Consider the following 71,784-nt stretch of genomic DNA (forward strand, 5'->3'; position numbering starts at 1 on the left):
CGCCATTATTCTTCGTTTTGCAGCTTTTTAAAAACAAAACGGGGGCGCCTGGGTGGCTCAGTCGGTTAAGCGGTTAAGCGTCTGCCCTCAGCTCAGGTAGTAATCTCAGGGTCTGGGAATCGAGCCCCACATCAGGCTCCCTACCCAGCAGGGAGTCAGCCGGCTTCTCCTTCTCCTGCTGTCCCTCTCCCTGCTTGCGCTCTCGCTCTTTCTCTCTCAAATAAATAAATACAATCTTCAAAAAAAAAAAAAAAAAAGCTTAAAAGGTTTTTGGTTTTGCTTCATTGAGGCCTCAGGGAGGTAATACTTAAAATTATCACCCTGCCTCACCTGCCATAGAAAAATTCCATAAATTCAATTTGGGGAGGGCTTCCCTCTTGTCTCCCTGGGAGGCAATTTTAGAGACTCAGTCAAAATATGTGTGGGTATGAGTGACACCTCTTCCAAACGTGCAGTGCTGTGGGCCCTGAGAGTTAAGATCACATGTATACTGTTCTCATCCCCAGCACCAGGATTCTGAGAACGGGAATTGAACCCAGAGATGTATGGGAACCAGAGAAAGCAGATTCTCCTTGTTCTGAAGATTTATTTTCATTAAAGACAAAGTCTCATGTGTGCTGAGTACCCACCGTGCTCATGGAACTATTAGAGTTATTTGCCCATACGTTACCTTTTACTCTGTTAAACCGGTCAAGTTATTATTAGGATTCTCATTTTCACAGCTATGGAAAATGTGGCCCAGAGAGGTCTTATACATTGGACCAGAATTTCACATGGGTGGTTTGACTTAAAAGCCTACAGGCTCCCTGTCCTTTGCTGTAGTTCAACTTCATTGTTTTAGGCCCAAAGCTCTACACAGTGATGAGACCCTGACCTCTATGAATCCCAGCTGCATCACTTCCTGTCTCTGTGGCCTTGAACTTGCCCCTTACTCTTGCTGTGCTTCCAATTCCTTAACTATAAAATAGATAATAAAAAGATCCATCTAATAGGACTGTTATGAGTTAAATGAATTAGTACTTGTAAAATACTTAGGACAGTGCCTAGTGATTAGTAAGTGCTGTAAACAAGTTAGCCATTACTATTATTATAACTAGAAAGAGTAGCAAAGTCTCAGCTTCATCAGGGCAAAATAGAACATTGTCCAAGGTCTCTGGATGAAAGTAAATACATCAATATAAATAAATAAATACTTTTTTTAAAAGACAAAGAACATTCAATACCCAACCACAAAATCTCATTCCAAGAAATCATCTTCCCTTTAGAAAAAAAAAAAAAGAACCCTCCAAGGCAGATACATGAGAACTGTTGGTTTTTAAAAATTGTTTTCCAGTAAAAGCTATTTCTATTATTTATGTCTCTCACATCCCTGCTCCCGTTTCCCTGCAACTTCATTAAGGACAAGGATGAACTGAATAATACCATCTCTGTCCCATGATTATCTACCATTATTATTGGCATCCTGAAGTAGAGCACATCCAGAGAATTAAAATCTTCAACCTCAAAGTTTATTCAGCTTATCCTCGGCTACAACTGGGATAATGGAAAGATGGGGATTCAGCGACATTCCTTGATGGGGTGAAGCACTAAATCCTAAATTGTAGCTGCGGTTATGGGCCCAGAACTTTCTACAGGCTCTTTCTTCTCTTCCTGTTTTATGAATTTAGTTCCATTAGCAAATCTATATTGATCTTATACTTGTGCAGAGAACTACAGAGAATTTAAGAAAAGTTGCACTTGAGGAAAATGAAGTCTAGCAGGGAATCCATGAACTGGTTCATGTTAAACGTAATAAGTGACTGGGAATGCTCAGTCGGCTGAGCATCCGACTCTTGGTTTTGGCTCAGGTTGTGATCTTGGGGTCGTGAGATAGAGCCCCGTGTCAGGCTCCACGCTCAGAGGAGAGTCTGCTTGAGAGTCTCTCCCTCTCCCTCTACCCCTCCCCCTGCTCGCACTTGTTCTCTCTCTCTCTCACAAATAAATAAATAAATCTTTAAAAAAGTAGTAAATAACTGTCAGAGTCTGGCTGGGGGATTAGGGCAAAAATATTTGGTATTATTACCAAACGTCCCTTAGGCTGAAATATGATTGAAAGCATTCCATCATAATTGTACTTTTTAATTGAGATATAATTGACAATAACATTGTTTTCATTTCAGGTGTACAACTTAATGATTGCAAAGTGGTCACCACAATAAGTCTAGTTAAGATCCATAGCCATACATAATTACAAACTTTTTCTTGTGAGGAGAACTTCTGAAATTTACTTCTGAAATTGTTTTCTATAGTGACTATCAATTTACATTCCCACTAACAGTGCACAAGTGTTCCCTTTTCTCCACATCCTCACCAACACTTTTTTTTTTTTTAAGATTTTATTTATTTATCTGACAGAGAGAAACACAGCGAGAGAGGGAATAAAGCAGGGGGAGTGGGAGAAGGGGAAGCAGGCTTCTCGCCGAGCAGGGAGCCCGATACGGGGCCCAATCCCACGACTCCGGGATCATGACCTGAGCCGAAGGCAGATGCTTAACAACTGAGCCACCCAGGCGCCCCCCAACACTTATTTTTTTTTGTCTGTTTAATAATAGTCATTCTAACAGGTATGAAGTGATATTTGGATGTGGTTTTGATTTGCATTTCCCTGGTGATTAATGATGTTGAGTACATTTTCATGTACCTGTTGGCCATCTGCATATATTCCTTGGAAAAATGTCTATTAAGATCCTTTACCCATTTTTTAGTTAGATTATTTGTTTTTACTATTGAATTGTAGGAGTTCTTTATATATTTCAGATATTGACCTCTTATCAGATATGTGGTTTGCAAATATTTTCTCCCACTCAGTAGGTTTCCTTTTTATTTTGTTGATGATTCCCTTTGCTGTGCAGAAGCTTTGTACTTTGATGTAGTTTCACTTATTTTTGTTGTTGTTGTTTGCTTTTGTTGCCTTTGCTTTTGGTGTCATATCCAAAAGATCATTGCCAAGACCAGCAAGGAGCTTACCACCTATATTTTCTTCTAGGAGTTTTATGGTTTCAGGTCTTACATTCAGGTCCTTAGTCCATTTTGAGTTAATTTTTGTGCATGGTATAAGAAAGTGATCCAATTTCATTCTTTTGCATGTGGCTGTTCAGTTTTCCCTACACTGTTTATTGAAGAGACTGTCCTTTCTGCATTGTATATTCTCCATTCTTTTGTCATGTTAATTAACCAAATATGCCTGGGTTTATTTCTGGGCTCTCTATTCTGTTCCATCAATCAATGTGTCTGTTTTTATTCCAATACCTTACTGTTTTGGCTGCTATAGCTTTGTAATATAGTTTGAAATCAGGAAATGTGATGCCTCCAGCTTTGGTCTTCTTTCTCAGGATTGCTTTGGCTATTGGGGTCTTCTGTGGTTTTTTTCCTATTTCTATAAAAAGTGCTATTGAAATTTTGATAAGGATTGTATTGAATCTATAGATTGTTTTGTGTAGTATGGACATTTAAACAAAATTAATTCTTACAGTTCATGAGCATGGAATATCTTTCCATTCATTTGTGTCTTCAATTTCTATCATCAGTGTCTTACAGTTTTCAGTGTATGGATTTTCACCATAATTTTATTTCTTTTAACTGTCAAATAGCTACTCTTTTCTCCCCCCTAAGGAGTAATTCCTCTAGGCCAGTAGTTTTCCAACAGCATCAGAATCACATGGGAGCTTAGAAATGCAAATACTCAGGCCTGACTCCAGCTCTATCAAATCAGAAACATAGGGGTGGGACCCAGCAATCTGTTCTATCAGCTCTTTCCAGTGACTTTAATTCATGCTGCAATTTGAGAACCACTGCTCTAGGACTTTTACTTTATTCCCCCACCCCAACATGGCCAAAGGCCTGTGGAGGACATGTGATGCTTTTGCCTGAATATGTGCACTTTGAAGAAAAGAGGATCTGAAGATCCCGTGGCCAGGAAAGGGAAGACTCCAAGATTTTAATAGCCTATCAGGTTGAATTAACACCTTTTGATAACAGATAGAAAACATATGGATAGATGATTGCCCCAACTGTCAAAGGTAAATCAAGAGAGTACCAATGTTTTCTTAAAAAAACAAACAAACAAACAAAAACATGGAGCCTACTCCAAGAAATGGCCAAATGATTCATTAAAACTTAAAAGTTCAAAGTTCTTGGGTGGCTCAGTCAGTTAAGCTGTCTTCCTTCAGCTCGGGTCATGATCTCAAGGTCCTAGGATTGAGCCCCACATCAGGCTCCCTGCTCAGCAGGGCGTCTGCCTCTCCCTCTCCCTCTGTTGCTCCCCCTCCCCGTGCTCGTGCTCACGCTGTCTCTCTCTAATAAGTAAATAAATAATCTTTTTTAAAAAAACCTTAAAAGTTCTACAGCCCACAGCCAGAGTGCAAGGATTTAGCTGGAAATAAGTTTAAAGTTGGTGATGTTAAATGCTCATCTCAATAATTTGGGGATGGGAGTGGGGGGATGGCAGTGTAAGAAATCTTTTAAGACTGTTGATTTCATATCACCAAGACTCTTTCTAGAAATGCATGAAAGTACAGGTCAGTAGCTGCGTATCAGAGTACTTATCTCATCATCCACCTTCTATATCACTGAGGATTATAGACTTTTTAATATCAAAGGGGGTGAAAATGTCATGATATTGTTGTTTAACTTTCATGTCTTTGATTATTACTGAAGTGGACACTACAAAATGCTTATTAGTCATTTTTCTTTCTTCCTTTGTAAATTGTGTATTTGTGTCCTTCACTTATTTTTCTAATAAGCTATAAGTATTTTTAATTGATTTGTAAAATGTATTATATAGGAAGTACATTGTAAAATATTTTTCTCCATCAATTACCTTTCATCTTCTTTGTTTTATATATACATGATATGTGTGATATTACATATCTATTACATATCTATTTCATATATTATGTATATCATATATATACTTTTTATATTTTTTTATACACACAACTTTATATAGTCAGTTCTGTTTCTCCTGTGTGCTCTCTTTCAGTGCATTTTTGTTTGCTTAAATTTTTCAGTACAAGATATGTTTTCCTACTTTTTGTCTTAGTAGCCTTAAAAAAATTCTGAAGTGGTTTCATGTGGTTTTTACATCCATCTTTTTAATGCACTACAATTTATTTCAGTGCATGGTATGGACAAAGCTATAAATAGATTTTGTTTCCAAAAGAAATGCATGATTTTCCCTGTAGGTTTTGGTAAGAAAACCCATCCCTTACATGGTCTTATGAGGCTTCATTATGAAATTTCAAATTTGTGTGTCTATTTCAAGACTATTGTACTCACTGATCTATCTGTGAATTCTAAAGTCTGTCCAACTTTTTATTTAATACTTCATTTTATAACTGACATCTCATAGGGAAGGTCCACAACTATGCTTTCTTTCCTTCTCTAGTCCCAATTATTTATTTTACCAGATAAACTTTAAGATTATTTTGTCAAATTGCAAAGGAAACACTTTGGGGATTGGAATTGAATTAGAATCTCTATATTATAAGTGGAAAAAGTTATCTCTATAGACTAGTAGGTAAATTCAAAACGTGATTTAAAAAGCATTACTGCTGTACACTTAATGAAGCTAATGTATCTATATATTTAGAATATAGAGTCCACAAATTTCTTATTATTTTCAGGAGTCTTTGATTTTCTGACGCTACTATGAATACAATCTTTGCTTTCATTTTATTTCTGATTGTCTAGTATTTTAAAAATTGTTGATTTTTAAAATATTTACCATCAACATTTCTTCTATCAAAATAGATGTTCCACTGAGAAGCTAGAGGCTGCTGGGGAGACACAAGCATGTTTACAAGTGCCGTGGGCTGGGGAAGGCCGAGCCCCCATTCAGAAGCTATGCACGCCCTATGACACTTGTCTCTTCGTGGTCTTCATCTTACAAGACAGGGAAGAGACATATGCACAAGGTAGGGGGAGGGCCATGTCTTAGTCCATTCAACCTACTATTAGAAGATACCACAGCCTGGGTGGCATATAAACAACAGAAATCCATTTCTCACAGTTCTGGAGTCTGGAAAATCTAAGGGCAAGGCACGGGCAGAAGGAGTGTCTGGTGAGGCCTGCTTCCTGGGTCATGGACGGCTGTCTTCTCACTGTGCCCTCACTTGGTGGAGGGGGCAAGGGAGTTCTTCTGGGCCTGTTTTGTAAGATCACTAATCCCTTTCACCTAATCATGTCCCAAAGGCAACCTCCTAATGTCATCACCTTGGAAGTCAGGATATCAACACGAATTTTGGGAGGAAACAAACATTTGATCTATAGCAGGCCAATTCTCCACTGGTAAAAGAAAGAGGTGTCTGGCCTCGACTGCTGGTAGCTCTCTAAACTTTGTCCTCGGCACAATTCCATGCAAAGAAGAAAACTTCAATTTGATATCCTATTACACATCGTCACAGACAGACATGGCCATGCATTTATACACAATATTCCCCATAGTTCTAATGACACACACACACACACACACACACACACACACACACACACACACTCTTCCAGCTACTGGACCGAGGAAAGATTTTCTCTTGCTTTCGTTATCTAGTTCTCTGAACCTGAGGTACATTTATTCATGACTAACACTTGACCAAAATTTCCTTGATTCCTTCTTCCTGGTCACCTTCCACATTTAATCCATCAACCCATCATGCTGACTCTACTTCCAAACACATTCTTACTATGCTCCCTTCTCCCCAGCCCACTGTGGCCACCCTCATGCAAGCTGCCACCCTCTGTCCACCTGGACGACCGCATAGCCTCCCCTGTTCTTGCTTTCCCTCCCATTCCCTTATGAGCCATTTCCACAAGGCGGACAGAGGGATCTTTTCAAAATACAGGTCAGATTTTGCAAGTCCGTTGCCGAAAACCTTCCATCAGCTTCCCACTGTTCCTGGAATAAAGTCCATTCTCCTAGCTTTTGTGCCCCAGCATCTAGGATCTGGCCGTTGTCTGTCTCCTCAGCCTCATCTAGAGTCACTCTGTTTGAAGCTCTTGCCCACAAAGCTCTTTCCTGTACATTTCCTGTATATTTCCTCAAACAAGACGAACTCATTGCATACAGAGGCTGGATCTTGGCATGACCAGCTGCCTCTTAACGTTGAGATCACTCTGCTCCATCACCCTCTTTTCATTCTCTGTGTAGTTCTTGTCACTCTCTGGCTTTTTGAATGGTCCCTCTATTGCCTGCCCGCCCGCCACCACCAGAATGAAGCTCCCTGAGGTAGGACAGTCCCTGTCTTGTCCTTGACTGTATCCCAGTGCCTAGAAGGGAGCCTCAGATGCAGGAGGGTCTCAGTAATACTTAAGGAATGAAGGTCCCAGAAATGCTTAATTAATGCCTAATTAACAAAGAGTCTCAGAAAAGCTTGATTAATAAATGCTTAATTTGGGCAGATGATATTGCTCAGGAATGGCTCTTTCCCAGCAGGGGAGACACCGGCTGCTTTCTGACTAATCAGGCCAGACCTTTGGCAGAATTGGTAATCGTGGGTGGGACTATTCTTCTACCTTATTCATGTGCTATTTCTCTTCAAAGTCTGAGAAGTGAAATGGCCGTAACTCTTGCTCAGCTGACACCTCTGATGGCCAGTTAGTGATAACTCTTGCACAGCTTGGCAAACTCCTGATAGATACTTCCTGGTTCCAGTACTATTATAACTTTATATCTCTTTGATTGTTTAAACGGACATTTGACCACGAAATTGGGGGAAAGGTAAGTAGGGGCTACCATGACCCAGAAGTCTACAGGCACTGCTGGAAATCAAACAAAGGTGATATTGACATAGTTATATATTCAGCCCATGTTCAGAATTGGCTGTAGAGAATTATGTTTTAATATATTCATATTTGCCTTTTCTTCATTTAATAAATGTGACTCTTATAAGTACCATGCTAATAGCACACACCTAGTAGATAAATAATAGTTGAAAATTGTTATCAATCATCCTCCCAAGTCAAAGGCATTTGATGTGAACCTCAATCTTCTCATTTATGAGATGGGAATAATAATAATAATAATAGTAGTATCTAGCTTAAGCGTTGTTGTAAAGATTAAATGAGATAATCAGCATAAGACTCTGAGTAGAGATCCTGACAAAAGTAAGTGCTGGTTATTGTTCTCTAAGCTTGAGGTTGATATTATTTTTATTTTCTCTATCTTCAGTGCATTGTATGCAAAACAGCTAGAACTGTGGGAACCATATTTATCAAGAGAAAGTCACTGTTATTTTACAAACTACGGTTATCTTATTCCTAAGGGTACCTGAGTGTGACTAGGGGTAGGCACACAATTCTGCCTGTGGGTATGAAACAATGGAGAACAGACACACATCTCAGAGAGCAGGCCAATTAATGGGCCAAGGTGAGCCCACAGAGGGCACCACCTTCATGGGTCACCGTAACCCAGATCTGATCCTTAGCAGACTTTCAGGGTCACAAAAGTTTGATTTTGTTGGCCCGTGGAGGACTGGTCAGACTCTCAAGGGAAAGACACCAAAGGTAGGAATTATCTAACATTTTGGGTGCCTCTTACTTGCAAAGCTATCTGCTACAAACTTTATAAATGGGATTTCATTTAATCCTAACAAAACCCTTTAAAGAACTAAGTAGAGAAAACATAGGCTCAGGGACAGTTCCAATAACTTGTCCAAGGTAATGAATGACCTAATCAGCATTTGAACTCAAGCCTGTACAATTTCAAACACTTGCCCTTTCTATTACACCACACAGCCTTTCTCAGAAACTGATGTATACCAAGCAATTTAACTTTGCTAAAAGATTGGCATATAATCCAGAACAACAATGCATTATTGTACAATGGTGTTTTTAGCCTTTCTGGTGAGTGGCATACTTAAATCGGCCACTGAGGACATTCACCTGTGATGACCAATTTCTTAAGAAGTAAATTTCCAATCAGGAAGGAATCCACCAAATCTGTAAGAATCTTCCAGGCCACCAAGTTAATTAAATGCTGCCTGTCCCGTAGACCTAGCCAAATCTTTCTCTTGGTTGTGGATGTTCTTCATGTAGGTTGGCTATGGCTCTGACCTACCCAGGTCTAGGGAAGGTGGCATTAGGCTCTGAGGCCAATACTCTCTTCCTGTGTCCTTGTTCCTTTCCTCTGATGCCAGCGGGTCTGCTCTCTGTGCCCTTTTGCTCAGCTGGAAATGATAAGATCTACCTGAGCTGGGATTTGCCATAGAATAGACAGACCTAATAATTTACTCCGGGCTGTAGGTTCTTTGGCTTCTACTTCCTCCAGTCAGCCCAGCCTAATTCACCAGAGTTCTACAGAAGTACTTGGAGGTTAAAGTCCCAGCTCAATAATGGTGATGATTTGCTTGGCTCTGTCTTCTGAGCTCGCTGCTCCATGGATCCTTGACAGGAAGAGGGAAGTATAATCTGGGTATTCCTGGATCTTGGCCAAAGTAACAACACAGAACTTTAATCTCCTATTTGTCCCCAACATTCTCCACATATCTGCTAGATCCTGTTATTTTCTTTCCTGGACATCGTTAGATGAACACTGCCAAATCCTTGGTCTTAGATTTCTTTTTTTTTTTTTAATATTTTTTAAAGATTTATTTATTTGAGAGAGAGAGAATGAGAGATAGAGAGCACGAGAGGGAAGAGGGTCAGAGGGAGAAGCAGACTCCCCGCTGAGCAGGGAGCCCGATGTGGGACTCGACCCCAGGACTCCAGGATCATGACCTGAGCCGAAGGCAGTTGCTTAACCAACTGAGCCACCCAGGCACCCTTGGTCTTAGATTTCTTAACTAAACTCCATGTAAACCAACTTCCTTCTGCTAAAACACTTGTCTTTTGACAAAATGATAACATTCCAGTGTATCAGCCCCATTCGGACAGCAACTTGTTGGGACTGCATTCCAGTGGCAATCTTGCTTTAATTGAACTTTATGATTTCTCCAGTTTTTCAGCCCTGAACATGTAGACCTTCTCTTTCCATGGCTTGAATCTCTGAAGAGCTCATTTACCCATTCATTATGAGTTGGTCCTATTCTTTCAATCACAGAGCTTAACCTTATTTCCAACTTAGGAGGCAACTAAGTTTAGCCCATTTACATCTTACTTACACTCTTCCAGAGGTATATGGGATTCATCTAAATGGAAAATTCATTAACAAACTTATTTTTTAACAGACTGCTTATGCTGAATGATTATATACAGCGAGAATCTGGGAAAAACTTTATCGCCATTCCAGAAGCATCCACGGCAAATACCATAATAAACTCTATTATTCTTGTGTTATCCAAACCATATGAACTATCTGAATTGTTTCCCCCTCTGCCTAACCGTTGACGCAGGAAATACAAAGTTCTCATGTCTGAACTGGGAAGATAAGGGGTTTAAGGAAGAGTAAGATAGAATAGTGAGTTGTCAAAATCATGTGGTACACCAATGTTATCCAAGAACTATCTGCATAATAATATACTTCCAGAAAAGTTAAACTGGAAACTGTCCCACAAGTTTCAATTACTACACATTTGAAACACCCCAGAATACTGAACTTCATTTGTTCTTAGTAGACAAAATAAAAATCGTTTTATATTTATTAAATTGAAAAGCAGTATTCCCCAAACCAGTAGGTTTTCTCCTTCAGGCTATTTTCCTTCTTCACTAAATGGCAACATCTACCATAAGGTGCACAGATCCATAGGCATGGGAATCATTCTGAATCTGTGATAGGAAGGGCCAATGGTTCATGGTTTAAGGAAGAACCATCATTTTGGAAATGCACTATATTAGAGTAACTTAGAGGGGAGATGTCTGAGCTGAAAATCACTCAGGTGTTGTTCCAGTAATGGCTCGAGCTGTGCCCATGTTTATTCAGTACACGGCGATAAGTTTGGATTGAGATTTTATCATGATAAACCAAATGACGTCTCCTCCTCTTTTTCCTCCTCTCTCTTCTTCCCTTCCCCTTTTCTCCTCCTCAACTATGCTTATTCTTCAGTTCTCTTTGTTGTTTGGGACATACATAGTGTGAACTAGAATGTATAGGATTTCCATAATCATGATATTTGATGATATTACATAAGACACATAAGGATCTAAGCAACGTCCTTCATGCCAAGCTCTCAGGAGTCCTGGTGATGAGCCAAGCTCATCTGAAGTCTTTGCGGGGCTAGCGGTTGCTTTTCATGTAGTGTGAGTTGTGGCGATAAGAGCTTGTGTGTGGTTGCTGACTTGAGAGGAAATTATGGAAGCCTGTAAGTGAAGGGAAGTTTAACCAAAAAGAAACTTCATAAAAGCATACAGCTTTATTGGGCTTGAGACATCACTTTTAGTTAGTTCATGTCGCTATATACCATAGGTCATTAAAGTTTCCCAAGATTGTGCAAGACGGACCAATCTATTGTGTTCACTTTATTACTATCCCCAAGCCTTCAAAGAGGCTGGAGCTAGTAAGAAAGGGTCATTTAAAGCTTTAGAATCAACAGGTTCTGCCAAAACAAAGAGCCTTGCTAAAAAGAGACAAAATTGCAACTGTTGATCACACATACCCATTACCCAGTGTGATCACAGAATGTTTCAAAAATTTATTTTATGTTAGTTTTTTTCCTCATCAAAAGTTTTCAATATTGTTTTTATGCAACTTGGTTTTTCCTGAAATTTCGCATATTACAATGGAATTTGATAAGAAGCTTGGCTTTGCTTATTCAATAAAATAGGACAAATACACCAGGACTACACAGCAAAGGTACCATTTCTACCACAAGGAGTGGAACAAAGTCAGGAGACCCTACATATCTGTGATATATATATATAACTACCCACATGTCTAGCCCAAAACTATACTGTTAATCAAATAGGTTTGTGTATTTAGTTAACTGGAAACTTTTCAATAGTTTTCAATAGATCGATGCATCCTTTTGGTTGGGAAACTAATGCTATTGTTTTCCCAGCCTTTCTCCAGGTTGAGAAAAGGAATCAACCAGACTGAGAGGTTATGAAATAAAGTACTTCAGGTTCGAAAAACCATTTCACAAGATCACCCTTTGATTTATTCTTTGTTTTTTGATATTGAAACTATAGAGCTCAACTGAAAATTACAATGATGGCAGTCATGTAAGAAGAATGCCTGTTTTTGCAGTAAAAATGATCCTAAGGAAGGATAAGAACATTTAGCTATGTGATTTGACCAAACGTATGTTAAAATAAATATATAGAGTACGCCATTGGGAATAAGAGAGCGGCCGCGGCAGCCTGGTACCCATATCTATGCCCAGATTACCTAAATACTGTGTATGTTGTAGTCACTGCCAATTATTCCTAAGTCATAGAATAATAATTATAGCCCGCTCTTTGGTTGCTGAAGCTATATTATGTTTTCCACCTTTAAGCATGAAATAGATATTGTAAATATGCATGAAGTTTTGCTCTAATGGAAACAATGCGAATTTTTAAATTGGGATATCATAAAAGCAAGCATCGCTTTCCCTGAAAAAAAAAAAATACAAGAAATTATAGGCCCAATCTTTTTTCTTCACATGCAGCTGAGCTAATAATTCTGCTTTAAAATAAATAAAAATCTATTTCAGTTGTTAATATCCTAGCATAGTTCTTAGGAGAAAAGATTACTGATGCTAGAATATTCATATGTAAAGCAAGTGTGTCTTTTAAGGAGGCGTTTACTTACAAGGCCTTTATTCACAAGACTGGCTGAGGAAGCTCCTTGCCTCCTCCAGCTGAAGTCATTTTAAGTCAAGGAGAGCAGCAAGGACACCATTCCTACATTTAAAGTACTTTCCACAGATGGAGGACGACAAGAGCTACATACTGGGGAAAACTGCAAACACCCTTTGTGTTACAGGTGAATACACAGGCAAAGTGATTTAAGGTCACAGAGGGAATACTGACAGGGTGGAACTTGGAAATCCAGCAAGAGGTGATTAGCTCATTAGCTTTCCCATGGTGTGGAATTTCACCTGGGGGGAAATTCAGAGCACTTTGTGAGAAATCTCCTCAGAGATCTAAACTCTTTGGCCTTCTTAAAACATTTAAATAATTTAAAAATGCATTCCAATTTTAGGAAGTGCAGCATTATCTCAAATAGCAAAACTTCCTGCAAGAAAGTCACCCTGATAAGAGAGTACCCAGAAGGCAGAAAGGCTGGGCCCCTTTGACTCCACAGTGGGAGTGGGAGGGAGGGCTCTGACTGGGCCTGGGCCCTCAGAGTTGAAGGCGGAGGGTGGAAAACACCTCAGCACTTGCGTGGGTCCTGGCAGTTTGTCTTGGGAGAGGTAGAAGTGGCTCCAAGGTGACATGAAGGTCAGAGACACAGGAGGCAGGGTGGGCCCAAAGTGGTACCCATCCTAGTTGGGCTCGTCGCCAGGAATGCCGCGTCTGCAGATGGGGGAGACATTGGCCACTCCTCCTCATTCACGGGGGCAAGTCCCTGCCTGTTCACGAGCCCTCTTCTGTTCGACTATGATGTCCACTGCAGGGCTTTGACATAAGATTGGTGAATCAAGGAAGGCCTCCTGCCACCCAGAGGTAACCAGGCCTTGCTTCTCAGGCTCTCGTGGCGGTTGGCAGGAGAGAGCAGTGTGAGCACTGACGCTGGAAAGTGAGGGGGGCCTGATCAGAAGGGCCGCGGGCCTCGTGCTGAGGAGCCTCCCCTTTACTTGGACACAACGGGCACCCAGAGGAGCAGGGCGCCACGGGAGGTGAACTGAAGTCCCACCAGATGTCAAGTGCTTCTGTGACAGGGGTAATGATTCCTAACTGCGGAATGGCTTAGCTACTAAAATAGGCCAGCGGAGAACTGGAAAGACCACCCACCTCGTATGTCCCTGAATAAAGGAAAGGGGGTTCCTTTCCTGCTCCTGCGAGAGAAGATGTGCCCTTGGGTGGGCAAAGACAGAGATCCGGGGCTGAGGGAAGCTGTGTGGTTCAGAAAGGATGGGGGGCCATCCGTGGGTGGAGAGATGGGTCACAAAGGCTTTACCCGGCCGGACCGCCTCGAAGGCAGCCTCGAATGCCCATCTGTGCATTCCAGATGCTGGCCTTGCCTGGCCTTCCCTCTGTTCTGAGACTCCGCGAATGGCCATTGGCCCTGGAGCTCCCAGGGGCTCCGCGCCGGCTTGGCACTGACTGAGCAGAGGATGGCTTTGAGGAGAAAAGGCCAGGGCAAGACAGAGGCCCTGAAGATCTTGCAAAGGCCAGTGATGTTAAGAGCCCGGACCTGAATGGCGGCTGAGGAGATGGACAGGGGCTACTCTGACAGGACTCGGGACCCTGATGGCCTGTGAGGACTGAGCCAGGAAGGCCTCTGAGGCTTCCAACCCAGGCAACTGGGCTTTGAGCTGAAGAGCAAGCTTTTGAAAGAGGATATTGAACATGGCTTAGAAGCAGTTTATTCATCAGAGAGGAGTTTTAACTCCGGAATAACCAAAATAATCCATCTATATGACAAAAGTATATATACCAAAGAACACTTTGAAATGCAATTAAACATGTTTATTGAAATAAACTGTGAGTCATACAGATTGTTTTCCGTGTGATAGAGATGTCATACATTTCTCCTAGTAATAGATAATAGCCAGATTAAACATAACAGTAGAAGAATCTAGAATCTTATTACTAAGAGTCTCCCCAGAGATCAGCAAACCCAACCCTTGAACAGATGAGGCAACTAATGACCGGAGAGACTGGCATTCTCCACTCTACAAATGTTTAGGGCACTGAGCATGTGCCAGGCACTTACTTGGCGCTGGGCATATAGAAGTAAACAGAGCATGGTACCCGTACTCAAATTGCTCATAGCTAGGCTCATGGGCGACAGCGTCCAGTAAGCAGGAAATTAGCACACAGCCTAATAAGTATGGTGAGAACTGCATGCTCAAGCTACAGAGTGCACCCAAGCCGGACCTGGGAGCAGCTCTCTGGGGTCAGCTCAAGTGTGAGCTGACCTGGGAAAGATGAGCAGAAGTCACATAGACAAAGAGATTGCGACTGCCCCAGGAAGGCTCGGGTGAGGGAAAGCATAGTGCATTTAGTTCATCAAAGGCGTTCAAGTACAGAGGAATTCCAGTCCCGGATTCTGAAGACAATAGTCTCCTGACTCCCAGTGCGATGCTATTTTTAGAATACTATCTGTCTTTCTAGGTCTCCTGACAAATATGTAATGATTTAGCACATATAGCAATAGTCTTGCATAGAGGAAAGGACGCACACATGGCTTATGCTTACCCAGGTAGAGACATGAAGTTGTCCAAACCCTCTTGTTTAAAATGTCTCTTTGAGGGATAATTACTTTGTATTGGAGCCTTTCATTTCCTCCCAAAATTTCCATCAACCCAGTCATGCCATAAAGCTCTTAAGTCTGGAAGGGATTTTAAGGAATCACTTTGTCAGTGGCCAAGGGAGCCTTCGCCCCCCTGGTGCAGGCAATATTGGGGCCATCATCCGTAGAGAACATAAAACTTTATCATAAAATGGACCAAAACTGTTCTGCATGTTATTATTACTACATGGCAGCAACCCAGCAATTCTCGGTCACGTCAGTAACAAAACCCTCCTCCCTGCCAAGGTAAGCCGCTCCTGCCGCCCCTCGCCCACGTCTGCCCCTGCACCCAGATCCACCTGCACGCGCGGAAGACACAGCTCCCGACACAGGCTGAACAAATGCTCTGCCCTTTTGTAAACATAGCTTGAGGAGTCAAAAATCATATATACAAAGAACCCCAGATCGGTGCTTATCTTCCTACAATTTGGACATTTCTCTCCAGGGAAGGTTCTCGCCTCTGAAAAGCCTCGAATCCCTTTCAAGCTGGGGATGACGTCCGACGCCTGGCTTTGGCGCTCACAGGCTTACCAGGAGCAGTCCTCGCTCATCCTCTCTGGCTGGGCCGCCTGGCAGGTGCTCGGTGGGATGAACACCGAGGGGTCTTTAATGCCCAGCTGTATGTCGAAAAACCGGGTGGACAATATCACACTGTAATTTTTGGTGAAGGTTTCCTGGACAGGATAACAATCCTTGACAGTATAAATGCCGATCCAGGTTTCATCTGTCAGAGGAAGGGAAGTTGACTTTTCAACATAGAAGGTAGGCAAAATGCCTGTATTTTTTTCTCTTGTGGTAAAATATACATAAAATTCACCCTTCTAACTATTTTTAAGGACAGTTCAGTGGCATTAAGCGCGTTCACATGAAACCATCGCCACCATCCCTGTCCAGAGCCTTGTCATCTTCCCCAGTGGAAACTCCGTGCCCTCTAACACTCACGCCCATCCCCCCGCCCCCAGCCCCTGGCCACGCCCGTCCACTTTCTGTCTCCATGACCGGGACTACTCTAGGGACCTCAGACGAGTGGAATTATATAGTATTTGTCCTTTAGAGACTGGCTTATTTCACTCAGCGTCATGTCCTCAAGGTTTAGCCAATATTATCCGTGGCTGAATAATATTCCATTGTTTATTTACACCACATTTGGGGTATTCATTTATCTGCTGATGGACACTTGGGTTGTTTCTGCCATCTGGCTATTATGATCAATGCTGCTATGAACATGGGTGCACACATACCTTTTAGTCCTTGCTTCCAATTCTTTTGACTATACACCCAGAAGTGGAATCGCTAGGTCATATGATAATTCTATGCTAAACTTGGGGAGGGGGGATTGTTTTTACATTGTTTTGTACTATTTCCCACATACACCATAAAGCCTGTGTTTTTGAAACCGTTTTGGGGTAGGCGTACGAAGGGTTGCAGAGAAGAGCTTCGCATCTATATACAAAAGCAGACACTGGGTATAATGGGAGTAGATCAGGTCTCTGTGACTTTAGGAAGTGATATGAGGATTCTAAAGTAGACCTCAGACAGATGTCTTCCATGTCACAGATCTCAAGACTATTCAATGTCAGAGCCAAGGACAAGCCCATAACAGCCAATGGCAGAAAGATACAGGGGGTGCTAGAAGGCTGAGATGTTTCAAATATGATGCTTAGATTCTGGAACTAAACAACCAGCGGGGGGGGGGGGGGGGGGGAGAGAGACTTCAAAGCAGGTGCGGGGGACGTTAAACAATTTGCTTAAGCTTATAAATTGCCCTAACTACCTTCCTTAATGGATTTAAACTTTTACCCCATCACGCTTCCCGAGATGCAGCACTTGGCTATTTTATGAAGCCTTACACGATCTAGCTGACTTTCTGTCGGACCACTCTTGGACAGTGATCTGCTCCTGGGGCCCCCCTATGGAGTACTGGTCCTCAAACGTGGCGTTTTGAGGAATGTCTAGAGGGTCCCAGGGCTCCGTCAGGGTGATCTTGGAGCACTGCTTGGTGGCTTGTTCAATCTGAAACATCACTCCATCCTTATACAGCAAAATATATTCAAATAATCTGAAAGACAGATATAAAGAGAATGGATCAGGACTTCATGTTACAGTCATCGTGCCTCTTATCAGCATACAGTCCAAAGGCCTTCGATACAAAATACTCTTAGAACAAGTAGACAAAAATAGTTTTGCTTACGAGGCAATCACTTATTTATGAGCACTTGACACATTGACAACCTAAATATGAAATCATTAAAATTCAGAGTTCAAAATTGATATTGAATCATTGAGTACCTATTATATGCCGGATCCTGTGCTTAGGCTACAAACAGGAGGAAGACAGGGCCCTGGTTTGTGACTTTTTAGCCACAAGGACCTAGGAGGATTTGACCCTTGGTTTGGCTGAGTTCTCCTTGCAGCACTAAATCAGGACTTACTGGGCTACACTGAATGTAGCACATCCGGAAGCCGCCAAGGTCAGACCACACACCTGTGCCCCATTGTCTCGGCTCTCAGTCACAAGTAATGGGCTTCAGTAAGGCACAGCTGCGTGAGAATGAGCCCCCCGCCGCCCCGCCACCGGCACAGTACCCGGAGGAGGCTGAGACGCAGACAAAAGTTGAGGGGACCCCAGAGCAACCGGTTTCCCACACAGTTTGTCCTCACTTCTCTGGCCCACGTGTACAGCCCATGTGTGGAGCGAGCCAGACAGACTTCCAGGCTGGGCGGGGAGTCTGCAGATGCCCCCACTATGGCCCTGCACGCCGTGCTGTCCCCAGTCCTGTGTGGATCCTAAAGCTAAGCAATCTTGGTGTTGGGGCAAGCCAACAGGTTGGGCTTCCCTGTGTTTGTCAATCCAAAAGAGGCCACAGCTGCTGGTCTTGCAGAGTGAGGACACGGTTCTGACCTCACCCAGTGAAATTCACAACCCTTGAGGACAAAAGAGCTGAGCAGGGAGCTTTTCCTGAGCAAATAATGTGAGAGTCATTCCACCCCACAGCCTCCATCTGCCTCCAGGGCAAATGTTCACCATCCCAAGTCCGAGCTTAAAAAGTATTTCCTTCAGAAAAACTATTATAAACGATCACTGTCTACATGGTCAAAATAGTACCACTATTAGGGTTGTGCTTCCTTTTTCTAAGAGTCGGTATGGAAATGTAAACATGACCTCATTTTATATATTCAGATATATCTGTTTTGCTTCATTCTAGCAAACACTTGAAATGGCTTACGAGGGTCAATGCCTTTTAGAAGTGGGAGTGATTGCAAACAGAAAAGGCAGTGTTCATTTGCTGCGATATCGCTCACATGAAAGTGGAGCCAACCTCTTATAAAAATACGCATGCAGGGTTCCCACTGTACTGTGAGCCCTTTGCAGGAGCTGGGGTTGGGCTGTCACTATTGTCTCGTGCCCGGTGAAGTCCCTGGCACATCAGTCTAAACATTCATGTATGGAGTACAGACACATTACTCTCAGTGTTAGAGGACCATCCATTCATAAATACGGGACTGTACACAAATCCTGTTCCACAAGCTTTTCAGGGGCGGCAGGACCCACAAAACACCTGCACCATGTGCCCCTGGGGGGCTCTCTTCCTTATTCTCCTCGCCATCAGCACCGTCCTCTCGTGCCTTCCCAAGCCCAGGTTGTCTAGCCTAGACAGTCATTCGTCACTCCTGCAGAAACGCCGGCGGTGTGCTTCTCACACTGCAGCGACTGTCCCCTGGAAGTTATGCACCATGGGCAGCAGAGGTGGGGGCGGGGGGGCTCCTTCCTGAGGACAGCCCTCAGCCCCTGAATCCGCAGGTCACAGAAGCAGGATGGCCAAGCTGGCCATCCAGGAGCTGGCCACCATCAGCAGAGCTTACTGGACCAGAGGAGGACATCTGACCCGGGGCGAGACGATCAGATGCCCTTCCACGAACCTGGGGGATTGCCACCTGAGGACTGCGAGGCAATCTGTCTATGTGGCTGGACATGTCCCCTGTATACTTAGAGGCCATGGGAGGCTGTTTCCAACATGTGAACTGAGCAAGAGTAAAGAAGGAAGCTGGGAGCATTGGCAAGCTGGGACTCCCGACGGCAGTGCATTTGCTGGATGCATTTCTTCTCTGAGGCTCAGGGTCTGGAGATCCCCCTGCAGAGTTATGATGTTTCCTTTGTTGTAATTAACTTTCCTTTCTTCCTCCTGGAACTTTTTGTGTGACTCAGAACCAGGGCTCATTTCTAATATAGTGGAGGACTCCCGCTGTTCCACCTAGAGCTCCAGAGGACAACCACCAGCACAGCTGTCCTGGGAGAGACACCACGTGGCCCTGCACAGATGCCAGGGCCACGGCCACCTGGTCAGCCCCCAGCTGGGGGGTGGGGGGTGGCAGGAGAGGAAGGCCGCCAACGTTACTACTGTCCCGGGGCCAGCCCTGCCCATGCACAGAGGGAAAATTTAATTTCCAAATAAGAATGCTAGACTTGAAAGAATCACCACAAACTATTAACATTTACCCATTCTGGGTGGTCTGAACACAGGTGTTTGTTACAGCATTCTCAGTACTTTGCTGTTTTCAAAATATTTAATTTTTTTCACAAGAGGCCATCATCTGATATTGAGGTTATGTTGACAGTGCCTTAAGTAAAACAGAAAATATTCATTTAATGGAAAACCAAATACAACCGTATAACTGTTTGGTTGTTTTTCAAAATCCCATATGGATATCAATGCTAGCTCCACTCCGTACTGAGTTTTGGAACAGAAGCTTTTGATGATGCTGTTGCGGCTTGGGTACTGAGGTGAACATAATTCCTTGTTCAGAGGTAAGCTTCTCCATCGCAAAGAAGATACAGGCTCTGGAGCCTGATAGAGCCATTAGGTCAAAACGCAGAGATCAGCCAGGGTTGAAATGAATCATCCGCCTGGGATGCTGTGTGGGTAATAACCCGTAGACCCGAAGGACTGGACTGACCGTCTTCAACCGAAACTCAATCCCGGGAAGCAAGATCAAAGCCTGGCTCCCAAGTGGAGGAAGCTGGGAGGACAGGACTCACAAATTACACCCCGGGGTGCAAGCAAGGTGAGGTGCTGGAAAGGGCCTGGAGGACAAGGCGGGCAGGTCAGGCCTGGGTCAACAACAGCCGGCAAACTCCTCCTCGCTGGCCAGACCCCAAGCAAAGCACAGTTCCTGGGAGGGCCCTGCCAGGCCTCAGCTGCGAGCAAGGTCAGGCCAGCCAGGCCCGGCCAAGTGGTCAGCAGGCTGAGCTTGCCACACCAGCCTCCGTGCACAAGAGGTGTCCAGTGCCCCCATTTTGCCTCTCTCCTTGCGGGACCAAGGATTCCTGTTGCTTTTGACAAAATTCTCAGGCTGCACTGACCATTTCTGTTGTTCCCTGAAAATCCATCGTCCTAAAAATTAGGCTCTCCCATCCCCATGTTTTCCCAAACACTGAAAACCTGTAGAAGTTTTATATCTTCCGGTTTTTGTAAAACTGATTCATGTTCAAAGTAAAAAAAAAAAAAAAAAAAAAAAACAAAACAGTACAGAAATGGAAAATGAAGTAAAAATTGCCCAGAAACTCACACTTAACGGAGGTAACAACTCTGCGCATCTGTGTCTAAGCATATACAGATTATTTTTATTTAATTTTCTTTAAATTGTGGCAAAATACACATAACGTAAAATTTACCATCTTAACCACGTTTAAATGTGTAGTTCAATAGTGCTAAGTAAATTTGTATTGTGCAACCAATCTCTAGAATTCTTTTCATTTTGCAAAACTGAAACTCTGTGCCCATTAAGCAACTCCCCATTTCTCCCTCCCCAGCTTCTGGCAACCACCTTTCTACTTTCTGTCCCTGTGAACTTGACTCTCTAGGTGCCTCCTCATATAAGTGGGATCATACAGTAGTTGTCCTTCTGTGACTGGCTTATATCAGTCAGCATCATGTCCTCAAAGTTCATCCATGCTATAGCGTATGTCAGAATTCCCTTCCTTTGTAAGGCTAATATTCCACTGATTATATAGACCACGTTTTGCTTATCCGTTCATCTGTGTATAGACCCTGGGTTGTTTCCACCTCTTGGCTATTTTGAATAAAGCTGCTATGAACATGCTGTGCAAATATCATATTGATTTTTCATTATGTGTAGTAGACACATTTTACAAAAATGAGTATTATGTTTTCTAACCTATGTTTTAAATTCAATAATTTGTCCTTGATATCCTTCCAGGTCAAAAAATACAGATTTATGGAATCAGTTTTTCTTAATTTACTATGAAATATTTTTAAAATGCTGAAGTTAAGGGACTAGTACAATGATCACCTTTGTATCTACCACTTAAATTCAATAATGTTGACATTTTTCTGTATTTGCTTTATCTATTTTCTAAATATTTGCTAAAAACAAAGATTTTCTGCCTCCCCACCACACCATTATCACACCTAAGAAATTAAAATTCTTTCCCTAATGGCAGCTAATATCTAGTCCATATTCAATTGTCCCCCCAAAATGAATTTTAAAGTTTTTTTTTTAATCAGAATCCAGGGCGCCTGGGTGGCTCAGTGGTTAAGCGTCTGCCTTCGGCGCAGGTCGTGATCCCGGGTCCGGAGATCGAGCCCCGCGTCGGGCTCCTCCCCCTCTCCCTCCCCCTGCTCGTGCTCTCTCTCTGGCTCATGCTCTCTGTCAAATAAATAAATAAAATCTCTTAAAAAATAAAATGAGAATCCAATAAAGTTTCAAGCATTATATTTGGTTGTTAGGTCTCTACTATCTTAAAAATCTGGAATACTACTCCTACCATTTTTATTTTTAACATGGCTTTATTAACTCCAGGTCTGCACAAATTCCCCATTCTAGACTTTTGTCTGTTTCCTCATTTAACTTGCTCCTCAAGCTCCTGTCATTCCTCCAAACTAGACCTGAATTCTAAAGGCTTGATGTAATTTGGTTAAAGATTTTTGGAAAGAAATTGATAAGGCTGTGTGCTTCATGGTGCATCCTAGCCGAAGACAGGTGATATCCCATCCCTGCGACTAACTTTGATCACCAAATTAGATGATTACTCCAGATGTCTCCATTATGAAGGTGTTTCCTTTTACAGTTAGCAAGTAATTGGTCAGGAATACTTAGTGATGCTGAGAAGAGTCTATTAGCCAATAAGTGTCACCTAATGGTTCTGGGTCAAACCATTTCCTGAATCAATTATTTCACTGGAGATTGGGATACCAATGGCATAACAAATGACATCTACCTTTTTATCTACTTATCTATCAGTCAGCACCCTGGACTCAAGAATTTTTATATATTCAATGTATGACAAGTAAAGTCATTATTCCATTCGATGCTCAGATTGTCACAAGTTCTGTCAGTGGGAGCTCCTTCTAGTCTGTTGCAAGAGGAGATCCGCTGGAGATTTCTTTTCCCTCCAAAACACAGACTCCCTGTCCTGCTCTCCGTCCTTTGTTTCCTGTCTTTGAACATAAGGAAATAATGCTTGAAGTGGGGACAGCTACTTTAAGGCCTTGAGGCAACAAGTCAGCATGCCATCTTGCAACTGTGAGCCAACTTTCTCTGAGAATGGCAGAGTAGATGGATGGAGAAGAACCTGGGCCTCGATGATACTGTTGAGTCAGACCTAGGAAAGTGCATCACCAGCATTCTGAGGTAAACTACAAACATCCTTATAGTGTCAGCCTCTGTTAGTCAGATTTTCTGAAACATGCAGCTGTAAGCAACCTAAATAAAGAAAATCCACTGCTTTATAGTTCTGATCTATCAGACGCTTTTCAACAACTCTCTGAGAGCCTTTTGTTCCAGAATGAGTAGGGCCCAAGAATCTGGCTAAGCCCAGAACCTACAGTATCGGAGCCTGGCTTGGGCATAGGTAAATCCAAATGGCTACTGCCTGTGTAGCCAAGAGGCAACTGTTTTTCTGTCTTGAATCAGAGTGGTCAAGGGGGAAAAAATCCAGTCTGCGGCAGAGGTTACAGACTGGCAAATTCCACTGACTGACATGTTATTAGCTTTTCTTTCTTTCTTTTTTAAACAGAGGAGAAAATATGAGGCTGAGAGCATAACTAAGTCATAAATAATGTGCCAGGATTGGACCTGAGGTCTGATCTCCTACCAGACTCGCTCTAATTCACCAATACCGTGCTTCTTCCCCCTCCTTCCACAGGGAGTGATTCTTCCCACCCACCTATAACTGCTTGGGCATCCAAGATGTCTTAAATTGCAGAAAAGGGATGGACAAACATACTATTGTGATCACAAAAAGGACTTTGGCTTTTAGGGAAGAAACTGGACACACTCTGGATTTGTGTAATATGCAATATAACAGATTAGGAATGCAAGCCAGCGCTCTGACTCTTAGCCGGAAGAAGTGAGCGGTAGCCACTTGCCATTCTGGTCCACACCGAGAGCTAGTTACACTCTATGGTACTTATGAGACATAAAAGCAAAACATTATTTCAAAATTGCCATGCCAGACGGAAACTCACTGTGCAAGCTGATACCAACCACATATAACAAAAGGGAAATTAAGTTACTGGAGAATGCAGCCCTAGGAAAAGTAAAATCAAAGAGTAATTGTGTGTGCAGTTTAAGGAGCTGTAAGGTGATGGGCTTCCACCACTCGGATTCCAGTTCAAAAGAGGAAAAGGTTGCTCAAGAAACTGGAGAGATTTCTTTTTTCCAAGAATGTTTCAGGATGAAAACTGGCAACGTGCAGCCATATACTCTTTGATCTGATGGAAGATAATAAAAAAGTGTCTCATGAGACAATAGTTCAAGCTGTCTTTTTCTCACCACTGAAAGGAAGAGCCTCATTAGTACCAGGATACCCATGTTGCCATGGTACACAGTGATTTCTAGAACTACACATCAGGGGGTGTGGTGTTAAGGAGGTTGAGAGCATACAAGGATAATCAGGTTCGTCCAGTCAGTACTATGCTTCTCAGGAGAAACATATCAGTTGTCACTGTGTGTAAATATAAACACAGACGCCTTGCAGCTAACAGTTAATGAGTCTAAAGTATAAATCTTACTTTTTACTTTCACTGGGATTTGGGATGATACTGAATTTAAGAAATAAAGAATAATGTGTGACCGCAAAGATAGCTCTCTGATGAAAAACGTGATTATCAAAGTAGAAAACACAGTGGAGGTGGCACAGGATGCTCTCACTATGCTCTCACAAACACATACAAAACAGAAGCAGTGAATTAAAAGGTACGATTCTAGAACTCTAGGAAAATCAAATAAAGTGACAAAAAGGCTAATGGGAAGATAAGCAATCTGGGTAACAGAGGTAAGAGAACCAATCCCTGTAAGTAGAGAGTCTACAAGGAACAAAGAGTGAGGACAGAGTATCACGCCTCCAGGAACAACAGATGAAATTTCCATAGAGCTGGACATAACCTGGGGATGTTAATAATGCTCCAGGATAACAGAAACAACCTACAAAAACAGGGGCAGAAACAAATGTATTAAAACAAACCCAAACATAGTTTGGTATCAGACTTCCCTTCTAGAGCTCTAAATGCCATAAGCATAAAATACTATTATTATTATCTACACATTCAATGCAATCCCCATCAAAATACCATCCACTTTTTTCAAAGAAATGGAACAAATAATCCTAAAATTTGTATGGAACCAGAAGAGACCCCGAATAGCCAGAGGAATCTTGAAAAAGAAAAGCAAAGCTGGCGGCATCACAATTCCGGACTTCCAGCTCTATTACAAAGCTGTCATCATCAAGACAGTGTGGTACTGGCACAAAAACAGACACATAGATCAATGGAACAGAATCGAGAGCCCAGAAATGGACCCTCAACTCTATGGTCAACTTATCTTTGACAAAGCAGGAAAGAATGTCCAGTGGAAAAAAGACAGTCTCTTCAACAAATGGTGTTGGGAAAATTGGACAGCCACATGCAGAAGAATGAAACTGGACCATTTCCTTACACCACACACAAAAATAGACTCCAAATGGTTGAAAGACCTAAACATGAGAAAGGAGTCCATCCAAATCCTAAAGGAGAACACAGGTAGCAACCTCTTCGACCTCAACCGCAGCAACTTCTTCCTAGAAACATCACCAAAGGCACAGGAAGCCAGGGCAAAAATGAACTATTGGGATTTCATCAAGATAAAAAGCTTTTGCACAGCAAAAGAAACAGTCCACAAAACCAAAAGACAACCGACAGAATGGGAGAAGATATTTGCAAATGACCTATCAGATAAAGGGCTAGTATCCAAAATCTATAAAGAACTTATCAAACTCAACACCCAAAGAACAAATAATCCAATCAAGAAATGGGCAGAAGACATGAACAGACATTTTTCCAAAGAAGACATCCAAATGGCCAACAGGCACATGAAAAAGTGCTCAACATCGCTCGGCATCAGGGAAATCCAAATCAAAACCTCAATGAGATACCACCTCACACCCGTCAGAATGGCTAAAATTAACAAGTCAGGGAACGACAGATGTTGGCGGGGATGTGGAGAAAGGGGAACCCTCCTACACTGTTGGTGGGAATGCAAGCTGGTGCAACCCCTCTGGAAAACAGTATGGAGGTTCCTCAAACAGTTGAAATTAGAGCTACCATTCGATCCAGCAATTGCACTACTGGGTATTTACCCCAAAGATACAAATGTAGGGACCCGAAGGGGTACGTGCACCCCAATGTTTATGGCAGCAATGTCCACAATAGCCAAACTGTGGAAAGAGCCAAGATGCCCATCCACAGATGAATGGATAAAGAAGAAGTGGTATATATACACAATGGAATATTATGCAGCCATCAAAAGGAATGAGATCTTGCCATTTGCAACGACGTGGATGGAACTGGAGGGTGTTATGCTGAGTGAAATAAGTCAATCAGAGAAAGACATGTATCAAATGACCTCACTGATATGAGGAATTCTTAATCTCAGGAAACAAACTGAGGGTTGCTGGAGTGGTCGGGGGTGGGAGGGATGGGGTGGCTGGGTGATAGACATTGGGGAAGATACGTGCTACGGTGAGCGCTGTGAATTGTGTAAGACTGTTGAATCACAGATCTGTACTTCTGAAACAAATAACGCAACATATTTTAAGAAAAAAGAAAAAGAAGAAGATAGCAGGAGAGGAAGAATGAAGGGGAGTAAGTCAGAGGGGGAGACGAACCAGGAGAGATGATGGACTCTGAAAAACAAACTGAGGGTTCTGGAGGGGAGGAGGGTGGGGGGATGGGTTAGCCTGGTGATGGGTATTGAGGAGGGCACGTTCTGCATGGAGCACTGGGTGTTATGAACAAACAATGAATCACGGAACAGTACACCAAAACAAATTATGTAATATATGGTGATTAACATAACAATAAAAAAATTTAAAAAAATACTATTATTATTACCCAATGAATTGTGTACACCCCAAAATTAGCTTTATGTAAAAAGGCAGTAAGTGGACGTTCTCCGGCATTCAAAATCTCTGGAAGTGGGGGCTCCTGGGTGGCTCAGTCAGTTAAGCATCTGCCTTCGGCTCAGGTCATGATCTCAGGGTCCTGGGATCGAGTCCCATGTCAGGCTCCCTGCTTGGTGGGGCGACTGCTTCTCCTTCTGGCTCTGCCCTTCCCCCTGCTTGTGCTCACGCATGTGCGTGCTCTCTCTCTCTAATAAATAAATAAAATTTTTATCAAAATCTCTGGAACTGTACCACCATACCCTCTCTGAAGAAAATTAACTGAATACATTTTCTAGCTGATCGAGACATGAACCAAAATAGAGGATTCAGGTAGATAAGCATATCGGCATAAAAGATATTGCAGCGAGGAGGGCACATACTGAATGGAGCACTCGGTGCTCTATGCGAACAATGAATCATAGAACCCTACATCAAAAACTAATGATGTATTGTATGGTGACTAACATAACATAATAAAATTAAATTAAATTAAAAAAAGATTGCAGCAAATAATAAAAGGAGTAAAATCATTTATGTTTCTTTTGTGGCAACGCTACTTAGAAGTTTGTACAAACACTCACACAAGAGAAATTCCTCCCTGTTTAAAAAGTGAAGCAGTTGACCTTATAGAGGCATAGTGAAAGAAGGAACACAAGAAATCACCCAAGAACTTTAAATTCTTTTCAACATACTGAGTGGGACCTAAACAAATACTTGTCCTTTACAGAAGAAACTGTTCTATTGACAGAAAAGTGGATTCTCAAGTTTCATCCCCTCACTCCTTAGGAGAACTGAGACATCACCAGGGAGGCTCTCTGGGGGTCCCAAGGGCAAACTAGACAATAACTGAACCTGGATGGGGTGGGGGGTCGCTGTCCAAAATACAGTGTGTGATAAAGGGGACAGGGAGAGGGCTCGATTCAGAGCGAGGGGGGCCTCCCACATCCAGAGGAAACACATAAACCACATCAGAACACAGCACGTGACATGACATTTCAGTGGTTATTAAATCTGGAGTCCATTCTCTCCCCAGGACCTCTGCTCCCCAGAGGGCAAGCTGGTAAAACTGTCCACTGCCCTCTTCCTTCTGGAATGAGAGCTCCAGCCTCTTGTGCTTTCTCTACATTTGCTGCCACTGCCTCCCCACATCTACCAGGGCCCCTCTGCCAAGAGTTGTCCCTGGGATTCCTAAGGAGACCCTGTTCCCTCTTGACTTCAGCCAACTCAGTAACTCCATGATGGCCCAGGCATCTTCCTCGGAGGCATGTCTGCCTTTCTCACCTTGACATCCTGGATCACCAGCTTCTTGATGACATGTTCTGGGAAGGAGGACTTTACAATTCCAGAGAAGGTAAGATGTATCTCAGTAAGGAACTTGGTGAGCTGGGCGGGGAGGGGGGGCACACTTGTTTTTAGAAGCTTTGAAATCAATGCAGATAGTCCGGCTTACCATAGTCCTCCCTGCACGTATTTTCGAGCAAACTCAGAAGGCCTTGCATTCATCATGGCTGAACTTGGATGCCACACCAACTAGTCTGGTGGTTCATGGTGCCTCATACATTCCTCCTAAGTTATAGCTCACCTGTAGCTGATAATGCTATGTCAGACCAAGGAACTAATGTGCCCCTTGGCCCTGTGCCACCATCTTCCTATCTGACAACATCTTCCTTGGCAATTTCTGAGATGCTCCAGAGCAGCAGGGTCTCCGGCACTATGATCTGAGGGATTGTGTCCCTCCCCGAACCCTACCAAATTCATGTGTTGAAAACCTAATGCCCAAGGTGACGGCATTAAGATTAGGATCTTTGGGAGGTGATTAGGTCATGAGGGTGGAGCCTTCATGAATGCGATTAGTGTCCTTATACATGAGGCCCTGGAGAGCTAGCTGGCCCCTTCCACCATGTGAAGATACAATGAGAAGTCTATGACCAGAAGAGGGCCCTTACCCAACTATGCTGGCACCCTGATCTCAGACTTCCAGCTTCCAGAACTGTGAACAATGAACTTCTGTTGCTTATCAGCTACGCAGCCTCTGGTATTTATTACAACAGACTAAATAGACTGAGACATTGGGGGAGCTTGGAGGGGTTCCTTTGGTGCCCCTTCTAGGGCAGGCTGACAGCTCTCACTCATTGGCACAACTCACTCTGGAACTTTCCCAGTCCACATAACTTTAGCCACAACTAACGCAACCTTCCGTGAAGGAGCACCACAGCCTTTTTGTCCAGGGGCAGCTGCCTTCTGTGTAGGACCCAACTGTCCAAGAGCTTCTCCAATCTTTGGAGAGGATCTGAGGGCCATGGAGGCACCCTGCTGGGGGTCTGATTCTTCACATGGCCTCTCTGTTCAAAGAGGCACTGCTCCTGAAGTAAACCACAGGTGTTCGGGAAACTTCCAAAGCCCATATTGGGGGAAATTCTCTAAAACTGGGACTGAGGAGCAAGAGAAACATTGAAGATAATGTTTGATGAGGGAAGAGCAGGGGAGTAGCTTGTGGATGAAAGGAACCTGGGGGATCCATTTCTGGAGGTAGTGGTATGCCTTCTTAGGGGTTGCTACTACAAGCCTGCCTAAAAACTTCAAAATATGGGTAGGCAGTACCATTTGATACCAGAAACTGTTCTTGACAAAGAAGATACATGACGTAGAATATAAATACTTAGTAAGCTATAAAACCGTTCCAGAAATCCACGAGTTGATTGTTAAAAATGTAATCATGAGGAAAAGAAAACTGGGAAGAAAAGAAGGCTATCAGTAGATTGGGTGAAGTTGTTTCAGAGTCGAGAGAATATCATGTACAAACTTCTCATGATGATAAATATAATCTTGATGAAATGGAAGGGAAAATATAAATAACCCAAACTAATGCAGAATGAAGTAGAAAGTTAAGTGGATCAATAACCAGAGGAAAATATCCTTACAATGGCCTATGAGATCTTAGATCTTTGATCTTAAAAAGAGATCAAAGAGTTATTTCTTCAAAAGGAGTGAGGTCCTAATGGTTTCAGGAATTAATTTTTTCCAACCTCAAGGCTGGAGAGCATAGAGACACACTGAAGGCTTGCCAATTCTTTAATAATTTTGCAAAGCTTTTCTTCATTAAAATATAGAAAGCAGAAAAATAAAAACTAAAGAACAAGCTAAATTGTGGCTATAGATTAAAAACAAATCGTAAAAAAAAGTTAGCGAGTCAAATCCAGCAGACTATTAAAAGCCTACTTCATAATGATAAATGAGAATTTATTTTAGGAGTGCAAAGATGGTTTAATGTAAAGCAATCTATTAGTACAAATCACTAGGTTGGTGAAGTTTAATATCCATCCTGATTAGAAGAAATTCTTTATAATATATGAAAGTAGGTCAGAAAAATATTTACTGAACATGACAGAGTATCTTTGTTAAACCAACAACCCACAGGGGACTTACCTGGGGAGTATTAGAGATAGTTACAACAGAGTGAGAAGCACAAGGGGGTATGACATCACCACAGGCATGCCATTTTGCCTTTCCGTTTCTTCTTTATCATATTAGAAATGACCAAAAAAATTAGAGGTGTGAGTGTGGGAAACATGAACAATCACATTCTGCCAGTTGAAATGTCTGCCACCCGGAGCAACCTTCCCGAAGGGCAAAGTTGTCACAACTTAAAAATGTGCAAATCCCTCTTCTATCATTTTCTTATCTAACAGTGTATCCAAAATACATTAAAAAGTGGTAGGCATCTAACTGCACATGTGTAGTAGTCTATACTAGTGGGAAATAGACGGGAAACAAACATGACTATCCCACAACAAGGGACTGCTTAAAGAAGCTATGTTCTACCCATTAGCTAGAACACCACACAGTCCTTAGAAATGGCATGAAAAATGTGCACAATATTTTGTTAAATAAAAAATGCAGAGCATGTTTCCATTTTAATTTCAAAATCACATACACAGGAATAGGAAAAGAAATCCAGAAGCACATACATCAGGGTCCTTAGTCCCATATAGCAGGATGATGAGCCATCTTTACTCTCTTTATGTTGCTCTTCCGTGTTACTTAGATTTTCCACCATGAACATGTACAATGCTAGTAGTCCAAAAGCCATGAAGATGGTATTTATTCACTCAGCACACATTTATTGAGTCTTATGATGTATCAAGCACTTTTAGGTGCTGGGGTTTTGGTGATAAATCAAACCAGTAATATTCTCTCACTCAGGGAGGCGAGACAGACAATAAACACCAGACAAATTAACTGGCCAGATGATGTCACCCAGGGATCGTGCCCGGAGGAAAACAGAAGGAGATGTGATGGGGAGTGGCTGGTGGGAGGGTCACAGAAGGTTCCTCTGAGGAGATGGTGAGCTGAGACCTGAATGAGGAGAAGCCGGGAGTTCAAAGATGATAGAAGTGGACTAGTTAGTATAGATGAGCTTGCACGGTATATTGTTAAGAGAAAAAAAAAAAGCCCACTGTGAAACAGTATGTCCTTCAGTATGCATGGTCTGCATCTCAAAATCACCTAGGATAGAGGCGCCTGGGTGGTGCAGAGGTTGAGCATCCGACTCTTGGTTTTGGCTCAGGTCCTGATCTCAGGGTCATGGGATCAAGCCCCATGTCAGGCTCTGTGCTCAGCGGGGAGTCTGCTTGTCCCTCTCCCTGCCCCTCTGCCTCACCCACCTCACTCTCTCTCTCTCTCCCCCTCTCAAATAAATAAATAAATCTTTTAAAAAATCACCTAGCATATTCAGAAGACATTACCAGTAGTCATATTGGTTGAGCAGTTACGGATAATTTTTACTTTCTTTCTCTGTGCATACCTGCATTTTGGGTATCCTTCTACAATGAATAGAAGTCACCATTATTACTCATTTCTTCATTCAATTACTCCAAAAAAATCTAATTCTGTGGTGTTGGAGATAACAGCAACAACCAGATAAAAATTCCTAACTGTGGAATCTTGCTTTGGGCAAGGGGAGGCAGGGGAGATGAGGGGACTGGTTCAAAAAGCACTAAATAGGGCGCATGGGTGGCTCGGTCAGTTGAGCGTCTGTCTCAGGTCATGATCCCAGGGTCCCAGGATCGAGTCCCACGTCGGGCTCCTGCTCAGCTGGGAGCATGTTTCTCCCTCTGACCCTCCCCCCCTCGTGCTCTCTCTCTCTCTCTCAAATAAATAAATAAAATCTTTTTTTAAAAAGCATTAAATAGTATGTCAGATAGTGGTAAGTGTCTTGAACATGTAAGGCAGTGGGGTGCGGTGTATGAGAATGTTGGCAGGACAGACAGTCTAATTTGGGAGGGGGCCGTGCAGCTTTTTAGGAAGAAGGCTTTCTATGCACAGGAAACAACAACCCAAGGGCCAACAGGGGGAAGCTTGCTGAGCTGCGGGCGAGGGGGGGGCCGGCAATGAGGGGCTGCTGCGTGCTCAGAGACAAGACGTGGAGGGGGTGGGCAGCAGATCCCTCAGGGCAGCCGGGCCCTTGTAAGGACATTCACTCTGACCGACAGAAAGGCATTGGAGGGTTTTGAGTGGACGAGTGACATGAGACGATATTTCTAGCAGAATTATTCAAGTTGCTACATTGAGAACAGACCAAAAGGGGCGAGGATGGAAGGAGGAGGACCCGTTAGGAGGTCAGTGCAAAAAGCCCAGGCACGAATGATGAGGGGTTGGGCATTCATGATGACAGTGAACATGGGGTCAGATTTTGGGTCTATCTCAAAATTAGAGTCGACAGGTTTCACTTATGGACTACTCGTGGCAAGTGGGAGAAGAACTCAAGGGATGACTCCAAGGGTTGATCCTGAGCAACCGGAGTTGCTATTAGCTGAACCTAAGAAACCTGCAAGAAGAATAACATTTGTTGGTTTGTTGGTTTGTTTGCAGAAGAGCATTACTTTGGGGTATGCTATAGCCATGACTGAGCTGAGGGCACCAAGAAAGCGGTGTAGACAGAACAGCAAAGGCATGGCAAGCCCGAGCCCTGGGACATTCTACCATTGATGGTCCGCAAGAAGAGGAGGAAGAGCAAAGGGAACTGGGAAGCAAAGGAAATGAGACGGAAGGAGGGACACCAGAAGAATGTGGTCTGTGAAGATACCAAGATGGAGGAAATGGGCACAGTAAAATGAGGAGTGATAAAGGATCATCTGGTTAATAATGGGAAGTGTACTGCTCTTGAGCAGAGCAGGCTCAGCAGAGTTGTGACACCCAAGGTCTGATTGAAGAGGGTTAGAGAGAGCATGGGGGTCAGAGACTGGACTTAGCATGAGATTTGCTTTAAATAGAAGGGGAAAATGGGGTTTCAGCTGGTGGGATCCAGAGAGGAATTTTTTTCTTTAAAGATGGGTAAAATAAAAGGAATTATGAAGGGGAAAATAGAAGCTTTTTACTGGAATTGGGGAAATATAACACTATCACATTTATTCCAGGAAAAACAAACCACTAATTGGTGGAATATTTTCAGATCTTTGGGCAATCTGCCCCTGACCGCCATCTTCGAGGGCAGAATCAGGAAGAAACAGCTCAAGGTTGACAGAGAGAAGTAAAGATGTTTTCAGAGCAGTTTGGCGACCACTTCTGGCTACTAGTTATAAGTTAGTCTTACACCCCACCAGTCTTATTACTCCGTGGGGCTTGTCTTCCTTGGCACTAAGGCTCCTCACTGCCCGCTTCTCCTCGGCATCCCAGCATCAACCCTCTGAAATCCAGGGTCAACAGACCCACTGAATTAAGACTCAAAGCAAACTTTACGGGCTTCCAAGAAAATCTCTTTCTTGAAGAAAAACTCAGTTCTGCAAATCAGCATGGTTCATTTTTGAGGAGCAAAAGGCCACAAGCAGTCAGACTTCCTGAGCTAATTATAAAAGAAAATGCTGGCCCCAGCCACCAGAGATCAAGGGGAGGGAGCAAAGGCAAAAAGAGACGTTCTCCTGAAATTCTGAAAGTTGGGATTTCTTAAAATGGAAGCCCAATCCACGCAAAACAGGGTTGTTATTAAATAAATTTGTGGAGGGGCACCCTGGATGGCTCAGTGGGTTAAGCGTCTGCCTTCGGCTCAGGTCATGAACTCGGGGTCCTGGAATGGAGCCCCGCATCGGGTTCCCTGCTCCGCGGGGAGTCTGCTTCTCACTCACCCTCTGCCGCTCTCCCCCACCCCCGCTGCTTGTGATCTCTCTCAAGCCCGCTCTCTCCCTCTTTCTCAATAAATAAAAACTTTAAAAATAAATAAATAATCGATTCGTTGAGCACTTCATACTAATTTACCTCCCCCGGCCACATAGATGGATTCTGAAGATTTACAACAATATAACCCTGAGAAATCCAAAAGAAGACAAACATAACCTGATCTTCCCTTTCCTCTCACTCAACAATGTAATCTAAGGGGGCGCATGGGTGGCTCAGATGGTTAAGCATCTGCCTTCGGCTCAGGTCATAATCCCAGAGTCCTGGGATCGAGTCCCGCATCGGGCTCCCTGCTCCTTGGGAGCCTGCTTCTCCCTCTGCCTCTCTCTCTCTCTCATGAATAAATAAATAAAATCTTTAAAAAAAATGTAATCTAAAATCACTAGGTAGGGCCAAGCAAGGTAAGCATCTGCATGGTCTAGCCTAGGGTGCAGAACCCAAGTGGGGTGAGGGGGCCACCCATGTAGGGAAGGCGCATCACAGCAATGAACAATTGGTTACCTACTGCAACCAATAATGGGAGCCAGTTTTCTCTGAGAAGAGACCTCCAAAAATGAACCATGTGGGGGTAGAGCGGAATTGGAGGTTCTGGTATAAATATATATATATGGATTAGAATTGGAAGCTTAGCAATGTACCTACACGTAAATTTGTGTGTATACGTATAAGTGACTGTGTGTGTATGTGTGTATGTGTGTGTGTTCAAACCTATATCATACCCTTGCTTTGTCCACTGAGAGGGTCTGGGAGCCACACCACCTAACAGCTATGAGCACAACTAGAGCAGCGATCTTGGCTTCCAAATATTTTTTGCCAGTAAAAGTAACCAGAGCTCCGGGCTCAGAAATGGCTTATTCCAAGACTCTAGCAGAGAGAGTATAGATGATTTTGGAACATCTTATTGTGGCAAAAAGTGAAAAAGTGCTCAAAGAATAAGAGATACATGTTTAAAGAATATAAAAGCCAACTTAAAGAGGTTCCTACTGGCCAGATCTGGGACAATGTGAACATCAAAACAAACAGTGAGAACAAACACAATACAGTGAGAATCCTTGAGTTCCTGCTGATATAAATAAATGAATAAATTGAGTGTCATGAAAAATGGGATGTGTACATGGTTTTAAAATATCTCTCTACAGGGGCACCTGAGTGGCTCAGTCAGTTAAGCATCTGCCTCCGGCTGAGGTCATGATCCTGGGGTCCTGGGATTGAGTCCCATGTCAAGCTCCCTGCTCAGTGGGGAGTGTGCTTCTCCCTCTCCCTCTGCTGTTCCCCATGCTTGTGCTCTCTCTCACTCTCTCTACAGCTCTCTGTCAAATAAATAAATAAAACCTTTAAAAAAATAATAAAAAATAAAATATCTCCCTATCGGGTGCCTGGGTGGCTCAGTCAGTTGAGCATCCAACTCTTGATTAAGGCTCAAGTCATGATCTCAGGGTCATGAAATCAAGCCCTGAGTCAGAATCCCCACTGGGCGTGGAGCCTGCTTAAGATTCTCTCTCTCGCTCTTCTTCTTCTTCTCCCCCTCCCCACCCTTTTTCTCCCTAAGGAAAAAAAAAAAAAGAATTCCCTATAACATACTTATTCATTACAAAGTTAAAAAGTGTCACTTCACACTGAAGAAACCTTGCAGCTGTCAGTTACCCAAGTGACCCCAGTGAACACCACAATGCAGTAAGAACAGAGTACTACCTCCATGGTAGTACTAATTATTCACCTACCACAGGTGAATAATTAGAATCTCATCGTAAAGAGACATTAAACAAATGCAATTCAAGGCACATTCTACCAAATCACTGGTTTTTAATCTTCCAAATTATCAAAATGCAAGGAACACTGAGGAATTGTTCCAGTCAAAAAAAAACACGGAAAAGACAGGACACCGAAATGCAATGCTTGAATATAAACTGGGGCCTTTGGCTATAAAGAACATAAACGAACAACTGACAGAACTTGAATGAGACCCGAATTTCAGATGGTAGAAACGAATCCATGTTAACTGTTAATTTCCCAGTTTTTATGGCCATGTTGCAGTAGTGTAGGAGAATAGCCCTATTTGCAGGAAATGGGGGTGGTGGAGATATCAAGTTGGCAACTCACTCTCCAATGATTGCGGAGGCGGAAATGGCTGTGTCTTTACTTTCTGTAAGAGTGCAACAGCTTCAAAATAAAATAAAACTCTACATTTGGAGGGAAAAACACCCTTACCCTGCTGTTCAAACACAATGATTGTTGAAGTTACCTAGTGTGATAAGAGCCGTTGGAATTAATCTTCCACCACAGATATGTGGAGGAGCACTCTATAAGCAATGCTATTCATGCCCTGGAATATTCTGCCCCCCCCACACACAGAGCAGAGCCTTCTGAGTCTGCAGCCAGAGCACTTAAAGGTGACCCCTCGTTTTTCTGCCCAGGAACACAAGTTTAGGTGAAAAGGAGAAGGAAGAAAAAGCATTTTGGTTTTATCTACACAAAGGGACACACTGAGAAAAAAAGTAGAATCCATGTTAAGTTCATTACCTCATGGTAGAAACAGGAATCAGCCTGATATAATAAAAGCACAGTGAGTGCGTCTGTGGTATCATTTCATCTTTAAGGAAGAAAGCCTAAACGCTATTTAGTATAAACACTGTCGATCATTAAAATTAAATTCAAAGATGAAAAACTGATATCCTGAGAAGTTAGGAACTTGCTGTGGTGAAGCCAGGATGAGAAGCCATGTGTTGTGTCCCATGACTCGCTCACTGGATGTCTGCCCTCTCTCTGCTACACTAGGTGGTTTTCTCCAGAAATACAGAAGAGAAATGATATTCTGTTCTCCAAGAAATAGAATGCCTAGGGAAAACTGAGACAGACATGATCTGGTCAGAATTTGAACTGAGAATCCACTTGCCACGCCATTTAAGACCTATTTTTTCTTTTCACCTTTTACCCCCCCAAAATCCCTGAACATGTAAGATTGGGAGTCGGTTTGTCTTCTAAGATATTATCCATAATGTTCCCCTGCATATTCTCTTAATGCCTCTCTGTTCACTCTACGTCAGTAGCGCCATTAATTCCAACCCCCAAGCAACCATTTTGCAAGTGAGAACAGTAAGTTACTGGTGGCCTCACGAAATTCATTCAGTATTGCTTCTCCCACAAAGTTCAACATGTTTGCGGGAATATGAAAATAATCTTCTTGCTTTTCCTCCCTCTTCCAAATATAATACTTGTGAATTTAGTCAAGGAATCAGGAAAGATAGTTGGAACCAGAAAACAAAATAGTATCAATTACTAATATTCCCCATCCTCTGCTAAGGCTGTCTTATCTGAAGCTTGTAAACTTGTTTAATCTTTTCCATCATCTCAGGGAAAAGAGAGCCTGGAAAGTCCTAGTCATTCCACAGTAACTATCAGTGGGATTTTCCATAACAATCTGGATGCAAAATAAAAATCTTAAGAAGTTGATCCAATTCTAAAACTTACTTCTCAACTTACTAATAAATATGAAGAGACAACCCATCCATATTTTCTTCAAATAACATCTGGTTTGTTGGCCAGACTGCTAATACCTGAAAAAGTTTATGAGTTTGTTCCAGCAAATCTACATTTAAAGAGCTTAAAAATGCATTTAGGCACTAAACATTCTTTTCGACCTCTGACTGAGGGCCAGAGATGGAACTGTGAGACAGCATCTTGCCAAGAAACTGGGAAAAAGGGGAATAAAACTGCCTTCTAAAATCTGAACTGTGAAATCAACACTTGATAGGTCAGGACAAAGAAATGAGAAATCACCAACCACATGGGGACAAAAAAGTTCTAGGCCAGCAAGATTTGGCTGTGACCCCACTAAAGACAATGCACACATATAAAGACTATATGAATCGATCGCGGAGTCCTCCATGAAGAAGGGCTGCTAAGACAGCCTGAACAGTAGTCACCAAGCCTCCGTGCAGAGTGGAGGGAGTCTGCACCCGCAGGGTTGGGGTAGCATAGAACCAGAGGCTAGGCATCTTTCTGGTGAAAAATGAATGCATCACTGAATCTCAGCCCCATTCCCCTGGGCTGGCCTGTCTTACTCATGAAGGAAAGCTCAACACTGAGCATACAGCCTGGCCTAGAGCAAGCGATCATTAGATTCAGTGACTTTGCGCCAACTCTTTGCTCACAACCTCCTGATTATGATTTGGCTCCTCACATAGTTCGGCCCTACAGGGAGAGAATGACCTAGTCTTGTTGACCCAAATCCTGGCCACCATGCCCGCCACCGGACTCACTGAAATATACATTTTAGCTGTTAAGCCTGCTTCCTCGGAGTCAGCTCCCAAAGGAAAGGCCCCTGAGTGCCCTTCCCGGTCTAGTTTCTGAGCCCACAGGCTGGCTGGCAGCAAGTCTCTGGGTCACGGTAAATTCACCAGGATGGTGATGATGGTGGTGGCCATGGGGATAACTGCAGCCATGTACTGAGCACGTTCAAGGCGTCAGACCCTGCACAATGTGCTTTACATACTTGAACTCATTTAATCTCCACAACAATCCATTAGACACTATTAGCATTCTCATTTTGTAAATGAGGAAACTGAGGCTCAGAAAGCTTCAACAATTTACCCGAAGACCCACACTTGGATTCTGCACTCAGACGCAGATTTGTCCGACTCTTAACACTTTATCTTCTAAGTTGTGAAAATGTGACCTCTGGGGGGATGGACCCTCACCCTTCTCCTGGCCACAGTCCTCTGCTTCAGCAGTGTGCTCGGAGCCATTCCAGTCTGTCTGCAACATGACTGGTCATCAGTGCACCATTATTGGACCAGGCTTCACATCAGTGCACAGAAAAGTTAGCAGTTTATCCACAATCAGAAGTGCATAAAGCCAACCCTATCTCAGTGAACCACGTCACTATCCATTCTGTGCCATCAGAAGCCAAAAATGGGGGCCTCTCCTTGACCCTTCCCTCCCCTCACCTCCGTTGTCAATAAACCTCTTCGATATTTCCCTAATGAGTCCGCTTCTCACCATGACCATGGCCACTACCCATCCTTCTCCTGGACCTCGACACAAGTCTCCCAGGTCATGTGTTTGCTTCTACTCTTGCTCTCCTTTATTTGCAACCATACACCCAGTGACCATTCCATAATCCAGTCATGACCTTCCACTGTTTGAAAATCCTTCAGTGGATCCCAACCTCTCCACGTCCTCTGTGCTTCAGTCCTAACAGCGACTGGTCTGCAGGTCTTGGAATACACCCAGCCCTGTCTGCTCCAAGATGTCCTGCAATAGACTGCATCCCCCCAGAGCAGTGGTCACCGGTGCAAGGTTTTGGGGCTCGCTCACACTTAAGTGCCTCCAGGAACCTGGGTTAGCTGCCCATCTGAAGTGTTCTTGTCCCACTTAGCATACCCTTCATCTCACTGGGTGGGAATTTTCCTTCATGTGACTCCACCCACAGACTGTGACCTCCCTGAGGCCCAGGACCCACTCTGTTTATACAAAGAGCTTGCCATGAAAAAAATGCATGATGAATGCATGACAGCGTGGTTAATAGCACAGGTGTCAGAAGCCACCCAGCTTCCTCAAGTCCCAGCTGTGTGGTCTGGAAAGAAATGCTGAATCTCCCCGGACCTCAGATTCTCTGTCTATAAAACAGAGATCACACTGTTGTGAGTTTTCATGTAATATGTGGAAACTCCTCAGCATCATGCCCGGTATATAGTAAGTGCTCACACGCTGGTTGCTGTTTATTGTTGTTACTCTGTCCTTTGAGGCTGAGCCACAATGTTCTTTAGAGGCCTCAGAGATCCTCCCGGGCCCCAGTGATGACTTGGCTCCTCCAGCTCTCCTCAGCACTCACATTTTACCCTTCCAAATGCATTAGCTTCCATTTTTTAATATACTGCTAAAGGTTCTGTCCCTTCAGCACTTCCTTCAAGATACCTAACACTCCAACAAATGCTTTTAGGTGAAATGACATCAAAATTTGCCCCTGATCTTACGGCTCACCGGACCCTTAAACCATGGACATCACACGGCACCTCCGAACCACACAAACGCCACCCAGAGAGGCCAGCATAACCCCCAGAGGAGCACACATAGGACTTTCCACAGGAAAGCTGTGGAGTTGACAGGTGGTGATCCCAAAATAGCCATCAGGGCTCAGAAGGAGGTCACCCTTTCTCACAGCAAATGTGGGAAGGTGAATTACGAGACAAGTGGTTTAAGAGAATGGCGTAGCTCCTCTATGGAATATTGTGCAGCTATTAAAAATAGGTCTCTGAGGCCAACCAATAAAATGGCGATTAAGAATGCATAAGAGATGGTGTATATAAAAAAAGATGATTTTTTTTTATCACAATATGTCACACTTGCTTTAAAACATTTAAGGAGGTAGACCAAAATTTCAATAGTTGTAACAGGGTGATAAGCTTGTGGGCGATATTCTCCTTGATTCCCCACACCTTTTGCTGGGTTGTCCTATTCCTTTAAAACTGCAACAAGAATTCTTAAAATATATACATTCTACGTGCCTCCCCCGCAGATGGCTCCTGGAAGAGATGAGATGGTGTGCATGAGACGCCCGAGGCTGAAGCCTGACTCAGCAGCGTGCGGACCGGGGCGAACCTGGGCCCCGGGCCGCAGGGATGCGATCCCGCCCCTGCCCGGTTCCTTCTTCCCCGGCCACCGCCGCGCTGAGGAGCTCAGCGTGCAGAGGGCCCAGCCCTCCAACCCAGCCCCCGACCGCGCTGCCCACCCCCCGGCCACCCTCCCTGCGACCTTTCTCCTCGGCAAGAGGAGACCTCTTGCGAGCGTCCCCCGGCCGCCCACTCCGCGGCCCGCGTACCTCTTGCAGGGGATCAGCGCCTTGCGCTCGTCCAGCACCCGCACGCGCTGGTTGAGCCCGTCGTAGGAGAGCAGGGCGCGGCTGTTGCGCCCGCTGCTCTGCCGGTACAGAACCTGGCGGCCCTCCCACTGCTGCGGCGCCTGGCACGGACGCGGGGTTCCCGGGGCGCCCCCGGCCCCCGCCCCCAGCGCCGTCGCCCCCAGGCCGCAGAGGCCGCCCAGCGCCCAGAAGCAGAGGCCGCCCAGCAGCCAGGCGCCCAGGGCCTCGCGGGCCACGCCGAGCCGAGGGCGCCCCGACATCGCCGACCGCAGCGCCCGCCGCCCCCCGAGAGCCAGCGCGAGCCGCAGGGGGCGCTGAACCGCGCCGCCGCCGCGCAGCCTTGGGCCGGGTGCGGGAGTGCGGTCCCAGCGAGCTGGCTGCCTCCGGCCGCAGCCCACCCCCACCTCCGGTGGTTGGGGTCAGGCGCGCGAGGTGCGGGAGCCGGGACCAGGGCCTGGGAAGGCCCGGGTGAATCGCGGGAGCGGTTCCTGCTTGGGCTGCTGGCCGCTGCGGCTTCTGTTTCCACTTGCTCTCTGCTGCCAACAGGAAATGCAGTGGCAGCGGTGCCACTAGCATCCTGAAGGGCATCCGCGTTTGAGGGGGGCGGGGTGAGGAGCGGGATGGTGGGAAGGAATACGTGTCTCCACTAACCGAAGTGGGAGGCAGGTAACCACATACTAGGAGGCAGTCAAGTCCAAGGTCGGGAAGGCCAGGCTACTGCACTTGCTGTGTCCCCACACAGCTTGACCCTTTGTCAAAATTGACAGCTTCTTTCTCCAAATTAGAAATGGAAAGAAGGGTCCCTTCCTCAAGAAATGACGTCAGTCATTCATCCTGACCCTTTTCCTTTTCTTAGTATAGAGCCCAGGGGGCTAGGGGACAAGCCCTGGCTGTCGGGCATAGGACTGAGTCAGGGACAGCACCTTGAGGCCACACTTGCAGTGAGACTGCTACCCTCACCCATAACCTGACAAGACCACAACCCCAGAGGTATGTGACTCCGGGATTTTAGCATCAAGAACAAAGTTAATTGGGTTTATGGTTTATGTTTTGTAATATTAGGATGTACCATATGGAATTAAGAAAAAGAAGCAACTTAAAAAAAAAAGACCCTTGCTTTCCAAATGTATAGCATCTCTTCAGTTGATCTGTGTTTCATGAATGACGAAGTGAGCCAGGTGAAAGAGGGAGAGAACATTCCTGGATGAAGGACATGAGCACAAGGGAACATGGGTGTAGCACTTTTAAGGAGAGTAATTTAGAGCCAGATCACTCAGGGCCTTGAAAGCCAGGGAGGGGCACCATCAGGCCTAAGTCTTAGGAAGCTGGGTCAGATGTGAGGGTGGAGAATGGGCAGGGAGAAGGAGGAGGGAGATGTTGTTATAAATGAGATGAGGGACAGTGACGTCCGAAATGAGAGGGTGGAACAGAGCTGAGGGTAGAACAGAAGGAGGAAGAGCTTTCTGGTTTGGGGCCCTGGGAGTTCAGTCCTGAATGAGGAAAGAAGACAAATCAGTTTTGGATTGGTTGACTCTGAGATGCCTGTGGGATGTGCAGGTGGAAATACCCCAGGAACAGTTGGATAAGCACTTCCAGAAAGCAGCAGGGCTAGAGGGCTGGTTTGGGAAGCAATCGGCATCTGAGTGATAACTGAAACCAAAGAGGAGAACAGCAGGGGAGACCGTTGGCGATATCTAGAGAAATTGATTGTCATAGTGGGGTGGGGACTAAGCCGCCGCTGGCATCTAGGAGGCCAGAGATGCTACTAAACTTCCCATAATGCACAGGAGCCAATAAAGAATTATCTGGCCCCAGTGTCAGGAGTGCTGAGGTTGAGACTCCTGGAGAGGCAGGGCGTGTCGAGAGCGAGGACTGGGCATGAAGCCCAAGCAGAGCAGCAGGCCTTTAAGGAGACTGAAAAGGAACTGCCAGAGAGAAGCCACTGACCAGGGGAACTTCCTCAGTTACGTGAGCTATTGGCAAATCAGTGCAAAGTACAGGGTAATGGATTGAGTGCTAAGGCAGGGCCTGAAGACAGAGGCCAGTTGATGGAATCTCCTGATGACTCCTTCACTGCTGCCCCACCCCAAGTAGAAGCACTAAAGACCGGCTGCCAGTGGACCTCCTGGTGGGGGGGGGGGAGAGATTTATAGAGAGGGCCTCTTAACTTCTCCTCCCCCCTTCTTAAAGGACATGTCCTGGGGAACATCAGGGCAATGCCTGCAGTGTTGTGACTTGGTACTTGCTGGGACAGACGCAGCAGGTTCCAGCTGGCTGCGCCAAGGACAGCCCTTTCCAAGGTCGCCTCTTCCACCAACTCACGGGAAAAGGAGCCCGAGTTCAGCTGTTTCTCAAAACTGTATTTTCTTCCCCTGTAGGAATTGTGGCTGCAAATATTTTTCACTAAGCCAGGGGGTTTAGACTCATTGGATTTGACTGCTGCAAATGACTGAAGATGTCATCTGGGTTATCCCCTTTGCGTGATATTTCATTGGCCTGGTCTGGCATCCTGGGAGCTTGAGACTTATCTGGAAATACCTCTTTAGGTTGGCGTGGCTGTGTTTGGACGCTCTGGGCTTCCCCTAAACAGAACCCGACTCCTTGGATGAATCCTGAAATATATTTGTCATTTGTCCTCTCAACTTACCATGTTTAATTCATGTTCCCTAAAAAGATAAGATAGTGCATTTAAAGAGCCTAACACCACGCCCAGCCCATTGTAAATGCTCAATAAAATGCCAGCTGTATTTTTTGTTCTTTGGGCTATTTTAATTCTTAGTCTTGGTCAGAGTCAAAATTAAACTAACATTGTGGGTCTGAGCTTTGGAGCCAAAAAAAAAAAAACAAAAAACAAAATGAAAAAACAACTATCTGCCATATGTTCAGATTTCTAATTGAACTATGCTTTTATGTTTTTTTTTTAAAGATTTTATTTATTTATTTGAGAGAGAGAGAGCACAAGCTGGGGGAGCAGTGGGGGGAGAAGCAGACTCCCTGTTGAGGAGGGAGCCAGTGCAGCTCAATCCCAGGACCCCGACATCATGACTTAAGCCTAAGGCAGCCGCTTAACTGAATCAGCCTCCCAGGCGCCCCTGAATTATGTTTTTAAAGATTAACATTCAGAGACCACGTTTTCATATTCTAATGCCCTAAGAAAATATCATATACCAGAAATCTTACTGCTGAAGACTGATGTACATTTGCAACAATAAAGCCTGCGTTTCCTGTGGAGACCTGCGCCAGCAGTTGGTTTTATTACCTTTTCCTAATAAAAAATAAGAGAAAAGAGAACACAAAACATACACATTTGCCTTCCACGGTACACAACTTCTTAAGTAGTTTCAAGCACATCAAAAATCAAGATTCTAGGCTGCTGGGTTGGAAATCGCTTGGCATGAAGGGGGAAAAAAATCTTTCAGCTTGTGGTGTCCGGTGCTCTGTTTTCTCCTGGGTTCCATTCACACTGGAGAGAGGAATAAGGAGTGAGAAGAAGGAAGGGGAATGTTGGCGGAGGGAATACATTCCTAAACTAGAAGATGCTATTATTGCACCTTCCGGCAGTTCTGTTCCTGGAGCAGGTACAGACCAAATGCCGTTCTGGAAAAACCTGAGCCGAAACTCATGTCTTCTAGTCACAACAAAAACAACAAAACCCAACTCCGTACAACGGGGCGGGGGGCGGGGGGGGGGGCGTTTGTTTATATAACGTGCCCATCCGGTCCCACACAGTAGTCTCGCCGCTTAGCGCTTCTCATGCCCCCTACTGGAGAAAGCAAGCATGATTCAGAATTAAAGGGCCGCAGAAGTTCCCATTTCCCTCCAACTCTGTACTTGGGGAACCTCTAAGGCAGAGAGGGCGCAAAGTTCAGCTTTGACCCAAATAGCGTCTTCGCCTCTCCTGCACCCTCTTGGATCCGGTGTCCAAAACGACTGCCAGACTCTGTTTCTTGGTGCGAAGAAAAAGGACTGGCCAGACTAAAAAGGAGGGACTTTGGGGAAATGCAGGATTCCAGCCCTGGGCTGAGGCCCGGAGGAGATGATGTCACCGCTCCGGCAAAGCGAGGGCTGGTGGGGGGGGGGGGGGTGCGGGTGCGGCCTAGGGGGAGCCCGCGCCGCGCCCGCCGCTGCCAAGGGAGCGTTCCGGGCCCACGTCAGGGGACGTGTCGGGATAAATAGGGTCCCGCAATGGCCGAGGCCGGCTGCGCTCGGAGCTGCCGGGTCGGGGACTGGAGCTGCCCGGGCGGGTCCGCGCCCCGCTGGCTGAGGGCTGGCGCTGCTCGCGTTCGTTGCGCCGGACGCCGGATACCCCCCGCCGCTCCCGCGGCCCCGCACCGCTGCGAACCGCAGCGCGGGCGGAGAGCCTCTCCCGTGCCCCCGAAGGACTTCCTCCCCGGGGAAGGGAGGACGAGAGACTAGGGGGGCAGCAAGCCGGGGGCCCCTTCTGCCGGTCGGGGCGGCAGCGCGCCAGCGCAGTGCCATGCTGCTCTCCGTCCTAGCGGCGCTGTGCCTGGGGCTGCGCCTGGCGCTCGGCGTGCGCGGCGCGCCCTGCGAGGCGGTGCGCATCCCCATGTGCCGGCACATGCCCTGGAACATCACGCGGATGCCCAACCACCTGCACCACAGCACGCAGGAGAACGCCATCCTGGCCATCGAGCAGTACGAGGAGCTGGTGGACGTGAACTGCAGCTCGGTGCTGCGCTTCTTCCTCTGTGCCATGTACGCGCCCATCTGCACGCTGGAGTTCCTGCACGACCCCATCAAGCCGTGCAAGTCGGTGTGCCAGCGCGCGCGCGACGACTGCGAGCCCCTCATGAAGATGTACAACCACAGCTGGCCCGAGAGCCTGGCCTGCGACGAGCTGCCCGTCTACGACCGCGGCGTGTGCATCTCGCCGGAGGCCATCGTCACTGACCTCCCCGAGGGTGAGGCGGAGGGGAAGGACCGAGGGGGCGAGGGGCATTCTTGGCTGTTGCTGCCACGTGAGAACCGGGCGACCACTTCTCCCGATGCCAGTGGGTGGACGGTCAGCACCCCCCACCCCACTTCCGAGGGTTGGGGGAGGTGGGAAGGGCTGGTGACCTGACTTTGGGGAAAAGTCTGGTTTCCCTAAAGGAATTTCGGAAGCTGAAGAACACCACGTCCCATAGATTATGTGTGTGCGGGGTGAGGAGGTGCTTATAAGTGAGCCACTGGGGGCATTGTTATTGACAGAGAAAAGCGGCAATGGCAGGTGGGGCATAGGATGGGGCTGAGCCAGCGTTAAGCACTTTACGTGTATCGTTTAATCCTGAAAACAGTCCCACCAGGATTCTCCAGTTAGTGTCAGCTCTTGAAAACTCTTGCCGAAAAAGGCAGTACCAGTCATCACTCCCCACCAGGAGTGCAAGTTTGTAAATTTAGTCGTTCTGGAAAATTGTGACGTCGGTTTCATAGTCAAACTCTGTGGCGTCTTCGTTAACTGGATAACAATTTTTGCTTCCTTTTTTTTTTTTTTGTCATTTTGCCGCTTTTCTAGGATGAAGGAGCAAGTTTAATTCCATTTCTTGAAATGAAACCTAAGAGCATTTTGCATGCTTTTATCCCTGACCCAGGTTCCTGCACATTTAAAGAGATTATGGTGTTGCTTCAGTGTAGTTTTTGAGGTTCTATCTCAGAGCATTGCCCAATACATGAAGGGGAAGTAAAGTGAAGGGAAAATCGAAACTCCTCTCTAATTCAAAGCTTTAGAAAAAAAAACATATTTATTGCTTACATTATATAAATGATAGAGGGTTATGCTTTGGGGGATTTACATATAGCTGTGGACTGTTTCTGCACTGCAAAAGGAGAGGTGATGATCTGGAAATATTCTGGACATTTTGATTAGTGTCAACTGTCAACTTGGAAAAACCAACATTTTAAAATGGATTTGGAAGGGAAGCTAGCTGTGTGTATCAGCCAAGTCAAATGGACACACATTCACATCAATTTGTGCTCAATGGGTAAAATCGCGCTCAAAATTCTTCTTTCCTAAGCCCAGGAATGTCTGTGTGAAAGAGGTAGTCGACAGTCATATGCACTTTTACGTTGTAGTATTCTTCTTTTGTGATACTGTGCTAGGGTGTGTCTCCAGACAGTTCTTTTTTCCAGCTGGGTGAACAGGCTAAGTCACTGACCACACCCATGCGGCTCTGTGTGTGTTTCAGACGTTAAGTGGATAGACATCACGCCAGACATGATGGTTCAGGAAAGGCCTCTTGATGTTGACTGTAAACGCCTAAGCCCCGGTGAGTTCTGTCACCTTGAGGTTCCCTTTCTGCCTCCCCCCCAGAATGGTTTCAGGACACTTTTCCAACTTCTCGTCTCTCTCTCATCTCCTTCAGACCGTTGCAAGTGCAAGAAGGTGAAGCCCACTCTGGCGACATATCTGAGCAGAAACTACAGCTACGGTAAGTCATCGGACACAACCATTCACTTGAGGACTTGCCACGTTACAAAGCCAGCCACAGAGCTGATGACAAAGGGTTTACTTATGTGGGTTCTCGACGTGGGTTCTCGATGGCACAAAGACAACTGTAAAATGTCTTGCTCTTTTGGGTAAATTAAGCAAAACCAAAGTAGATTACCCAGGGAGAACAGTGATGTGGATCAGAGCACAAATTTGCCTTCGAGGTCCTCCTTGTCTTAGGGAAAAAGGCCACTCAGCCAGGCCAGCCCATCTGACCTGTTCTCTTCCTGAGGTTTCCTAAAGGATGGGTGAGTGATCCATGGGCTGGATTATCTGAGGCCCAGAGGCCCAGGAACTAAGACCTGCCCATGTTTCTTTTTACTTATAAATACCTGTAAAAAAAAAAAAAAAAAAAAACCTGTAGATATTTAACATCTTAAAGGAATTGCGGGGAAATATGTACAAGTATTGACATGGTTTAAATCCCTTCCTCTCTTACTGGAAAGAACAGTCAGCACATTCTTCAAAGAATCAGGCTATTTTTAATTTTTTAAGTAAATTTAATTCTATTATCATTTGAAAGTAAATTTAATTAAAAATATGTTCTTTTAAAATATCTATTTGGGCTCCTATATGTACCTTTGCATCTCTTAAATTACTTCTGCTGAAATAACAGGAACTGTTTAGGCAAAATGGTCATTTTATTTGTTAACTTTGTTTTCCGTAATTCAAACTGAAATTTTAAATCATGAACTTTATGTAATATTTCATATGTGAAAGTAGGAAGATCATGGCCATATAAAAGACTGAAGGGGAGCCTGGGTGGCTCAGTCGGTCAAGCGTCTGCCTTCAGCTCGGGTCATGATCCCAGGGTCCTGGGATTGAGTCCCACATCAGGCTCCCTACTTGATGGAGAGTGTGCTTCTCCCTCTCCCTCTCCCACTCCCCCTGCTTGTGTCCCCTCTCTTGCTGTGTCTATGTCAAATAAATAAATAAAATCCTAAAAAAAATTAATTAAATTAAAAACATAAAAGTCTGAAAAACATAACCTTTTATTTGAATCGTAAGATTTGAGATTATACATAGCCAATGTGGGTAACTCAACCAAAGGAAAAAAAAAAGCACTGTCTTTTCCAGTAGCTTTCATTGTTGTTGTTTTAAAACTGTTCTTTGTAGATATTGTCTTAATCTAATCTGCTTTTTGTCTCATCTGACACTATCCAGCCCTCCTTACTAACCGGAGTTTCACTGTCTTGCTGTTGTCCATAACTACTTTGATGATGAAACGATTTCTATTTAAGTCCTTTGGCTTCTTCATAAACCAGCTTTCTAGGACGGAATCCAAGACAGATCCGTGCGAGGCTGATTACAATTCCATGGAAGGCAGTAATAGCAAGGGACCAAAAGGGCCAGAATTTTTAAAGCTTGATCAGACATGCTGATGTTAACAGCCATCTGTAATAACAGTTATACTTCTGCTCACCACAGACCTGGCTTTGACAGTCTGTGCAATTAAAGGATTGAGAGCAGTGATCTTCAGAGACTCCTTCCAGTTCAAAAATGTTATGATTTAATAACTTCCTTTGGAAGAGAGGAAATTCAAGCATCAGATGGGTAGTTGGACCATACAGACTTTAAAGTGGCTTCTGAGGGGCGCCTGGGTGGCTCAGTCGGTTGAGCGTTGGACTCTTGATTTTGGCTCAGGTCATGATCTCCTGACCTTGGGCTCCGGGCTCAACAGGGAGTCTGCCTGAGATTCTCTTTCTCCTCCTTCTCTGTCCCTCCCCCCACACGCTGTCTCTCGCAAATAATACATCTTAAAAAAAAGTGGCTTCTGAACTCAAGAACATATGATCCTCACTTCAGATGATCACAAGGCAGAGGATCAACAAATATTGATGTTCCTGACATGAATTTCCAGGTAGGATTTGGGCAAACAAACATGCAAACAAACGGGACTAATTTTAGGATTTTGAGGCTGGGAACAATCTGTGCCATTCTTTATCAGCTGCAGCCGATGCGGAGCAGTGGCCGAGCCAGTGGCAGAGCCCCGCGGGAGCCTGCTCGTCCCCCCACTCCTGCACTCTGCTGCAGGATCCGGGCCTCGGCAGACAGTGCTGACAATAGGATTATGTGGGCTCCTTGCCTGCGTCTGGGCAGCTTGGACATGACCATAATTACAGGAGGGATTCTTTAAGAGAGGCTCAGGAGTTGGCGCAGATGCACCATCCTTCTTTGTCTCCCAAGGCTTCATCAACACTTCTGTCACTTTTTTCAATCGCAGTCATTCATGCCAAAATAAAAGCCGTGCAGAGGAGTGGCTGTAACGAAGTGACCACCGTGGTGGACGTGAAAGAGATCTTCAAGTCCTTGTCCCCCATTCCTCGAATGCAGGTCCCACTCATCACAAATTCTTCCTGCCAGTGTCCTCACATCCTGCCCCACCAAGACGTTCTCATCATGTGTTACGAGTGGCGCTCCAGGTAGGCACAAAGGGGCAGAAGCAACTGCACGCTGCTTCGAGAAACGTGAATCTCATTTAGCAGGGATGGTTTATTAAAAAAAAAAAAAATGGCACCAGTAGTTCTTTTTTAAAAGACAACTAAATAAATAAATAAACAAATCGATCATTTTAATAGATGCCTCTGTTACCATATCACATATCCTAAATATCATTGAATTCCTCATGGTATTAAGGAAAAATCGAAATAGGACTATTTGAATGGAATCTTTAAAAATCAAGCCCAGAATTCATTAAGCGACTTCAAAAATCGTAGGCAGATAAACTACTATGAGTTAAAACAGTTCTTTTCAAACCATTCAAATCAATCTTAGTGTGGCAAATCCTGAATATTTTTTAGGAGCTCTTTAACAACTTACAGATCGAGTAAAGACGGCCATTTGAGATGACAGGTCCACATTTTCCTAATATACAATATAAATGTACAGTATTTGTTTGATAAACCATTACACACACACACAGTCAGACTCACACATACGCATATCTCTGGGAGTGTGCTTCCCCACCTCTCTTTCCTTGGCATCTTTTTATATACTGGTACATTCCTTGTAATGGAAAAATCAACCTCTTCAGACCAGGTTCCAGGAAGGACCCCATAACTTGCTGCAGGACACATCTCCAGCAAAATGACTCCTTTTTTATATAACTAGTCTTCCCTTTGATTCCCTGCCATTAATGCTTATCTGTTTCTTCTGGATACAGCTATGGACTGTTTCGCCAAAACCCCTTTTGAAACTGACCTCACTTGAATACTTCCTTGATCTATATCCTGTCAGTATTTGGGTACCATCCTCGCACTGTGTATACCACCTTGTGTTCTTGGCTTTAAAACTATTCTTCTACTTACACCTTGTCTCTCTGAAGAAGTTGAATGAATGAATGAATGTTGACTGAATGTTTCTGGGCTCATCTCTTGCATAGTGTTTGTATCTGCTACAGAATGAGATGCGGTTCTGGGACTCTACCAGACTGCTAGTCATTAAATCCTATTGGGACAGATGAATGGATTATAAATGAATTAAATAGCATCTTTCCTGTCATCCTTTCTGTTCACTTATAGACTTAATATAATTCTGATGAAAATACCAGTAAAAATATTTTTGAATGACTGGGAGTTATGTCTTCATAATTGATGCTGATGATCATTTGGAGGAACAAACGGGCAAGGGCATGTAAAGGAGATTTTGAAAATACCATTTGAAAGGAGATCTACTTAGGAAAAACAGAAAACTGGTACTGAGCTACACTTGCTAATGCCATGTGGGGCAGGAGTACACATGTAGGTAAATAACACAGAGGAAACAGTCTTGAAACAGATTCTAATGCATAAAATAACTGATTGTGAAGGAGATATGGCAAATCAATTGGACATGAATATATTATTTAGTAAATGTTGCAAATATTTTTATTTGGAAAACTAGTACATATTTTCACTTTATACTGTACTATAAAATAAATTTCAAATGGATTAAAGAGCTATTTTTAAAATGTAATCATAGAAGATAAAATTAGGTGAATAGATATGTGAAATCTGAAGGGCAAAATACTTTGCAAACATGAAATTAACGTAAGAAATTACAAGGGCAAAATGTCAATATATACTTTTGATGACATAATATCATGGACATAAAAATTACCCAAAAAGGCCAATAAATACTGAGAAAAATATTTGCAATAGTAACCTTACTGTATAAAGAGGTCATGTAAGTTCATATTTGATACATTAAGACTACAATATATAAATAATGTGTACATAAATCTATATGGACAAGTTCCAGAAGAAATACAAATAGTATTAAATTTACCTCTTTAATTCTCCAACCCAGATTAAAAAATAATTTGAACGAAAGTTCAACATTCTGAAAACAATTTGGCACTGTGCTTGGAAAACCTTGAAAAAAGACATTTTTTTTTAAAGATTTTATTTATTTATTTGATAGAGAGAGACACAGCGAGAGAAGGAGCACAAGCAGGGGGAGTGGAAGAGGGAGAAGCAGGCTTCCCACGGAGCAGGGAGCAGATGCGGGTCTGGATCCCAGGACCTGGGATCATGACCTGAGCCGAAGGCAGACACTTAACGACTGAGCCACCCAGGCACCCAAAAAGACATATTTTTTGACCCAGTAATTCTACTTTCAGAAATCTGTCCTAAGGCAATAATGAGTCAGTGCACACTAGTATATATATACAAGGACATTCGACTCAATGCTGGTAATAGTAGCTAAGCAAAAGGAGGTTCAACAGTAGAGAAAGGCCTAAGTGCATATATATATATATATGTATATATATATATATATAAGATGCATATCATTGTTGAAAGATTTTATGGTTATTAAAGCTGTATTTTTTAATTATTCTAATTATATGAGAAAATACATAGAATGATAAAAAATGTACAGTATGATCTCAATCTACAGTGTGATCTAAACACACACACACACATATATATATATATATATATATATAGGGACAAGGAAGAATAAAAGGAAATGCTAGTAAAATATGAATGGTATACATGTGGTGTGTACAGTTAAGAGTTATAAAGAATTTTGGTTTTTTACAAATTTTGGGGTTTTTAAACTTTTTCCTTTCATAATCAGAATTGCTCAAGATCAATTACTTTTTTTCAGGATGATGCTTCTTGAAAACTGTTTAGTTGAAAAATGGAGAGATCAACTCAGTAAAAGATCCATAGTAAGTATAATTAGCAACACTACCAATATGGAGTTAAGGGCATGTGAAGAAATTCTTTAGAGCTGGGGGATTCTTCACATTCTTCTATCTCCAGGCTCTGGGGTGTGGGGCCGTAATAGCAGCCCTGTTTGCCTTTTGAATAAGTAGTTAAGACCACAGCTATTCTGACTTGGAAGCTATAGCATCAACCTCTCTTCAGCCTCAGAGGTGATTTGGTTGCATTCAATACGGATCGACTGATTATTTCCAGGTTAAATTAGGTTGGTTTTTTTTATCTCTTTATGGTATTTTATTTAACTATTTTAGCGAAATCAGTCAGGTACTTGAGCAGAATTAACATCCAGAGGGCTTAAAACAGACATAGACACATAAGGGTGTGAATACGCAATTCTAAAATTCATTCTGTCTCTGGACAAAGCATAATCTTTCCCTGTATTTAAGATAATTTTGAGACTCTTGTCAAAATCAATTATCTACAAACTGTAATCATTCTTTGGCCAAATCCATGATTTTAGTGGCAACATCATGGAAATATTGGTAATTCAATTAAGGGAGTTAGAATAATTTTTTTGCCCAGAGATATGAGATTACACCAGAACTAAAGAAATCAGGTCATTGGTTGGAAATGTTTAAAGCGTCCCCTCTCCTGAAAATACGTTTAGATGTATCTAGGAGAATTTGTGTTCTCAGGTTCACGAAAGGTCTTACTACAGCCTGGGGCCTCTCAGTTTGCAAGGTAAAAGGCTACATTAATAGTGACTTAGGGAGAAGGTAGTTTGAACACAGCCTCTCCTACTCCGTGCATTTCGGAATAACATGACGGTCACATCTGAGCTAAAAACTCAGGAGCTGCTCAGCCTTACTGGACAGAAAATTCTAGCAGGATTGGTTATCCAGTTTCCAGGACTACCGTAGATTAGAAACATCAATGTAGAAAGTCAGTCCACCATAAGAACCTGAGAGGAAAGCAAGCTTTCAGGAATCACAGAGCTGTTTGGGCCATTCACTTTTGCAGCAAACATTCTAATATGCTTCAGTGAGAATTTGAAGCTAGCACCATGTAATAGCAAACCTGATGAGTTCATTATTTCAGAACAGACTAGACTTGTGCCCTGGGAGGGTGGGGACCGGGTTTCTCATTTCGCTGCATTCCTAGTGCCTCAGACAATGCCGGGCCTGTGGTCATGCTCAAACTCTTTGCTGAATGAAATACACTCTGACCAAGTAGGGGCGTATAGGTTATGCTAAAAGGCGATGTCTATTTAAGTGGACCCACTTTTTCAGTTTTTTCTTACATGCTGCTCTCAGTATTTCTTTATGGTATTAGTATTTCTTTATAGTATTTCTTTATAATATAAGCAGTGAGTCCTTTTCTATGAAGGAAACAACTATCCAGAAAGTCTCATTTCTCATCGGTTCTGGGTGGCTAACACTGAGCAGATTACTAGAGGCAGGAGGGGCTTCTGTCTTGGATGGAAGAGCATTAGGTGAACCCACCCACAAATGCGCTGGGAGATCCCCTGTCCTTCCTCGTGGGCTGGGTAAACTTCTGCTCTCTGCCATGTCAGAGCCTCTTTAGAAGGCGTTGCAGTGCACAAATGTCGCCGCACAGGGCCGCGGGGCAAAAGTGCCTGGCCTGGGGCCTTGGGCCCCGGGGTCAGACTGATGAATTTGGTTCCCAGCTCTGACGTTTGTCAGCTGTGTGACCGGCTGCAAAGGAGCCGTGTGTGCCGTTTCCTAGCCACCACCATGGTGTCCAACCTAGCAGGGCTGTTGGGAGCTTCCGTGAAATGGATGGGTATCGAGACTTCATCCCATCTTGAGCACTTTTCAAATCTTCTGGTGTGTGCCAAGTGCCCAGCAATGCAGGCTGGCGATTTTATTCGTTGTTGTCTCAACTCAGCTCCTACAGGGGGGAAAAAATGGCATCGATTCTGACATCAGTTTCCCAGCGTTACACAGTGCGATGTCTCTGATGGTCATGTGTGCAAATTGCCTCCCAGCAGTGGGAAGAGAGGCTGCAAGAACAGCAGAGGACCGTTCAGGACAAGAAGCGAACAGTGGGGCGTACCAGTCGTAGCAACACCCCGAAGCCAAAGGGAAAGCCGCCTGCTCCCAAACCAGCCAGCCCCAAGAAGACCATTAAAGCTAGGAGTGCCCAAAAGAGAACAAACCCCAAAAGAGTGTGAGCCAGCCGCCTTCCAGAACGGAGACTGCCTCTCAGGCCGAGGCCAGGCGCTGCCCAGCCAGCCTGGGGAAGGCCCCACTCCCCTTGCCTTAACAACTGCAGAACTCCTCCTACACACATCTTGAAGCATTTTTCTTAATGATCTGCTTCCATTTTTCTTTTTCAGCCACCACAAGCCGTAGTGGTAGGTATGTCCTTTGGTGTGGAAGGTCTATGAAAGCTGAAAGCTGGTGGACAAAGCTTCTGGCGGCATTCAGAGTAGCCTTTGTGGGGCCTACTCTGGGACATCTCTGTTTGGGGAAAAGATGCTTTTGGTTCTTACCATTTGACCTAATATGTGCATTGTAAAATAAATGCCATATTACAAACAAAACACTCATTTTTCTTTTCACAATATGTTTTATTTCAGTTTGACTTGTGCTGTTAGAAGGTTCGTGATATTCTAAGATGTGATTGAAAATACAATGATTCTAAGGAGGAAGGCAAGAGGAATGAATGTCTAAAAGATCTTTATGTGTTTGCTGTTCGCAGAAGAATTTCTGTGATGAAAGGAGGATATGGAAAATTGAGGTATTGAGGAACAATCTAGAAAAGCAGGATATGGAAAATTGTAATGATTTTTTTTTTTTACAAAGAACCCTTTCAGCTCATTTTTAGCTAGAAACCTTAAAAACTAAAATAATAATAATGATAACTAAATAAATAAAAGGGAAAGGCAGACACACCACATCTGGATCCTTGTTTCCTGGCTACCATGCCGGGGGTGGCAAGGCTCTGAATTCACATTCATGATGCTTCTCATTAGTAATCATTATGTGACACCAGAAACAGAATTCGTTTCTCTATTACGATTTATGCACCAGTGACTCAACCCCCAAGAATTTTACACCCCTGGATGTGGTGCTTATCTCATCTCCCAGGACATCCTAGGTATCTTGATGCCAAGCCTGAGAGAAATTTTCTCTCTGCGGAGAACTGGTGCTTAAGGTCCCGTGGGCCCAATGGGGGGAGGGCCAAGCCTCCAAAGTCCCTGCTTCTCAGCCCGCACTGGTACCCCTGCCACACACCAGCTCTGCGCTTGGAACGACAACTACAGTCACCTCTCCATTCAAGGAGGTAGAGGAACAATCTGAAAGCTGAAGTATAAAATCTCCTTTAGCTTTCCCAATGTCCCTGCTTCTCAGAGAAGGCATGAAGTGACCTGTCGTACTCACACAAGATCATTAGACACATAATCTCCTTTCATCTCTGTAGCCATTGAGACACAGAAGTGAGGTGTGTGGGTAAGCCCAGGGCAAGTGGAGAAATGGGGTTAATAAGAATGTGGGCATGGGCTCCCCTCTTCTCTGTCACTACCACAGGGCACTGGAGTTGGAGGAGTCCATTAGATGGACCCACATTAGCGTACCAATAAAATACTCAGTGTATGTTTCTGCTCCATTAGAGGCCAAACTTCTCTGGCCCTTAAGGAAAGCAGGAGAGGGGTTCAGCATAGCATCCTCAGCATATGCAAGGCCGTTAAAAGGAATTGGCAGCCTAGCCTACTTCCTCAGTGTTGTAGGGATTCTCTGGGGAGGGGAATCAGAAATGGAACTCTCCATGGAAGTGGAGAAAAAAACATATGTAAAAAAAAAGTCAACACCCTAAGTACAATCCTGAAGGTTATAAGAGTTTGGAGAGGACTACATATTTAAACATTGTTTAAATATTTAACTGAAATTGCATACTGAATATTAGATGAGTGTAATACTTCATTAGGAACATTAACACATTATACAATACTTAGCTAAGCACACTTATACATTAGACAAGATGTAACTGGGCACATATATCAGTTTGATTAAATGAGAAAAGATGAACCAGGCCACTTGATTTATTTATTATGAAAAAGTCAAAAGCAAACATCAGCCCACACTGAGGGTAATGTGACAAGTACAGTAGTGGCCTTTGTGTGAGAGCCAAAAGTTTCTTTCTCTCCCTTCAATATTTTCTCCATCGAAATACATGTGAGAGGAGGAAAATAAAAATATATGGAAAGGAAAGCTGAGGTATTGAAATGAGAATTGTTTGAGAGTTGGATTACTTTAGTGAGGAAAAAAATAACTTATTTTGCAATATTTGGATCAGCAAATCTCATAATTAAGGACAACTGCAGGCATTTATTTTTTTCAATAATTTTGTTGGTCTTTTAATAATATGGTAAACATGTATTTTCTATAAAGTATTTAATAAATGCATAAAATAAAAATAGTGGAATTAAAATCCTACCTTATCCTACTCATTGCTATGCAGAGGTAATCACTGTTCGTATTTTGGTATACAATTTTCCAGGTGTTTCCTATGCATTTATGTAATGATTTGAGGGAAAAAAACCTAGGAGCTTATTATACATACTGTTGATTAACCTTCCTTCTTCACTCAGCCTCTTATTCAGACTGGTTCTCATGTCAATAAAGCTGATTGCCACCTCATTTATAATGGCTCTGTTGTATTCCATGGTATGCGTTACTCGACAAACCCTTATGTTATTAGAGATTCAGGTTGTTTCTTAACATACTGAATAACTGAATCGACATCTTGATAACTAATATCTGTGCACATCCTTAATTAGTTCTTCAGGAGAAGTCAGTTTAAGTAGCGTTGCTGGGCCAAGGGGTATGCCCACCAAGGAAAGTTCTTGATTATAGTGCCAATTATCCATCAGGATGTTGGATCACAGATAGGCAAAAATGCTAACCTTCCAAATCCTCACTAAGATTGTTTCACCCTGTCAATATTTCTTTATAAATTTCAGCTGGGAACTGGATGTCACCTTGGGCAAAGCTCTGCTCTTCCTCTGTGAGCCATCACTGACAACATTCTCAACTCTCCAAATACTCAGAAGCTGGGGGATGAGTAATGAAGCACCTCATAGAGGGTAGAGTCGATAGAGAGATGATAAATAAGATAGAGAGATAGGTAGATGATAAATTTCTTAACTTCTGGGGAAAGCCTTTGCAAACTTCTCAATTTTTTTCATGAATCAAATTTAATAGTATAACTGGTCAGCTAGAGAAACCAAAGAATTAGGGTGTAGCAGACATGCCAATAGATTTCCCCTCAGTCCAGTCTTATTTTTAAGACACGTGAGAATATAAATAACCTTAGTTTCTTCCTTTCTAGTTGGAAACCAAAGCAGTGTAGGACACCTGGGTGGCTCAGTCGGTTAAGTGTCTGCCTTCAGCTCAGGTCGTGAGCTCAGGGTCCTGGGATCGTGCCCCACGTTGAGCTCCATGTCCGGCTCCCTGCTCAGCAAGGAGTCTGCTTCTCCCTCTCCTTCTGCCGCTCCCCCCCGCTCCTGTGCTCTCTCTCTCTTTCTCTCTCAAATAAATAAAATCTTTAAAAAAGGGAAGGAAGGAAGGGAGGGAGGGAAGGAGGAAGGGAAGGAAGGAAGAAAGGAACCAATGCAGTGTGAACACACTTTTGGTCTCTGTCCTTGGATGCTTATAGGATTGCCTATTACAAACTTATAAAAAAAACTCCTTTTCTTGAGCTAGCTCGAGGGTACTTCTGTTTGGTGGACCCAATCCCTGAATTAAAAAAAAGGGGGGGGCACTTTTTTTGCCACAAGTCTCTACCTGCTGTTATCACCAATTCAAAAAGCAAAAACGGTTACTTGGAATTGTGGAATGCAAAAGCTGAATGGGACCTTAGAAGCCACACTCTAACCTGCAGGAGAAAGGCTACACCAGTGCTTGTCTGATGCCTCACGTGTAGTCAGAGAAAGATCTGGGTTCCCAAACTTACTCAATTTCACCTTAACAGACCAAAGGGCTCTGGTTTGTCAGTAACATAAAGCCAGGCTATTAGAGGGAAGCCTCACGTTATCACCACAGGAAAAGCAATAAGAGAACAAATTAGTGCTTCTGGTTACAGAATGATATATGCCAATCCTGATCATAGTTCCTGACGGGAAAATATTTTTTTGAAAAGCATTTTACCCTGAAAGATATGTCATGGGACAGACATGCCAACCAAAAATTTTAGTTCATTGTGAACTTTGTGGCTTTTAACTGATAAGCACAAAATGGAGTTAACTGTCGAAGGATTCCATTGGAGGAAATGCCTGTGAGAGAGAACGGGAGGGGGATAAACAGGGCCTGCAGGGTGGACAGTGTGAGGGAAAGAGGGTTGGCGGGAAGCGCTTCAGACTTCCTTCACGCTTAAGGAGAATTGGGCAAGGCTGCGGGAAGCCGGACATCAAGGAGACCTTCAGTTCCCAGGCCCAGCTCTGTGTTCGCGGCCTGCCCCACTCAGTCACGGATGCGGACTAGCCCATGGCAGCCTGGTCTTGGCGCAAGGCTCGCTATGCGTTTCAGACTGTGGTGTCTGGAGACCTGGTTAGTCATGGTCCCTGTGGTTGGCGTCAAGCAACAAACGTCTCTTGTCAACTTCTATAATTGTCATCTCTAAACTATTTGAATTTGTAAAACCCCAAAACTTTTACGTCTTCATATCTTTATGCCTTCTCTGTTTTATTTCAAATTTACTGAAGGGAAAATGCTCCAATCACAACTACAGTCTTACGGAATTTACCCTTCTACCAGAGAGAGGTCTCTTGTACTAGAGTGTAAGGAATGGCAACGATGAGGTAATTAATGAGGCCATTCATGGCAGGAACTAAGTCCAGGATGTGTGATTTTGCCTTTGCAGGCCCACACAGTGTTAAGGGTAAGCATATAAGCATAGGCGCATCTAGCCCAATATTTGTATGAGATCAGTTTTATGACTGGATAATCCTGAAATATGTAGCTGCAGTGTCTAGGTGAGAACCACTTTATAATGGTGAATTTGGATCACATTAGTGATGAACATTGAAAAAGAAAAAGAGCATACTTTATTAGCAATTAAATTTAGGGAAGACTCATAACCAGAGGGCTGACTCCAAGTGTCACAAAGTTGGAAAAACATGAATAACATGATGAGGTGTAAAGAACTGGGATGAAGCAAAAAATGGTATCATGAATAAAATTCCGTCATGTATCGGGGGATATCTAAAATGCCGTTGTTGAATCAAACTGATGCATTTTTAAAATTCATTAACATTTTAGTTCTCTAATAATGTCAAATTATTTATGTCATTGGATTATTTCAGCAGCTGAAAATCACATGGACAATTGCTTAGTCAACTTTTCCCCTTTATTAAAAGCATTAAAAAACGGACTTTGGAGGTCATCCAAAGTAGTTTCCAAGGGATGAGCGAGTTCAAACACAATTCAAGCAGGAATCAGTATCTGGGCATCCACTCCAGTGAGCAGAAAGAGTAACAAGAGAGTCTGGGAAGAGGGCCACAGAATAGGGCACAGCATATTTTAGGGAATCTGTCCATTTTCTGCAGGACATCTATTTACAGAGAATAGGATCCAGGGAGGGGACGCTGGGAAGTATTAGGCTCTAACCAAGAATGCTTCAGGTCTCCTGTCTTGGAAGATGGCTACGGGGACTAAGTGGGGAGATCAAGAAAACTGTGGCTGCAGGGTCACGGTGCACAAGTAAACCAGCTCTAGAGGAAAGGGGTTGTTTTATGTAGTGGAATTCATAATCCTATTTTGTAGTCCTCAACTGCTTCAGCCACAGTGGCTCAAGACATGCGTTCTGTGTCGCAAGTCCGGCTGAGAGTCAAGATCAGCCCCCTTAGCTGGGCCCTGACAACGTGCTATCCTCTTCTTTAACCTTTTTTCCCCAGGGGCAAGACGATATTCACTGGTCCTTGCCAACCGCAGCTGCCATGTGCCTGCCTCGTGCCTCTGCGTTCCAACCCTAACTTCAACCTCAAGACTAACGCCAACACAAATTAAGGTTTCATTGAATATATCTCTTTGGACATTGATTATCAGATTTCTGACTCTTTAGCTCAAAACTAATTGTATAATCCTAAGAAAATAGCCTTTCCCTATGTCTTGTTTATAAAATCTTGATACAGATAGGTACACATATATGGACAACTGAGTGAAACATGCCATCTGCTGGTGAAATATGTTATTAATTTTAAGAGAGTGAATGCTTTTTGAAGTTCTGCACCATTCCTGAGTGGTCCAGTGTGCTACTGGACATAACAGTGTGCCCTTAAACACAATTCTATTATGAATACCCAAATATTATCAGGCATATAAAGTGGCAGACAATAGTATTCGATCTGAAGGAGTGAGGAATATGAAGAAAGTAAGGTGAAGATTTTTACTATATTTAGTCTTCTGCACAATCAAAAAAAAAAAAAGCCAGTAATTACAGTAATTGATTTACCCTAGTTTTTTTAATGCATTCTGAAAAAAAATTGAGAAATATCCCTACTAATAATTTACATGTGCTTCTCAAACATAATGTTGGAACAATAGAGTTTTGAGGTGAGCAACTTGTTACTAATACTAAATAATCAAGAGGTAATGTCAGCAAGATGGTGAGTAGGAAGCCCTGGGCTATCCCTCCCTCTGCAAACTCACCAACTCAACAAGATTTGGGACACCCTGTGACCTGAGTCCCCACCCCAGCAAAGGCAGCATATAATCAGAAAGAACCCCCCTAACCCTTGGCTTCTCTCCAGGAGTTGGTTTGCATGTCCAGTGCCCCAAACTTCCTGAGAGGGATCCCAGAGGAAGAACCTGGGTCTCGGAGCTTGGATGGATCAACCACAGCCTAGCAACTAGGGGAGCACGGAGATGGCCGCTTGAGATGGCAGAAATCATGGCTTCCCCTTCTTCCCAGTGCAGAGAGAACAGATGAGAAAATCCAGGTCTGGAGAGAAGCATCTGGTAAAAGCAGCAGGGCTACATGGGGTTTGGTTCTAACAATCTACCCAGCCTCTACATCAAGGGTATGGTGGGGGGAACCACTTGCCCCAGGCAGATGCTCAGGTCAGGGGGTGGGGTAGCCCTGGCCACACAGGCCTAGAGGGCATGGGTACCTGAGACAAGGTGTCGGGAAGCTAACTGCACAGCACGAGTCATGTGACTCTCAGCATCCAGGTAGCCCGGGTCCCCAGCCCCATGTCTACACTGTGGGGACAACAGGCCGAGGCACCAGCGAGGGTACCTGTGGGCCACATCCTGTCCAGGTCCAGCCTCCTCTAAAACAAAGGCTTCAACATAAGACACAAGCAAAGCAAAACAAAGCAAAACAAAACAAAAAAACAGGGGAAAAGCTTCAGGACATTGGTCTTGGCAGTGATTTCATAGATATGACGTTAATGACATAGGCAACAAAAACTTTTATGAGGTATCTAAAATAGTCATATTCATAAAATCAAAGACAGGGATGGTGGTCACCAGGGGCTGGGGAGAGGGGGAACTGGGGAGTATTCATCAATAGACATAAAGTTTCAGTTAAGTAAGACGAATATGCTCTAGAGATCTGCTATACAACACTGTACCTACAATAAAGCATTGTACCCTTAAAAATTGGTAGGAGGATAAAGCTCAGTGTTCAGTGTTCATATCACAATAAGATAAAAAGAATACTGAGTAATCAGAATTTGTATCTTAACATTACAGTTTAAAAATTAGGATGGAAAGTCATCCTTTGACTCACTCACATGCATCCCAGTATGTTCTCTTGCATGGAACGAAAAGGACGGTGTCATAGCCAACATGCTGGGAATTATATATAACTCTGGCTAAAAGCTCAAGTGCATCACTGTAGTAACATCATCAGATTACATCCTGAGAGGGGAAAATGCCAAAACAAGTGGGAACTTTATAATCAACTTCATCCCTGGAGAGATTTGCATTGTCTTAGTGTCAGGAAAGGAGGTACATGGCCTGCACTTGTCCTGTAGTTAGATTGCAAATTCTGTAAATTAACATGACACCTTTTCAGAGTTTATTGCTGAAATGCTTAGAGTCAAATTTTTGTCCAACCTCTAAATATACGTTAGGACCTTCTATGGATTTTGTATATAACCCCACTCCTGGCTTCCCTGGCTCCATCCTACACTCTTCTTCCCCATATTCCATGTTCCTCCCCAACTATTTTGTTCAATCTTGTGTGTATTTATATAAGCCACCCTAAATCCTCTCTGAAAGATAGGGTAAAGATAAACATTAAGATTTGTTTGAAGGTCACATTTTTTATTGTTATTATGCATAACCACATGTTTTTCACTTGGAGGTGAGTTTTTAACTTGAGGTAACACCGAGTTTTCCTCCAAAGAATATATTCCTTTTTATTCCTCCCAGGAAGCTGTGCCACATGGTTATATGCCAGTGTGAACTTACAACACATTATCTTCTCAAAGTTCTAAGAAAAGAAAGAATATAGTTGATAAGATACATTACAAAACTAATTTTAAAGCAATTACGAGTTTCCATTTTGCACACAAATCCCTGACATGTGCTAGAATCACCAAGCTCCGGAGATGGTCTCTTTTCTTTACGGATAACACTGCCTGATTCAGCAAGTAAGCAACCAGCAAGGATTTACCACCCAATGAGTTAATGAACAAATTCTTTTGACAGGGTTAAAAATATTAACTGTAAGTAACCACAGCTTTCTACTCAATCCTCTCTAGGATTCAGAATTGCTAGTCAAGCCAAAGGTGGGGAATAGAATTTGAAGGAACTGAGAAAGACAACAGGACTGAGGGTGCAGCTCTTTATGGAACATGACGGAGAGGCTAGAGGGGGGATGGGGGGATGACTGGGGAAGGAGCTACAGGGCTCAGGGGGACTCTGAGGGCAGGGGTGCCCAATGAAGAGTTTTAGGAATTTCTTGGTTATATTTGGTTTGAAAAAATTCCTTTAGTTAGTATCTCTTCAAGAAACTAAAGTAAAAGCTTACTTTTGTTTAAGGATTTTGATGTTGGAATTGCATGCATTTTTTTTTTTTGAAATGTGTTGTAAAAAAGCCAAATTATGGCAAGGGCCCAAATGTCCATCGACTGATGAATGGATAAAGAAGATGTATTATACATACACGATGGACTATTACTCAGCCATAAAAAAGAATGAAATCTTGCCATTTGCAATGACTTGGATGGGGCTAGAGAGTATTATGCTAAGCGAAATAAGTCAGTCAGAGAAAAACAAATACCATATGATCATATGTGGAATTTAAGAAACAAAACAGATGAACATAGGAGGGGAAAAGAGAGAGGGGCAAACCATAAAACAGACTCTTTAACTATAGAGAACAAACTGAGAGTTGCTGGAGGAGCGGTGGGGGGCAGGGATGGGCATTAAGGAGGGTGCTTGTGGTGATGAGCACTGGATGTTGTATGTAAGTGATGAACTAAATTCTATTCCTGAATCCAATATCACACTGTATGCTAACTAACTGGAATTTAAATAAAAACTTGGAGAAAAAAAATAAACATATGCTCTATACCCAATCTCTAAAAAAGTAAATAAAAATAAATGTAAGACAAGACTAATTTTGTATAGTTTTAGGAGGGGTTTTGGAGGACTCTATTGAGAGATCTTTGTGTTTCCCTGAGGAACTATTCATTTTATTTTAAAAATATTTTTATTGTGGTAAAATATATATAACATAAAATTTACCATTTTAACTATTTTCAAGTGTACAAATCAGTGGTCTTAATTATGTTCACATTGTCTGCAACCATCACAATCTGTTTGTAAAAATTTTCATCACTAAAAGGAAACTGTATCTACTAAGTTCTAGTCAAATTTCTGTTCCTATGAATTTGCCTATCTGAAGTATCTCTTAGAAGTGGAATCATACAATATTTGTCCTTTTGTGTCTGGCTTATTTCACTTAACATAATGTTTTCAAGGTTCATCCATGTTATAGTATGTTATCAATACTTCATTTTTACGTCTAAATAATATTCCATTGTAGGTATATACCATATTTTGTTTATCCAACCTTTTATTGACGGACACTTGGGTTGTTTCCACCCTTTGGCGATTGTGAATTATGCTGCTATTGAACACTGGTGTACAAGTGTTTGTATCCCTGTTTTCAATTTTCTTGGATATGTATCTAGGAGTAGAATTGCTGGGTCAGATGTAATTCTGTGTTTAACCTTTTGAGGAAGTGCGACACTGTCATCCCCCATTTTATATTCCCATCATAATGCATAAGGGTACCAATTTCTCCACATCCTTACCAACACTTGTTATATTCCCTTGTTTATTGCAGCCATCCTAGTTAGGTGTGAAGTGGCATCTCACTGTGGTTTTGATTTACATTTCTCTAATGACTAATTGTGTTGAGGACCTTTTCATGTGCTTGTTGGCCATTTGTTGATCTTCTTTGAAGAAAGGTCTATTCAAGCCCTTTATCCATTTCTGATATTAAATACTTAATCAGATACAGAATTTGCAAATATTTTCTTCCATTCTGAGGGTTGTCTTTTCACTCTCTCGATAGTTTCCTTTGATGCACAAAGTTTTTATTTTTAAGACCAAGTTATCTCCTTTATCTTTTGTAGCCATCTAGTCCTGGGCTTTTCAATGTCCTGCAGATTTTCCCCTATGTTTTCTTCTAAGAGTTTTATAGTTTCAGCTCTAAAATGTAGGTCTTTGATCCATTTTGGATTAATTTTTGTATATAGTGTAAGGTGATGGTCCAACTTCATTATTTTAAATGTAAATGTCAGTCTTTCCAGTATTAGTCATTAAAGAGAGTATTCTCTTTTTACTAAATGATCTTGGCACCCTTGTTGAACATCAACTAATCATAAATGTGTAGGTTTACTTATAGGTTCTCAAGCCTATTCCATCGGTCTATCCTTAGACCTTAACAACCACACTGTTTTGACTACTGTCAATCTGCAGTAAGCTTTGAAATCAAGAATTGGGAGTGCTCCAATTTTGTTGTTTTTCAAGATTGTTTTGGTTCTTCTGTATCCTTCAAAATTTCATATGAATTTTAGGATTGGTCTTTCCATCTCTGTAAATAACACTAGTGGGTTTTTTTTTTTTTTTTTTAGGGCTTGCAATGAATCTGTAGATCACTTTGGGTAGCATTGTAATCTTCACAATATTAAGTTTTCCAAGTTATGAACACAGGGTGTCTTTCCATTTATTCATGTCTTCTTTAGTTTCTTTCAGCATTGTTTCATATGTTTCAGTATAAAATTCTTGTACTTGTACACTGACTAAATTTAACCCTAAGTATTTTATTATTTTTGATGCTGTGGTAAATTGAATTGCTTCCTTAATTTCCTTTTGGGATTTTTCATTGCTAGTGTATAGAAACATGAATGATTTTTGTGTGTTGATGTTGTATCCTGTATCTTTACAGAATTAGCTCCGACAAATTTTTTGTATGTGTGTGTGTTTCTTCAGGGTTTATTAGATATAAGATCATGCTACCTGCTAATAATATTCCAATTTGGATGCTTTTATTTCTTTTTCTTGCCTAATTGCTTTGGCTAGACCTTCCAGCACTATGTTAAACAGAAGTGGCAAAAGCAGAGATCCTGATCTTAGAAGAAAAGATTTTAGCGTTTCACCATTGTAGTATGATGTTAGCTGTGGGTTTTACACATATGGCCTTTATCATGATGAAGAAGTTCTTTATATTCCTAATTTATCAAGTGTTTTTATCATGAAAGGGTGCTGGATTTTGTCTAATGCTTTTCCTGTATCAATTGAGATAATATCTTTTTTCTTTATTCTATTAATGTGGGTATTACATTCCTTGATTTTCATATGTTGAACTACCTGGTATTCCTAAGATAAATCTCACTTGATCATGGGGTATAATCCTTTTAATATGCTGTTGAATTCAGCGTGCGGGTATTTTACTGAGGATTATAGCACTGATATATTCATAAGGCATATTGCTCTGTAATTTTTCATGAAGCCTCTTTGTCTGGCTTTTTTCAGGGTAATGCTGACCTCATAGAATGAAGTAAGTTTTCCCTCCTTTTCAGGTTTTTGTGGAGCTTGAGAATCAGAGTTAATTTTTATTTAATTGTTTGATAGAATTCTCTAATGAAGCCATCTAGTCCTGGGCTTTTCTTTTTTGGCAAGTTTTTAATTACTGATTTGTTCTCCTTACTTGTTATAGGTCAATTCAGATTTTCTATTTCTTCTTGAGTCAGTTTTGCTAGTTTGCGCCTTCCTAGGAATCTGCATTTCACCTAGTTTATCCAATTTGTTGGTATACAACTGTTCATAGAATTCTCTTATAACCCTCTTTCATTTTTGTAAATTCAGTAGTAATGTCCCTTCTCCCACCTCTGATTTTAGCAACTTGCACCTGCTCTCTCTCTATTATTATAAAATATATTTGAACACTGTGTGCCCATTAACACATGCTTATAGTCATTATTTTATCATTGTCTTTTATATGCTATAGGAAAGAAAGAGAAGTTAGAAACCAAAAGTACAATAATATTGGCTTTTTTACATTTACTTACGTAGTTATTGTTACCTGTGTGCTTTATTTCTTCATATGGCTTTGAGTTACTGTCTAGTGTCCTTTCATTTCAGTTTAAAGAACTCCTTTAGCATTTGTTGTAGACAGGTCTATTAGTAATGAATTCCTTTTGTTTTTGTTAACCTGGAAATGTCTTACTTCCACCTTTACTCTTGAAGGATACTTTTGCCAAATATAGAATTCTTGGTTGACAGGTTTTTTTTCCCCCCTCTCAACAATTTAAATGTGTTATCCTACCGCTTTCTGGCTTCTGTGGTTTCTTATGAGAAATAAGCTGTTATTGAGGATTCCATGTATGCAACAAGTCATTTCTTTCTTACTGATCTTAAGATTCTGTCTTTGTTTTTGGCTTTTGACAGTTTGACTATAATATACCTCAGTGTGGAGCTCTTTTTGATTCTGCTTGGATTTCATTGAGCTTCTTGGATGTGTAGATTAAGGCATTTCATTATATTTGGGGACTTTTCGGCCATTATTTCTACTCCTTTCTCTCACTTTTTTCCTTCTGGGATTCCCATAATGCATATGTTAGTCTACATGATCATGTCCCAAAGATCCCTTAGGCTCTGTTCACTTTCATTCTTTTTTTTTATTTCCACTCCTAAGACTGGATAATTCCTACTGTCCTATCTTCTAGCTCACTGATTTTTTTCTTCTGTCTGCTCAAATTTGTCTTGACCCCCTCCAGTGAATTTTTTAATTTGGTTATTGCACTTTTCAGCTCCAGGATTCCTATTTGGTTTATTTTTAATCTCTCCTTGTTGATATTCTCATTTTGTTCAGACATTATTTTCCTGTTTTCCTTCAGTTTCTTATCCGTGGTTTCCTTCAGTTCTTTGAGCATATTAAGACAGTTGACTTAAAGTATTCATCTAGTAAGTCCAATGTCTGGGCTTCCTCAGGGATGGTTTCTGTCAACTTTTTTTCCTGTGAATGGGCCATACTTTTCTATTTCCTTGTATGTTTTGTGGTTGTTGTTATTGTTGTTGTTGAAAACTAGACATTCAACTACTATAAGGTGGTAACTCTGGAAATCAGATTTTCCCTCTTCCCCAGGGTTTGCTTTTCTTGGTTGGTGAACACTTGGTTTGTGTTCAGCCAATGTTTTAACTTAGACCTCCTTGAAAATCAGGAGTTTAAAAACAACAACAAACCACTTCTCCAAGTCTCGGTAGATTGGCTCTGTCCTCAGCACTTCTTTAAACACTTAGCCAGGCCATTTACTATTCTGTCTCAGCCTTCACTTCCTGCTTGTACTAAGCCTATTTATCAGCCAATGGTAAAAAATGGGGGTCTGTCAGATCTTCTCTGAGCATGTATCTTGTTCTGGGCATGTGCATGGCCCTCTAAATTCCCTAGTATGCATTATTGCTTCTGAATGCCCCCATTTCCCAAAGAAAATCTCTCTCCCCAGTTTTTCCTCCCTAGCTTTAGGTGGTCTATTGTATATGTCAACCATAATCTTTGTCCTCAGACAGCTGTGGGGTTTTTGGTCACCATACAATATTTTTAATCAATGTCCAACACTTTTCCTCCCTGAGCAATTTCTGGGTTTGGTGAAACAGATGAGTGCCTGTGTCGTCCTTCAGGTAGCCTCCAAATAGAACAGAAAAACACAGTAATTTGTAGATAATATCTGCTCTCCTCTCTCTGGAGCCAGAGACACGGGTCACACACTGCAAACAGGCTGTGATCTTCGAGACTGTCGCCATGCTGGGCAAGTGGTAGGGCAAGTAAAAATGTTACAAAACTTCCATATCATTTTTAAGTTGCCTTTTCTTTGATTCAGCACACACATGGTTGCTGTAAACCTTTGATTATTTTCCAGAGTTCTGACAGTTTCCGGTTGTTTTTTCAATGTTCCTTTGGAAGGATGCGAGCTTGGAGCTGCCTATGTCACCATTTTGCTGACATTCTCCATCACTCCAATGGAGCCCTCTTGACTCCCCTGCTCTGAGAGCTGAACTTAACTCTCAATTCAGATTGAGAGTTATGACCAGAACAGAACTCATAGTATTTCCTTCCAACCTACTTCTCCCTTCTCAGCTCCTTGTCTGGGAATGGTTAGGTCATTTCCCCAGTCACTCAAGCCAGGAAGCTTTATTTTTTCCCACTTATTTGGTTGTCAGTCATCAAGTCCTGTGGGTGTAAGGTAGCTTTCTAAGAATCCTCTCATCATTCCACTTATCACTAACTGACCATTTCCATTATTAGTTAAGGTTGCTGTAATCTTTAATTTTATTGCAATGCTTCCAGCCTGGATAGCTTGCATATCATTTTCCTTCTCCGTCTCCTATACGCATCTGCTCAAAGCACTCTGTGCTTTCCCCTAAGAACCCTAGAGCACATGTTAATTTTCTATCTCCTGCTTTTAGAGTTCTAGAGTTTTAGGACAAGGACTGTGTATATTCAGTCTTGCAACAATGTTCAGCATATAGCAAGAGCTGAATAAATGATTCTTGAATGTCTGAAACAGACTGACAATACCTTAAAGTGATATGATAGAGTATAGTAGATATAGCACAGTAGACATAGCAAGACAGAAACCAGCAATGTGTCTTTATATATAAGCATCAAGCATACATGTATATGATGGTTTAAAAACTTTTAAACTGACTTCTCTTTCTCGCTTCCTTACCTCTGATTTTGAAAATCCTCCCTACTTTTTAAGATTGATTTTGTTCCTTACCTTCTCCAGCTCCTAACCATCAAACATACACCTGTCGATTCAGCACTTAATTACACTAATTTGAAATCCCCCATATTATTCATAATGCTCCCCTCATCAAAAAAGGGGGGATATGCAGATGTTAGCATAGATCTACACCATATTGCTAACTGATACTATAAACAGAATGTAGATCCACTCACCTCCCTCCCCACTAGTCATGTATCACTGGCATGTTTAATAATGTACTGTCTTATAGTGATTATAATTAGATGTTGTTTCTTTGAGTTTTGTCTCCCCATTCAATTTGCACTTTTCTGAAGGCAACAACCTCCATTCAGCCACTTTTGTATTAACCAAGAATTTGCAGTTCAAGTAGACACACAATTCATATTTTCCCAACATAAATGACTATGGGTTGTACACTCATGCCTTTGTCTATAATTGAGTGAGACTTAATGGAATGAGCTGCACTGTGCCCAAATTTATTTTTATTTTATGACTTAATATCTTAATTCAATGTTCTTATTTGGGGGAAATCACAGCCTAAATGACAATATTAAGGGAACAATGTACACTTCTCTCCCCTAGGAACCTGGTTGGGTGTGGAGGGGTTTCTCCATTTAACATTGCTTTCTCATTATGCTCTGGATACTGATTCTCAGTTTGGCTCATCCAAGTGGGGACGACCCTCCACATGCGAAGAGGCTCTACAGTCTTTTTTTTTTTATGTTGTTAGTCACCATACACTACATCATTAGTTTTTGATGTAGTGTTCCATGATTCATTGTTTGTGTATAACACCCAGTGCTCCATGCAGTACATGCCACTACAGTCTTATTTCAGGCAGTTGTCAGACCCATAGTGGTATACATTTGTGAGCCTACTCTTTGAAAAAAAAGAAGGAAAGTAGGTTTAATGGGAAAGGCCACCTAGCTTAGGCTGTTTCCCACATTGCCCAGGACAGAAAAGTTTCCAAACTTTCTATCAACAGCTAAGTAAACTCAATCCATATACATGTTATGTATCTTCAAGCCTGCTATGGAACAGCACAGAGTGTCTAGTGGGAAATAAAATCTGATTCACAGATATGGGGAAAGTTCTGGTCTTTCTGGGACAGTCTTGTCCTGGGCTCAGTCACAGTAATAAGCAAAGAAAAGAAAACAATAATTAAAGAGGTATTGTACTTTAGTTTCCCTCGGGATTCTCAGGACCAAATTCTTCAAAAATTCTAGTAATGCTCTCCATTGCTTCATAGGTATTAGATGATCCGTGGACAGCATTTTTCAAAACACTTCTTCCAAACTTGGCTCGGATAGAGTCTGGGGACAGTAGTTTTGCCTCATCTGGTTCTACAGGACCAATCAATTGTCTCCAGTCTGAAACAGCATTCCACTTGGTCAGAACCATGACCAAAGATGGACCCCTGCAAATAAGAATGCTTTCAGACAATCTGAGCATTTACACCTATAGAGATTGCATATACAGCTAAAAACAAGAATACCATGCTTTGTCTTTATTCTTTGTCCTTATCAATGTGATTTTGTGCTTTCTTTTTGTTTTTCCACTTCTCCCCCTTCCAATAGATTGTTGTGCTAGAAGAGTGCTGTAGTTTAATTCTAGAAATATATGCCAGGCACTGTTCTGAGTATTTTTAATGTGTCAATTATATAACCTCACAACAAACAAAGAGATAGATACTATTATTATCTCCATTTTACAGATGAGGCAACTGAGGCACAGATTAAATATGTTGACAGAGCAGGGATTTAAAAGCAGAGATTAAAACCCAGATCATCTCTATACCTAATGTGAAGACCTAAAGAAACGAAGGAAGGAAGGAGAAAAGAAGGTAGGGAAGGAAGGAAATAGAAATGAACCCCAAATATTAATAGGGTGTCTTTATCTTTTAATGAATGGAATTTTTAAATTACATTTTGTATGTTTCAGTTTGTATAATGAATATTTACTACTTTTATAATGAAAGACTATATATCAGAAACTTACTCAGATAACATTTCCAATACATCTTGATAAAAGTCTTTTCCTTTTATTTTTGAATAAATTTTTCCTGCTTCTTCTTC

At 42.9% G+C, this 71,784-nt stretch overlaps 3 protein-coding genes across 12 annotated transcripts in view; 1 reads left to right on the plus strand and 2 right to left on the minus strand.

Annotated features, from left to right (window-relative positions):
* Positions 1–14,508: 14,508 nt before the first annotated feature.
* Positions 14,509–41,372, minus strand: EPDR1 (ependymin related 1). Its single transcript, XM_073898632.1, has 3 exons — positions 40,780–41,372; positions 17,200–17,408; positions 14,509–16,073 (listed from the first exon to the last, which is right to left on the minus strand). Exons 1-3 carry the CDS (start codon positions 41,076–41,078, stop codon positions 15,877–15,879), a joined length of 705 nt encoding a protein of 234 aa, XP_073754733.1. The 5' UTR covers positions 41,079–41,372; the 3' UTR covers positions 14,509–15,876.
* A 3,528-nt stretch (positions 41,373–44,900) lies between these two features.
* On the plus strand, positions 44,901–55,021 carry SFRP4 (secreted frizzled related protein 4). Its single transcript, XM_025872709.2, has 6 exons — positions 44,901–45,740; positions 47,004–47,084; positions 47,181–47,246; positions 49,530–49,728; positions 52,397–52,460; positions 54,464–55,021. The coding sequence occupies exons 1-6, from the start codon at positions 45,296–45,298 to the stop codon at positions 54,647–54,649; spliced, it is 1,041 nt and encodes a 346-aa protein (XP_025728494.1). The 5' UTR covers positions 44,901–45,295; the 3' UTR covers positions 54,650–55,021.
* A 7,708-nt stretch (positions 55,022–62,729) lies between these two features.
* Positions 62,730–71,784, minus strand: part of NME8 (NME/NM23 family member 8) — an 85,493-nt gene continuing 76,438 nt past the window's right edge. For 9 of the 10 annotated variants that reach the window (XM_073898637.1, XM_073898635.1, XM_073898636.1 and 6 more), the window contains 3 exons: positions 71,708–71,784; positions 70,888–71,126; positions 62,730–62,919 (listed from right to left, as the gene is read on the minus strand). The exon at positions 71,708–71,784 is cut by the window's right edge and continues 68 nt beyond it. In XM_073898637.1, coding sequence (XP_073754738.1) covers positions 70,889–71,126; positions 71,708–71,784 — 315 coding nt within the window. In that variant the 3' untranslated portion in view covers positions 62,730–62,919; position 70,888. The remainder of the gene's footprint in view (positions 62,920–70,887; positions 71,127–71,707) is intronic. The other variant, XM_073898642.1, reaches the window with a different exon arrangement.

This window comes from Callorhinus ursinus, unplaced genomic scaffold, assembly GCF_003265705.2.
Source record: "Callorhinus ursinus isolate GAN/ISIS: 27379988/994484 unplaced genomic scaffold, GSC_fseal_2.0 scaffold12, whole genome shotgun sequence".
NCBI classification, from domain to species: Eukaryota; Metazoa; Chordata; class Mammalia; order Carnivora; family Otariidae; genus Callorhinus; species Callorhinus ursinus.

Coding starts and splice junctions, on each gene's coding strand:
- EPDR1 (XM_073898632.1), bottom strand. CDS start 41,078: ATGTCGGGGCGCCCTCGGCTCGGCGTGGCCCGCGAGGCCCTGGGCGCC. Junction 17,409..40,779: donor GCGCTGATCCCCTGCAAGAG/GTACGCGGGCCG, acceptor TCTGTCTTTCAG/ATTATTTGAATATATTTTGC. Junction 16,074..17,199: donor CAGAAAGTCAGCTAGATCGT/GTAAGGCTTCAT, acceptor TTCCTCTGACAG/ATGAAACCTGGATCGGCATT.
- SFRP4 (XM_025872709.2), top strand. CDS start 45,296: ATGCTGCTCTCCGTCCTAGCGGCGCTGTGCCTGGGGCTGCGCCTGGCG. Junction 47,085..47,180: donor CTGTAAACGCCTAAGCCCCG/GTGAGTTCTGTC, acceptor CATCTCCTTCAG/ACCGTTGCAAGTGCAAGAAG. Junction 47,247..49,529: donor GAGCAGAAACTACAGCTACG/GTAAGTCATCGG, acceptor TTTCAATCGCAG/TCATTCATGCCAAAATAAAA.